This window comes from Mercenaria mercenaria, chromosome 7, assembly GCF_021730395.1.
Source record: "Mercenaria mercenaria strain notata chromosome 7, MADL_Memer_1, whole genome shotgun sequence".
Classification (NCBI taxonomy): domain Eukaryota; kingdom Metazoa; phylum Mollusca; class Bivalvia; order Venerida; family Veneridae; genus Mercenaria; species Mercenaria mercenaria.
Genome location: NC_069367.1, coordinates 38,770,066 through 38,838,257, shown reverse-complemented (window position 1 = coordinate 38,838,257; position 68,192 = coordinate 38,770,066). Strand labels below are relative to the sequence as shown.

Below are 68,192 nucleotides of genomic sequence, written 5' to 3'. Positions count from 1 at the left end.
TCATTAAGTTGGCAAATTTATATTTGGGGGTTTCTAATGGTTATCTACAGTTTTACTTGCTAACCCTTATCTTGCCTTGTTTTGTTTTTTTATGTTATCATGCTGGACACGACTGATTCTGCCTTTGCCACCAGTACAGATCATGATCCGTGCAGTCTGATCATGATCTGCACTGCTCGCCATTCAGTCAGTATCTTTTGGTAAGCACCCTTTTTAACAGTAACTGTTACTGGTACTATTCAAATTAAAAGATGGACAAGTTCATTATAGAAATTTAGCAATGTAAGGGTTAAACTATAAATAGGTTATAGATCACTTACTAGTATTGAACTCCTGCATTCCGTTACTGCAAAACTTTATTTCATTAAAAGTTAAATAAATGATCTACATTTGTATAACATAAGCAGGTATTAATCAAAGTCTTTACTTGACTTCTTATATAAATCGCCGGTCAATAGTCTGTACTATTGACCAGTTTATAGTTCAACAATATTTTTTCCTGGTCAAAAGTCAGAACTCGAGGAGAAGAACACGAACATCTATTTGTGTGGTAATGTGATAAAATACTCATTGAATGGAAAAGCATATATTTTCCATTGGGAATTTTATATAACTCTGACTGACCTTGTTCCTTTGATGTTTTATTGCCTCAGGAATAGTTTGAATGTCTATAACTCGTTCAATATTGCGTTTTGACGGTTTAAAAGTTGAATAGTATTCAGAGAGAACATTATTTTTAAGGTTCGCGTTTATACAATAGCCCTAAAGTGAACAGGTAATTAAATATACTGCGATACACGTTTGTTTGAAATCACATGTATTTAAACAAAATCACAGTTTTAACTCGGTATAACTTGTTAAACATAGAGTAGAGCTACTCTCTCTTAGTTTTAAACAGGAAACACATGGCATGTTCTTCGTTTATGCTACCTTTTTTATAGAAAGAAAGCTCTAAATCATATATTTGGCATGAACTGATTGTTGGATTGAAAATACCTAGTACTCGTAGATCCCGTGAAAATACAGGAGAACTGCCTGTAACGAACTGTTTTGCTCGCAACTGGTTTATGGGTGTGAAAATTGACATTAATTTGTATAAGATATCTTAAAATTTAAAAACAAAAGCCACGCGCAATTCACGAAAAACCTCGACATTACGGATTAGGTGGATGAAATAGTAAAAAATGTCTGCTAGATCTAGAACCTATCATTACGAATTTGAAGTAACATCGATCTATCGGAAAATCGATTCATTTGCCTATATAAACAAAGAAGGATAAAATTACTTAAACTTAAATAGAAAATGGCCTATTTGGAAGTCAAAATTCTGTACCCCAAAAATTAAAGTTTGTTTTTTTCTGGATATTATGAATATTTCTTTTTTTAAAAATTATTTTAATATTTGGTTGGTCCTTTTTGACTTAAGATAGATCCTCCTCGATCAGTTCATATGGACTCTGTAGAAAGCGGGATAAAAAATGACTTTTTTTCAAATATAACAGATAAAATGAGATATTTTCCGCAAATAATCAAAAAATCGGTAGATCTACCCCTAAAAATTTAGATAAATTATTCAATTTTTGTTATGTGTTATTTGTTTTAAAGTTGATAATGGTTTGCTTGGTCCTCCTTACCAAAATGAAAAGTTTGCGGCAAATTTGCCGCAAAGTTGCGGTAAATTTGCCGCAAACATTTTAGTTCACCAGAACAGAGTAATAAATGTTTGCAGGAGTTCGCCGGTAGCGGCGACCTTTCGGCAAACGTTTCGGTGACTTTGCTGCAAACTCACCACAGACTTTACTGAATTAAGAGCTTGCCATAACATCGCCAGAAACTTTATCACGTGATTTTGTTCACCAAAACGTCACCAGAATCTTTTATCTATATTTTCTTCTCCAAAACATTCGCCATATGATCTTTTAATTATCTGACCAGATGTGAAAGTTCGCCAGAGGATTGCCAGAACAGTATCACATGACTTCTTCTTTGTTTTTATTGGCTGCATAGAGTTTGGCTCCATTTTCAAACTGCCAAACAGTAGTTGAACATCGATGTATTAACATGCATTATTTATGTTTCTTTACTTAACAAAAACTTCCACAAAAAGATGGATAAATCACCGAAGTATACTGTGTTTAATTCCGTGGATAAATGTTGCGATGTAAGGTTAGTTTTCACATTATTACGCATGCAAAAGCAGAATGATTTTTATACGGTTAGCTTTTGTTTATTTCAGACATGTGTCACCTAAAGACCATTAGATACAATAGATTGCAATAAATAATTTAGTGAATCTGCAAATTTATTAAGACATTTGCACACAAAGGATTTTTTTGCAAATCAGTTATCAGCTTTCACAACGGTTCCTTTAAAATATTTAAAGAGTTTCAAACCCATGTAAGCATAAAATATATTTAGTAACGACATACTTTATCATAATGATCTCGTGCATTTGTATTTTTTCTTTATAATTATTTAGAAAAGATAAATCATTATTAGCAGATGATATTTTGCTAATTTACTTGAAAATATATCCTTTGTTCTTCAAAAACAAAAGGTCTGTTACTTTAGCGCCAAAAGTTTGCAGCAAATTTGCGGCAAACAAATTTGCATAATTGTTTGCTGCAAAGTCGCCGCAAACTAATTTGCATAAATAGTTTGCCAAAAGCTCGCCAGAACATTGCCAGAAGTTCGCCAGAAAGGTTTTGGCGAATTTGCGGCAAACTTTTACCATGCAAATTAGGTTTGCCGCAAATTTGCTGCAAACTTCATTTGCATATTCATTTGCATAAATTGTTTGCGGCAAATTTGCCGCAAACTTAATTTGCATGGTAAAAGTTTGCCAAAAGAAAGTTTGCGGCAAATTCACCAAAACGTTTGCGGCAAATTTGCCGCAACGTTTCGCCGGAAGCCTGTTATTTTGGTAAGGGCCTTTTTGCATTTTAGTGAGTAGGTCTACATTTCTTCATTATGACAGGCTAATCGGGCTGAACATTTTGAAAAAAAAAAAAACATGATCGCAGAAACTTTCTACAAAAAGTTGCATAAATACTTGAAAACTTTGCCAAACATGAGATTTGCCGCTGGCCAAATGCGAACACCATATATGTTATCCTTTTTCAGTAATGACGTCATACGATAACTTCCGCACCGTCATATTTTCAATTCCCAGGGATTTCCCGGACGCGTGTTCATTTTTTTTTTTTTTTTTTGTTTTTTGTTGTTTTTTTTTTTTCACGTCCCTGGCTCATATTTAGGCCAAAGACTCGCATTTGTGAACTGGCGTTCATACGCGGGACCCGCTTTTTCACTAATTACATTTTCAGTAATTTGGTCCTTTTTAGTATTTAAGCCTCTTTTTAGTAGTTACTGTCACTACTGGCACTTGCACATTTCAAGCATCTAGCTGACACATGATTATGGCTGATACTGCTACTTTAGGACGGATTACACCAAACCGGAACTGACTTCTCAGTGTTACATGTGAAGTAGTCCAAAATGTAGTTCCATGCTATGGATGAAATCTGGTATAATGAGTGACATGAGGAGGTGACAGTTAAATTTTTGGCTTATGTTTATTGCTTAAAGTATTGAGAATAGATCTAGACCATTTTCATTGTAAATTTCTTGGAATAAGTTTTATTCTTTGCGAAAAATGTCTACCTAAGCGTAACTGCTAAACGGCTGTTTTCATGGGGGCATTTTTAGAGGGTGATGTTTCTCAGAACAGATTATTTTTCTTATATTCAACATAACATGTCAATATTTTTCTATTTTTGATAAGAAGACATGTTATACTAAATGACCATATATGGTTTTCATATCATTGAAATGTTCTAAAGTGCTGAAAATGAGGTCTGAATGTTTTGTTATTAATATGAAATAAATAAGGAATTGAATTGGTAGAATGTAACCTTTATTTATTTTTGGGAATTAGATCTAATTCTCCACAGACATAAATAATACTGTGGAGAACATTCCAAATAATTTTAGCCTACAGTAGGCAAGTCTGATGTAGAAACTAATACCGAGGGAAACTCGAAAGAAAGAAAGTTTTTACACGAGTGGACAGATAATTTTGTATGGCTTTGCAACTGAAATATAAACTGATAAACGGTTTGTATGGATGGCTTCAGTTTGTGTTTTTCTTTCAGGTCTATGGGACAATCTGGAAGTACTTATTTATTACTTGTTTAAACGATTCCTGTAATATGAATTAAGACACTGCCTAGCATGGGGATTTATCTTTTATATGTATCTGCTTACGAAGAAATGTTCAACACTCAAAAGAAATAAAACTTCGCGCTAATCAGTTTATATTTAGTGTCATCATACCTCTTATAGCGAATATCATACTTTGCAAAATTTACGGAAAGCCGCGACGGTGACGTCATGCACCGCATTCTGGCACTGGCTTCAGGATTTTATTGTTTGTTTGCACTCCACGCAGAAACTTGTCAGCCTTTACACTTCCTAACTGTTTTAAAAGTGTTTTTCAATTACATGTACAGTTTTCATTACATAAAAGAAGTAAAAAGAATCATGTTGGCACGGTTTACGAATTTCTGTGACTGATTCGGGATGCTCGGATGTTCTTGCAGACAACCAGTCTGCGTTTTGTACATAAACCGGAACCGGAAAACATCGAAAAAATTGCCTCAGTATGGCTGTGACTAAATACAGAGGGGGTGCACCTGTGATATATTACAGACTCCGGTATATACCGGATTAACTAAATTTGAAAGAAAATATCTTAAATGTATATATTTTGTAACCATGGTGATACTAACCCTAACCTCTAGTCAGTATATTATGCATTTGATACACTAAATGCGTGCGGACATGCAAAAAAATGAGTAATTTTGCCGTGCGCTCCAATGGATAATAATTCCGCGCAGGCGCAGAACGGCTGCACCAACTCTGCAATGAGAAACATTCCCTCAGTATATGCAGACAACATAAACGAATAACTATATACGGTCGTTACCGTCTCGGGGATTTTCATCCCCGTCTAACCCAGGGCAGGGGCATAGTTCAAATAACCTTGGCGTTGCTATCAATTATCTAGGCAATGAGGCATATCAAATATCAAAGGCCATGCATTATAGGCCTAGATATTTAAATTTATTCCTATATATCTAAGTCTATGTAAAACTTAGGACACCTTGGATGGGGCCTCTTTTCAGCCAAGGGGCATAATTTGAATAATCTTGGTATAGAGGACCACTAGGCAATGCAACATACCAAATTTATATCAATAGCCTAGGCCTTCCAGTTTCATACACGAAGATTTTTAAAGTCTTTCCTATATAAAATAAATATAATGTAAAACTATAGACCCCCAGGGAAGGGCCTCTTCACCCAGGGTAATAATTTGAACAATCTTGGTAGAAGACCTTAAGGCAATGCTACAAACAAAACATCAAAGGCCTATATAGGTCTTGTGGTTTCAGACAAGAAGATTTTTAAGTTTTTTTTAAAGGACCGATAGATGATGCTACATACCAAATATCAAAGCCCTAGGCCCTGCGGGTTTGGACAAGAAAATTTTCAAAGTTTTTCCCTATATAAATCTATATAAACCAGTCATTTGACCTGGAGGTGGGCCATTAACCCTAGGGAGATAATTTGAACTGTCTCAGTAGAGGACCACTAGATGATGTTACATAAAAAATGTCAAAGCCCTAAGCCCTGTGGTTTTGGACAAGAAGATTTTCAAAGTTTTTCCTATATAATTAAGTCTATGTAAACCATATGACCCCCAGGGCGGGGCAATATTTGACTCTAGCAGGATAATTTGAACTAACTTCGTAGAGGACCAATAGGTGATGCTACATACCAAATATCAAAGCCCTAGCTATTGTGGTTTTGGACAAGAAGATTTTTATGCCCCCAAAGGGAGGCATATTAGTTTTCAACTGTCCGTTCCCGTTCGTTCGTTCGTTAGTCACAACGTTAACTTTTTGCATGAAGGCACTTTACTCTCGAACCACTGCACCCAGGACCTTCAAACTGCACATACTTCACATGCTGATAGTACTTATTGAGTACACGACCCTTACTAACTTTGGGGTCACCAGGTCAAAGGTCAAGGTCAAAGGTCAAGGCGCTGCAGGGGCATCTGTCACCATTAGTGACAGCTCTTGTTTAAGTTTTTCCTTTCAGTTGCCATGGCAACCAGAATTCTGCATGGATTTCAATTCTTTGGACATTTTGATAGCGGGGCACCCAAGGATCATTTAGTGTAAATCTCCCCAGTGGTTTTGAAGAAGAAGATTTTTGAAATTTACAATATAGCCATATAGGGGAAATAAGCCCTGTCCCCTTGGGGCCATGTTTTTTGCAGAAACAGAATGGCTTAGAGGGTCACCTAGAGATCATTTCAACAAAATATTTTTGAAATCCGGCATACAGTTTTATAATTTTTTTGACCTATGAGTATTTACTCATCATAATGTTTTGTGAATGAGTAAAATGGTAAAATCTGAAATTGACTATGAGTAATTTGACTCCCGAGAATTTGTATACACTTCTTTCTCATGGTAACGGTCAGAGTTTTCCCGGGGAAAAAACAGGAAAGAATCAACCAGTTAATTGCTCCCCACCACCACCACCCCCGCCCCCCCCCCCCCCCCCCCCCCCCCCACCTAGCATGTATGTGTCTACATGTTTGAATAATAGGCGGTGAAGGAGGCCGGAAGAAACTGACTGGTTGGTTCTTTCCCCCCACTAGTATGTACGTGTCTGTATCAGAATTTCTGAATAACATACAGTGAAGGGGGGGGAAGAAACTGACTCGTTTGTTATGGACCGGACATGAAACAGACACCTCTAAGTGTGACCTTGGCCTTGGAGCTAGGTGTCTAGGTCTTGCTCAGATCACATTGTCTCATTATGGTGAACATTTATGCCAAGTTTATAATTTCAAAATCCCTTTATGGATGATAGAGTTACAGCCCGGAAATGAATTAACACATCAATGTACAGATGCACGGACAGACAGTGCAATTTTATTTAATATGCCCAGAACCAGGGCTTCCATGATACCGGTGTCAACAGGTTTCTCGAGAGACATTTATGTTAGCCTCACCTACCGGATGTTGACATTATTAGTGGAGTTAACACTTACTTATTTCACTTAATTTTTTATGCCTGCCTTATTATTTCATGTTATCTATCCGTCGTTTTGGGTCTGTATAATCTTAATGGCGGAGCGCGGAAATATATTAGAAATATGAGTGTCAAAGTTAGATTAAAAAAAATATTCTATACTTTGAATTTTATGATTCATAACCATATTGTATGTTATTAAATACCAATTGTGTTGACCTGATGAAAAAATGCAGGTATATACGAAACATTTCTATAATTACATTCTATAATATTTCCGCGCACCGCCATTAAGATTATACTAACCCAAAACGGCCGATCGAATGCACGAAATAGTAGTGAAATTAATTTTAAGTGAAATGAGTAAGTTTACAATGTCATTTATGCATGTCCTAAAATAAATAAATGATGCCTCTTAAATACTTCCGTAATCCTAGCCTATTCTCATAGCATATCTATCTCATAGGGTTGTTCCGTAATCCTAGAACCGGAGGCTAGGATTACGGTACCGTAATCGTAGCCACTGCCTAACCGGAAGCCGCTGTTCCGTATCGCACAATTTTTTTGCGAAAATTTCAGGATTACTGGTAAATTATTTACCTTTTTAGCTCATCTGTCACGAAGTTAAATGATCCTTGGGTGGCCCCCTTTCAAAATTGTTCAAAGAATTGAATTCCATACAGAACTTACTTTAAAAATCTTCTTGTCCAAAACCACAGGGCCAAGGGCTTTGATATCTGGTGTGTAGTATCATCTAGTGGTCCTCTACCAAGATTTTTCAAATTATCCGCCTAGGGTCAAATATGGCCCCCGCCCCGGGAGTCACATGGTTTATATAGACTTATATAGGGAAAACTTTGAAAATTTTCTTGTACAAAACCACATGGCCTAGGGCTTTGATATCTATTTGGTATGTAGCATCATCTTAGTAGTGGTCCTCTACCAAGATTGTTCAAATTTTTCCCCTAGGGTCAAATATGGCCCCGCCCCAGGGGTCCCATATTTTACATAGACTTACATAGGAAAAAAAGTTTAAAAGTCTTCTTCTCTGAAACCACAACACTTAGACCTTTGATATTTGGTTTGTAGCATTGTCTTATGGTCCTCAACCAAAATTGTTCAAATTGTACCCCTGGGGTGAAAAGAGGCCCTGACCTGGGGGTCCCAAGTTTTATATAGACTTATTATAGGAAAAAAACTTCAAAAATCTTCTTGTCTGAAACCATATGACCTAGCTAGGCTTTTGATATTTGGTATGATGCATTGTCTAGTAGTCATCTACCAAAATTGTTCAAATTATGCCCCTGGGGTTAAAAGAGGCCCCACCCTGGGTTTACTTAGTTATTATGCGAGTTATATAGGAAAAAATACTTAAAAAATCATCTGATCCTATTTCCAAGACTGTTTAATTATAATTACCTGATGACCCCAAGTAATATGATGTCACTTGACTGTGACCTTGACCTACTGACCTACTTTCTTGTTTTTTAAGATACAGCCTTGAAATTTTGATGACATACACAGTTTTGCACATCAATCGTAAAACTGAATTTCATTAGCCATGAATATGACCTACTGACTTTCTTAATATTTTATCATCAGTTTGACATTTGAAACATGCAGCTCATATTACTCAGGTGAGCGATCCAGGGTCATCATGACCCTCTTGTTTACTTTTGACTCCCACCCCATGGGTCAAAAAACACTCTATATTTCCTATAAACAGTGTTTATCATCTGGACTTTTTAGGAAAATTTCTTCCGACAGATTGTTGAAGACATCACCAAATCGGAAGCCAATTGTTGTTTCTATATTTCAGATATTACTTAGAAACGAAAATATGGCAAGCCGTTAAGGCAAAAATAATGGAATTACATCAGTATGCAAAATATAATGATAAACAATAAAGCACCAGTAGAACCTTTGCATTTGATATATGGGTCTCACATTTTTAAAAAGATATTAATGTAAATACTACATTCTCGCAAGATAACTTTGCTACTCTGTAATATGGTAGCTAGTGAAATTCTTGCCAAAATTTTCGACTTGAATAGATCTAGATATCACTTGTAAAAAGTATATCTTTGGTAATAGGCTGTCTAAATGTAAGATTGTTATAATGTTCAGTGTTGTTTTTGTGTTGAAAAAAAAAAACATTTGAAATTTGTCTGAAATCATAGACTGTTAACTTACCTGAAATATTGGGAAATATTAATATAATTGTGTATCAGGCTTTCCATAGTTGACACTTTTTTATGATTACTCTGGTATCATGGGAAACAACTTGTCAGATTTCAACATGGCATCATACTCAGCAGGAATTAATAAAAAATAACCAGATAAATTTAAGTTTTCAATTCATTATAATAATGTGGAAGGATGTAGGGGCAGCAAAGAAATAAAGAATTGAGGTGACTTGTTTTCTTTAGTTTGTTCGTTTTGCGCACGTAAAGTACACCGGTATCATGAGAAACCAGCCTAAATGTGAAAAACAAGAAATCAGTTTTAAACATATTTATTGGGTGTAACCCCCATGAATTTGCTTGCAGTTCATTACGGTTTCAATATTTAGCATTCAAGTTGTTTTGCTTCTTTTTTCTCCTTTGGCTTGCTTTGGCTTCACCCTCTCTACCGAATCCGACAGAATATTCAATATACATTTAACTAAGTTTTGGGGATCATTTTAGTTGGTTTAAAGAATGTGTAGAGTGTTTGTTCACTTTTTACATTTATAGTAATAGACATCGCACTGGAAGTTGACATTTTAAATCGACACCGCTTTAAAATACACTACTGTACCATCAACATCAAGTTCCACCTATTTGATTTACGAACGCATTGAGTGTATAATATAGTTTAACCTGGGTGTATAGAGTACCATTCAATGCGTGTGTACGTTCAATGTGGTAGAATTATAATGCCGATTGTGCTCTGTTATGAAAAGCATCTAGATGTACGCTAGTTAAAAGTCATTGCGTGGCTTTCTGTAATTTCATATACGTTTTTATACGCTTAAAAATGATCAGACATGCGTATACACAGTATTTCAAAGCGTAATGTATGCTTATACGCATGTTATCTGGAGCCCTGACTGCGGCCACTAAATAGAAGCTGGTTTAGAATTGAAAAAGTTCTTCAATCTGTCATTTTCGCCTGTACAGTTCCTTTTCCCTGCTTTAGTATAGATGTCCGGAATAATGTCTGTCTTTTCTGACAATAAAAACTTGTGGTTACATTTATTTATGACTTTTTCTTTCATTATCTTAACTGCTTCCCTTGCATCTAATATACCTGTTTCGTCTTCTGTTTCAGACATACTCATTTCTATCGCAGCTAATTTGGCCTTTCTGTTGGCAAGTTCATTCCCAGTAATATTCCTATGTCCGGGTGTCCAGTGTACTATAATTTTGTTTGTCTGTCTTGTATTTTTGACGAATAATATTATTTGATGTTTGTAATGGGCTCTGTTTTGGTTGATGGAACTTCTTTACAGAATGCAGATTGGCAATTGAATAGTGAAGAAATGGACCATTCTGTTTTCAATCATACTGGCTTCAGTAAGGAATTCCAGGGCTATTTCAGTTCCAACAATTTCTCCAGAGTAATTGTTGCTGTTTTTACTGACTCCCATCTTTAGAAGAACTTATTATAATTATGAGGGTTGAAAAGTATCCCTCTAAATATACTGCAACGCAACTCTTGCACCAGTGGGACCAGGATTGCCCAGAGATGATCCATCTGTAAAAGCCAAGACTGTGTGTTCTTCACACTCCATCACATTTTCAACCTGCATGTCTTTTCTGGGTCGCTTTGTACAAGATTTTACCATTTGTGTAGGAAATTCTACAAAAACGTCAGTCCCTCGTCAAACTGTAAAGAAGTGTTTACATTAATGACAAAGAATTGCATTGAACAAGTGTCTGTGGTTGGAAGAGTACACATGTGGGCTCCTGTCTCACTGGTTGTTTTCATTCAGACATGAAAAAATATGGGAAAACTCATTAAAAAACTTACCTAATGTAGTCAGCTGGCTTAGTTATAATATTTATCCACCGCCACGGCGTTGGAACCACCACTTCTGCGAAAGCTATGGCCAGTGTGACTTTTTATGGATTTTTTAGAGAAATAATTTTTGCATAAAATGTATGGGTTAGTCCCTTTAAACAAGAAAGGTGGGATTTCGGAAAATGCTCTCAGAAATTGTCTAAAATGGGAAAAATTGAAAATTACCATATTAACCTATAAAGGTGCTTTTTGTGTGTAATATTTCCAAATGTGAGGTTGCACTTTAATACTTGTTCAGTAGTTTATAATATAAGTATTGTTTTCAGAACCAGAATAAACAGATCAAGTGGCAAAATTATTGTCAAACAGCAAGAACATTGAAAGTTAAAATTCATTTGGGAATTTTAAGTTCAAAATTGGGGAAAACCCATACTTTCTTGCTTTGGGACCGAATCCTTTTACCAGAGGTAGATTTGTAGGGGAAAAAAGCCGTGCATATGTATGTATTGGAAACTAAATTCACCCAAACCGTGGGCGAGTAGCTTTAAGTTTCCTGTTAGTTGTCATGGCAGCCAGAATTTGCTTTGTACATCTTTTGTAGAGAACCACCCAAGGTACATCAAAATGCCTTAAGAGGAAAATTGGACAGCTGGTGAGGGATAATAAAAGATTTTAAAGGGACCCAAAGAAAAAATATTTCTTAATGAAACCAAAAATTGAGACAAAGTACATGACATAGTTTCCCTTTTCTAATTTGTTAATTGTTGATGCTCAAGTGTCCTTTTTAAGGTAGTTCTGCACGTTTGATAAACCGGAAGTGATGGCGTAACGTAATTTATCCGGAAAACGTAGAATAAAGCCTGGATTCGGCGTACGGATATGAAAATAATTTTATGAATTAATGACAACATGTGAGTAAATTTATTGAAATAGCACTGTTACTATATTTCTAAAGTCAAAATATGATATTAAAACATACGACACATTGAATAATTCAAAATAATGTCTCGAAATTAGCGTGAAATATTCAGTTCACTTTAATCATGGTCAAATATCTCAAAAATAAGCACACGGACCTATACATTATATTTTACCACAATATAGGCCTTATGTTTATTTACAACTGTGAGAAGTTTCATCAAAATCTACATTGTAGAAAAATTTCTATTCATGAAAATGTTATGAAAGTTATGATTTTCCCATAGACTTCCATTATGAAAAATTGTGTGAGGTCCAAATTTTCCAAATCAGTGTAGCAAAAAATCAATCACACGACCCTATCTTTTTGATTTGCTGAATTTTCTAGGTATATTTTGAAGTTTTGAAAAATCGGAGTTTAATCACATTCTACATTGTAGAAAAAAAATTGATCCAAACGTGCAGAACTACCTTAATCCAGCGGCAGCTGCATATATAATCATTGAACTGTGTTCAATATTTTTTTAATTTTTTTTAAAGATCCTATGTGAGACAGTCCTCCATTTCGAATCTTGCAGCATCGTTAATGACAAGATGTTGGAGGTTTTCACAGGTAGATATTTCAAGCTGCTAAAACCAACTGCACTTGTCCATCAGAAGAAGAAATATATACTGTAACAGCATATTCGTCCTAAGGAACAGTGAACACCAAGAAGAAGATGTTCTAAGGAACCAGACTCTCTGGACCATAAGGTTAGTTATGACAAAGCAAAACTAGAATACATAAAAACTTTTTTAATATGTCAGTTTTAAGTGCCACATAATTTAAAGTATTCATATACCAAATTTCATTTTTGAGTTCACAGTAGATTTTTAGCTTGACTATTCAAAGAATAAGGAGGGCTATTGCACTTGCTCCTATATGAACTTTTGTTAAAGTTTTTTAGCCCGATAATTTGAAATTGTTTAAATAGTAGAGCTGGTGTATACGTTACAAAAGGTTAAAGTTTTGCATATAAACAGGTTTCTCAGAAACTGTCAAGTGCTTTCAAACTTTTCATATGGCAGGTTATACAACTCTAGCTTTTATTTTGTCAAAATTATGCTCCTTTTTATGCCCCCCTTCAAAGAAGGAGGGGTATATTGTTTTGCAGATGTCGGTCGGTCAGTATGTGGATGATAACGGATGATAACTCAAGAATGATTGGGCCTAGGGTCATGAAAGTTGATAAGGTGGTTGGTCATGATCAGCAGATGACCCCTATTAAATTTGAGGTCAGAAGGTCAAAGATCAAGGTCACAGTGACCCGGAACAGAAAAACGGTTTCCAGATGGTAACTCACGAATGCTTGTACATAGGATTGTGAAAGTTGATAAGAAGGTTGTTCATTACAGCAGATGACCCCTGTTGGTTTTGAGGTCAAAGGTCAAGGGTACAGTGACCCAGAACAGTTAAACCGTTTCCAAAAGATTACTTAAGAGCGCTTGGGCCTAGGATCACGAAACAGAATAGGGAGATTGTTCAGGACCAGTAGATGACCCCTTTAGATTTTGAGGTCAGTAGACCAAAGGGCAAGGTCACATTGACCTGGAACAGTTAAATCCTATCAAAACAGTAACTTGAGAACGCTTGGGCCCAGGATCACGAAACTTTATGAGGAGGTTGATCATGACCAGCAGATGACCCCTGTTGATTTTGAGGTCAATAGGTCAAAGGTCAAGGTCATATTGAACCAGAACAATAGAACTTTTGTTTACAGTGAGCAAATAATTTTTGTTTCATGTGCAATTACTGAATGCATCAAGGGGGGCGGGGTCGGGCATTTCGTGTTCTACGAGCTCTTGTTAACTTAAACTTTCAGGTTCAAGTTTTGCAGGTAAGCAGATTTCTCAGAACCTACTAAGACAAATTCTTTCAAACTTCACACTTGTCTTTAGCATTATGAGATGACCTCATATGGCGAGTTTCATAACTAAAGCTCTTAGTTTGTTAAAATGGTGCCTCTTTTAAACAGAAATTTTGACAGTTTTGCATGTAAACATGTTTCTCAGGAATTACTTAACCAAATGTTTTTAGGTTCACCACACATCTTTAGCATCATGGGATGACATCACATGGCAAGTTTCATAACACTGGATTACACTTAAGCAAAATTGTGCCTAATTACTTCTGAGAAAATTTTGCTAAAACTTTTGTTTGTAAAGTCTAGCATGCTGTCATCAGACAGCTCTTGTTATCAAGTCCAATATCTTCTTCATTACTAAAGATATTCAACTGAAACTTGCTTATAGTACCATGTTCGTCTGTGTGACAGGTTGTGTAACTCTTTCTGCAATATTTTCAGAATTATGCCTGATTTAAATATGAAAAGTTTGGTATAAGTTTACTGGCCAGTGTCTTCTTCATTACTAAACATATTCAGTTGAAACTTACTGTATTTGTTAATAGTGACAGTGTTCATACAGGGCACTCATTTGGCTGTTTTTGGGGCCGAATATGGGTACCATTCCCCTCATAAAATAATATGTTTTTTTCCCCTTTCTTGGAAGAAAATTCCCCTGATAACAGGTTGTTTGACACAACTAGATATGAACCCTCTTTCAAGTTATATTTTAGTGCCTCTAAAGAATAGAACTGCTGCAATATAGTCACATTAGTTAAAAACGATTGAAAACTGTATCAATAAGTGTGAAAAGTAGTAACATATATATGGCTAAAAACTTCCCCATTTTGTCTTAAAACGACGAAAAATTCCCCTCTCTAAGGGTATGGGTACCTGTCCCCAAAAGTTGTCTAGTGCCCTGTCATATGAGTGTCAATAAACGCAACTCTGCTGCAGTATTTTGAGAGTTACTCCCCATATTGAGGTAGTGGACCCCTAATAGCAAAACTATTAAAAACAGCTGGCATCGTGATAATCTGTAATATGCTAGCAGAATTCATATGCAAAATATTTTGGATTTTTACCATGGAATAAAAAAAGTTAGTGAAATTTCTTCCTACACCCTCCAGCATGAAAATTCAGAGAATAAAGTAGACAATCTATTATTGTAAAGTTATCATGGGTATCTGTATATCATTTTGTATCATGCATCTTGAAAAGGGAATGCATTGTACAATACAACCAGTCCAGAGCGGCCCTCTCTTAAGCAAAATCCTCCCTGTAACAACATCATCAAAATTTCCCTCAGCTGAAATTTACTATCAAATTTACCTCTTCAGAACAACAACCTCTTCATAACAGTCAATATTTGTATCTCTCAAAGGATGTTGCTCTACAGAGGTTGCACTGTATACTAAAGTACTCACAGTCATGTCAAATGAAGAATTAACAGAAATTAAGTCAATTTTCCAGTATTTTTTTTTTTATTTGGTATTTAGCTCATACATTTTATCATAATATGATGCCACAGAAATAATAATATTTACTAACAAAAATTAAACGAAATATGTTTCACCTATATAAATTATAGGGCATAAGAACAACATACTTTAAAACCATTTATATGATATTCTCAAGATAATAATCTAAAAACTAAGTTAATTTACCATTCAGTTATTATAAAATATCAATTTTATCATCATGGTTAAAGTTTTGGTTAAAAAAGCATAAAAATCCAAAGTGAGAGTTACATTATATGTGTTACATATCTCACTCAGAATCATACAAATCTCACAAATCTGATGAGCAAATAAACAGATGACAGTAGATAAAAACATCCACCAGAACTAGGGATGGGAACGAATACTGAAATCAATATTCGAATATTCGGTTTGCCTTATTCGAATATATTCGAATATTCGGTTTATTTTAATGGAAGCTTTAAATTCTTATTAAGTGATTGGCATATACACAACGTATTCATTTGTTTAAAGCGTGGATCATCGTACGTAATAAGACCAACAAATGTTTGTTTCGGGTAACCCGATCCTACCTAGCAAAACCCGCCGATCCTAGCGTTTTATTTCACGATTCTGTCAGTATAATCATGAACATATTTAACTAATTCGGTGTTTTAGCTTCAAAATGATACAAAAATATCAAAACGGTTATAATTTAGACCGTCGCAATTTTATTTAAAAATAGCAGGTCGTCCCATTTAAACACGTGACGCACTGTTGTATTACCGCCGCCATTTTGAAATTTTTCAATCGGCGTGTAAAAATCGTCGTGTAAAAAGCAAGTAAGGCAGACTTAAACCTCCTTCAATATGAACTTATGCATCAATCATATGCTATGTCTTGATTTTATTATAAAGTACTTCAAAATTTAATTCGAATACGGCCGATTGCGGATGAAAACCGATTCTGCGGATGGTCTGAAACGTCGTACAAAATATTGTGAAAAGATCGGCAATATCTACAAGTTTGGTATTGTTTTCGAAAAAAAAAATTCTACAACTTGTTACATAAAACAGGCGCCAATAAAAATGAACAAAAGATAAAAAAGATATCACATTCACGCCTAATACAAACTGTTAATCTGTAGCGATGAACCCAGGTAATTGTCTTGTTAACTGGACATCTTTTGACATGCATCTGACACATTGACGCCTGTTGTAAACTGTTAATCCGTAACGATGGCCCTGCCAACTATTTTCTTCTTAATTGGACATCTTTTGATACTCGATAAACAAACATGACATGGTTTTATTCTGTAGAATTAGCATGCTCATATTGCCCAAAATCAATGATACTTTTTTTGGAAAAAAAAATACAATAATTTACGAATATTCGAATCTGATTTTCATATTCGAATATTCGACCGATTTTCGAATATTCGAATATTCGTTCCCATCCCTAACCAGAACATTATATTACATTGTTGTGACTGAGGGCACTTTAGACAACTTTCGGGGACAGGTACCCATACCCTCAGAAGGGGAATTTTCATCATTTTAAAGACAAAAAAGGGAAGTTTTTAGCCATATATATATGTTACTACTTTTCACACTTATTAGTCCCCTACTGGTTGAAAACCAGTTTCGGGGACTATAGGAATGCGCTTTTCCGTCCGTCCGTCTTTCCGTCCGACCACAATTTCGTGTCCGTCCATAACTCTGTCATCCATGAAGGGATTTTAATATTACTTGGCACAAATGTTCCCCATGATGAGACGACGTGTCATGCGCAAAATCCGGACCCCTAGCTTAAAGGTCAAGGTCACAATTGAAGGTCAAAGGTCAACAGGGCCTTTTTCCTGTCCGGTCCATAACTCTGCCATCCATGAAAGGAATTTTAATATTATTTGGCACAAATGTACCTCATAATAAGACGATGTGTCATGTACAACTTTCAGTCCCTTAGCTCAAAGGTCAAGGTCACACTTGGCAGTCAAATGTTAATATGGCATGAACAGGATCAGTTTTGTGTCCGGTCCATAACTCTGCCATCCATGAAGGGATTTTAATATTAATTGGCACAAATGTTCCCCATGATGAGATGAGGTGTTATGCGAAAAAACCCGTACCCCTAGCTTAAAGGTCAAGGTCACAATTGGAGGTCAAAGGTCAATAGGGTTTTTTTGCTGTCCGGTCCAGAACTCTTTCATCCATCAAGGGATTTTAATATTACTTGGCATAAATATTCCCTATGATGAGACGACGTGTTGTGCGCAATACCAAGAATCCTGGCTTAAAGGTCAAGGTCACACTTGGAGATCAAAGGTCAATGGGACATTTATCCTGTCTGGTGTATAACTTTGTCATGCAAAACAGGATTTGAATATTACTTGGCACAAATGTTCACCACTATGAGGTGGAGTGTCATGCGCAAGAACCTGGTCCCTAGGTTGAAGGTCAAGGTCACACTTAGAGGTCAAATGCCAAATTCAAGAATGACTTTGTCCAGAGCATTTCTTCTTTATGCATGGAGGGATTTTGATGTAACTTGGCACAAATGATGACTACCATGAGGCACTCTTATTTTTAGAGTTATGTCTCTTTGTTGTTACTATAAATAGCTTATATTGTAACTTATTTATTACAGGCCGTAGGGAAAAATTGAGACCAGTTTTCTGTGGTACAACATGCATGTTACATCCAATTTTTAGGTGTATTTTGACGTATCTCTACCTGGTGAAGGGTTTTGTGTGGACTTTTATAGAATTTTTTTTTTTTTTTTACTATAAATAACTTATATGATACCTTTTTGATAATCGGCCAAAAAAAAATAACTACGCATAAATGTGTGGCACAGTAAGACGACATGTCGCGCGCAAGACCCAGGTCTGTAGCTCAAAGGTCAAGGTCACACTTAGACGTTAAAGGTCATATTTCATGATAGTGCATTGATGGGAGTGTCCGGTCCATATCTTTGTCATTCATGCATGGATTTTAAAATTATTGGGCATGAATGTGTACCACAGTAAGACGACGTGTCGCGCGCAAGACCCAGGTCCGTAGTTCAAAAGTCAAGGTCACACTTAGACGTTAAAGGTCATATTTCATGATAGTGCAATGATGGGCATGTCCGGTCCATATCTTTGTCATTCATGCATGGATTTTAAAATAACTATGCATGAATGTGTGGCACAGTTAAAGACGACGTGTCGCGCGCAAGACCCAGGTCCGTAGGTCAAAGGTCCTAAACTCTAACATCGGCCATAACTATTCATTCAAAGTGCCATCGGGGGCATGTGTCATATCCTATGGAGACAGCTCTTGTATATACAAATTTTAATCCAAGTGTTTTGTTATAACATATTGTATATATAGTACAATATTGCTTATACATTATTGACAGATATCAGTTCATTATGTAGAGAAAATTAGGTGCCTTCCAGTAGGGGACTTTGTATTGCATGGCAATACTTCATTCACTTGTTAATCCTGTTTTCAATCATTTCTAACTAATGTAACTATATTGCAGCAGTAACCTTCCTTAGAGGCACTATAATATAACTTGAGAGAGTTCATATCTAGCTGTATCAAACAACCTGTTATCAGGGGAATTTTCTTGTGAGAAAGGGGAAAAAACATATTATTTTATGAGGGGAATGGGGCCCATATTCGTCCCCAAAAACGGCCCAATGATAGCCCTGCGTGATTATGAAATTTGTGAAATAATACATACATTCATCTGTCCCATATCCAACCCACTTTATGTATTCATTGCTTGAAAAGCTGCCATTTTTGGAGTGACATCTTCTAATATCCTCTTAACACTTTGTTACCCTTGGTAGTCTTTCAGTTTTTCATAGTCAGTCCAGCTTCATCAGCTTGTTTAAAAATTGTTCTGAGACGGAGCAAGTTCAATCCAGAACTGGCTATGTTTTCAGCTGTGGGCATTTTGCATAATGCCCCCCATTTAGAAGTATTTCCAGAGATGTTAGATTTTTTTTATTTCACTAAAATTAAACAAGATGAACTTGTGAACTGTACATAAGTTCCTTATCTAATAATTTTGTACTAACTAACAGTTTTCCAAGTGTCTCCACATCAACTATGGCATTGTGGGTGTTGAATCTGATACCAAGCAGTGCCGTAGCTAGTATACCTATTGTTGAAGTGCATGCAGCCTTCAGTTTGTTAACATTTAAGTACTAGACTAGAAGTAAAGTTTCATTTACTAAGAATTTTATCTACTTGGTAGAAATCTGCCCTTGCAGCGATGATCGAGTTTTCTCTGCATGATTCTTTACATAAATTGCCAGTCCACAGTTCATTGCAATTCTTTGTCATTAATGTAAACATTTCTGTACAGTTTGACAAGGGACTGCCGTTTTTAGCTCACCTGTCACAAAGTGACAAGGTGAGCTTTTGTGATCGCCTGGCGTCCGTCCGTGCGTCCGTGCGTAAACTTTTGCTTGTGACCACTCTAGAGGTCACATTTTTCATGGGATCTTTATGAAAGTTGGTCAGAATGTTCATCTTGATGATATCTAGGTCAAGTTCGAAACTGGGTCACATGCGGTCAAAAACTAGGTCAGTAGGTCTAAAAATAGAAAAACCTTGTGACCTCTCTAGAGGCCATATTTTTCATGAGATCTTCATTAAAATTGGTCAGAATGTTCACCTTGATGATATCTAGGTCAAGTTCGAAACTGGGTCACGTGGGGTCAAAAACTAGGTCAGTAGGTCTAAAAATAGAAAAACCTTGTGACCTCTAGGTCAAGTTCGAAACTGGGTCACGTGGGGTCAAAAACTAGGTCAGTAGGTCAAAAAAAAGAAAAGAGGCAATATTTCTCAATGGATCTTCATGAAAATTGGTCAGAATGTTCATCTTGATGATATCTAGGTCAAGTTCGAAACTGGGTCACATGCGGTCAAAAACTAGGTCAGTAGGTCTAAAAATAGAAAAACCTTGTGACCTCTCTAGAGGCCATATTTTTCATGAGATCTTCATGAAAATTAGTCAGAATGTTTACCTTGATGATATCTAGGTCAAGTTCGAAACTGGGTCACGTGGGATTAAAAACTAGGTCAGTAGGTCAAAAAATAGAAAAACCTTGTGACCTCTCTAGAGGCCATCTTTTTCAATGGATCTTCATGAAAATTGGTCAGAATGTTCACCTTGATGATATCTAGGTCAAGTTTGAAACTGGGTCATGTGCTGTCAAAAACTAGGTCAGTAGGTCTAAAAATAGAAAAACCTTGTGACCTCTCTAGAGGCCATATTTTTCATGAGATCTTCATGAAAATTAGTCAGAATGTTTACCTTGATGATATCTAGGTCCAGTTCGAAACTGGGTCACGTGGGGTCAAAAACTAGGTCAGTAGGTCAAAAAATAGAAAAACCTTGTGACCTCTCTAGAGGCCATCTTTTTCAATGGATCTTCATGAAAATTGGTCAGAATGTTCACCTTGATGATATCTAGGTCAAGTTTGAAACTGGGTCATGTGCGATCAAAAACTAGGTCAGTAGGTCTGAAAATAGAAAAACTTTGTGACCTCTCTAGAGGCCATATTTTTCATGGGATCTTTATGAAAATTAGTCAGAATGTTCAACTTGATGATATCTAGGTCAAGTTCGAAACTGGGTCATGTGCGATCAGTAACTAGGTCAGTAGATCTTAAAATAGAAAAACCTTGTGACCTTTCTAGAGGCCATATTTCTCAATGGATCTTCATGAAAATTGGTGAGAGTGTTCAGCTTGATGATATCTAGGTCAGGTTCGAAACTGGGTCATGTGCGGTCAAAAACTAGGTCAGTAGGTCTAAAAATAGAAAAACCTTGTGACCTCTCTAGAGGCCATATTTTTCATGAGATCTTCATGAAAATTGGTGAGAATGTTCACCTTGATGATATCTAGGTCAAGTTCAAAAGTGGGTCACGTGCCTTCAAAAACTAGGTCATTAGGTCAAATAATAGAAAAACCTTGTGACCTCTAGAGGTCATATTTTTCAATGGATCTTCATGAAAATTGGTCGGAATTTTTTATCTTGATGATATCTAGGTCACATGTGCTCAAAAACTAGGTCACTATGTCAAATAATAGAAATAACGACGTCATACTTAGTTCAACATTGGGTCATGTGGGGATAGGTGAGCGATTCAGGACCATCATGGTCCTCTTGTTGTAGAATTTCCATCAGAAATGGTAAAATATTGTACAAAGCGACCTCTGAGCACGTTTGCATCAAATTGTATGTATCACACTGTCAAGCAAAAACTATTTCTTAGTAATCGGTGAATTTTTATTGCAGGCATATATGATAATCAACCAAAAAGTGATTCAAATGCAGTGGCGGTGGGTACAATTTGAAGAGAAAATAGGAGAGAACAATTCATGCTTGGCAGACAAAGAAAACTTTAAATGATAGGGAACAAGTTGGAAGCTTCCAAGCAGTATTAACTCCCCAGAAGCAAAATTCAGAAGAGCTCTATATATATCCATAAAAAATGTGCTAAGTTTTACAAAGTTACACCAGAAAAAAGTAAGCCTTTGAAAAGTTGCAAAACCATACTATCTGCAGGTATAAATGAAAACAGTAGTGAAGCACTTTCTGACTGTGAACTTGAAAGTGACCTTGATTGTGAAAATGAACCTGATAAGGATAGTGAACTTGATAGTGAAAATGAACCCAGTAGTGCTAGGGAACTTGATAGTGAAAGTGAACCCATTAATGCTTGTGAACTTGATAGTGAAAGTGAACCAAATAGTGCTGGTGAACTTGATAGTATTTATAAGTGAACGCAACAGTGCTAGTGAACTTGTTATTGAAAGTAGTACTGAAAGTCATTATGAATCGGGTGCAAGTGTTCATTCAGACTCTCCGCAGAACAAATGTTGCTTAGACAAACGTTTGTTCACAGGTTGCAAGCTTACAGAAATGTTCATATACAATGATAATGCTTTTTGGTATGAAGCACTCTCTTTCCACTGAGGCGTTCAGTGACTTGCTTCTTTTGATATCTTGTCATTTGCCAGAGTCAGCAATGGCAACATTTGCCAAATCAGTATACAGAGTAAAAGACACTCTGAAATAATCTATGAATTACCAAAAGCCAGTCAAACACTTGTACTGTGAAGTATGCCAGCAATACAGCACTACTGACAATGTATGTAACAAAGACAACTGTAGGAGCAGAAATGCCATAATGTTAGATTTCTATGATTTGCAGCTTGAGCAACAATTTAAAGGTTTGTGAAACATTTTATACATAATATAATGATACTATAAAAAGTATAATGTTATGTATATCTATTTGAATAAGTGACTTTAGTGCCCTTATATAGTTTTTTTAATGTATCATTTATTAGGTGAGCACTGAAATTTGCTCTATTTAAACTACCATGTTTTTCAAAAGGGGCCCCATGAATGGGCCATTTTACTTTTGATCGTGGGTATCTGGCCTCTTATTTGGTCAGATATTGTGACTACTGTTTTGGTTAAACGTGCATATAATATTTTTATAACTGCCTTAATTTGTATTACAGATAATATTTGTGAACTCTGTCAAAAGAGTTTGAAAATGAGGGGAGTTTTTACACGACATCTTGAAAATGAATGGGCAGGTTTAAAAGGGACAAAAAGGGAACGGTTTCCAGGAGCGTTTATTTGTTTTCAAAGGGGAAGGATACATAGATTTATACAATTATTTTCACACTGTAAAATAAGAAAATTGTTACATTTCTTGAATTTTGTAATTTTCAACTTCAAGAAAAATTTAAATCAACATGAAGTCCCACAAAATGTCAAGGGAATGTCAATGGATGGGTCTGGGGGGTCAGAAAAAAAAATCCTCTTTTAAGAAAAAACCCGTTTGACAAAATGAATTAAAATTTTTTTCGGATACTTTTGGGGCATTTAAAGTCGGGAATTTAATGCTGTGTCAGAAATTGAGAAATTTTGTTTTTTTTCCAAACCCTTAAATAATTTTTATAGAACGGGAAGAACTTTTTTGGGGTTTCCATATTTGAAAACATTCATTTAATAGAGTTTTTTTTTTTTTCTCATCAAAAAAAGGAGCCTGTGGCCGGACCTTCTTGAATGACTGCCTGTCACTGAGGTAACTAAAACTTGTAAAATGCGTTTGGGAAAATCACCATGTTTTTGGTCCCCATATGAGTCGGGGGGCCAATAGTTTTGGGCCTCACCGCCGTCTGTTGCCATCCAAAAAAAATTTGTGACATTGTGGGTAAAAAAAGTTTTTTAAAAAAAATTTGTGGGGTTTTTGACTTTTATTCATCGTATGATAACCCTTGTAACAAGTACTAAATTAATACTATTTGAATTACTTCCCTTGTTTTTATCCAGAATTCTCTTTATTTATTAGACTATAAAATGTTCACACTTTTTAATTTTATTCTTTTAAATTTTGTTAACCCCGCCACAGTGGGGGGGGTTTAAAGGAAGGGTCTCCGTTCGTCCCTTTTTCCCGTCTGTCCAACATTTTTCTGAGTCCATATCCCTAAACCCCTTGAAGGATTTTCATGAAACTTGGTCAAATGATACCATAAAGACGATGTGCAAACTCTGATCAGCCTTGTGGGCTCAGGGTAAAGGCCAACTCGAGGTCAAGGTTTAACCCTTTCCTTTTTTTGCCGCTCTATATCCCCAAAAACCCCCTTGAAGGATTTTAAAAAATTGGGGTAAAATGATCCCCTATAGACGATGTGCAGAACCCTTGATCAGTCATGGCCGGCAAAAGGGGCGGTCACAACTTGGGGCAAAAGTTTAGCCTTTCTTTTTTGTTCTGTCTGTACCCCCTAATCCCCTTAAAGGATTTATTAAACTTCATGTTGCCCATATTCCAAAACCCCCTTGAAGGATTTTAAAAGGAAACTTGGTCAAATGATCACCTCACAAGGCGATGTGCAGAATTTATGGTCACCCACCCAGTAAAGGGAAAAAGGGTTGACCTTCTTTTTCATGTCCACTCTATATCCCTAAACCCCTTGGGGAAATTTTTAAACTTTGGGCAAATGTCCCTCATCAAAACGATTGCAGAACTATGAGTCGCCGACAAACCCTTTTGCCCTATATACGGTATCAATTCACTGCCCCAAATGCTATATTATCGGGAGCTTTAAAATTAAGTCCTAACGCTTTTAAGGGCGTTTCCACAGTTCGGCGATTATTCGGCCAGTGCAGCAAGTAAACTTTCATTTACTCTATTTTGGGGTAAATTTATAGTAAAATTTAAAAGGTTTTACTTTTTTCCACTATTTGCTTTTCAAAGGGGAAAAAATGAGGGCCAAATCCCAATCTGTCCCACTGGGAAGGTTACACAGGGGTTTCCCAACTTTTTGATAGAGGGGTTTTTTATTTATAATCGGGTGAAATATTTTTGGGGAATCGCTTATCTAATAAAAAATTGTTATTTTTTTTAGGGTTTTGTTTTCATATTGTGTGTTAATAAAGGGCACTTTTGTTATTGTTTTAAAAGGGAAATTTTTGTGTTTTAAGATAACCTTTTAAAATCTTAAAATTTTAAAAGGGCCTATAATTGGTAAGGGTTTATCGCAAATTTTATGGATAACACTTTAATTTCAACATGAATTTTGCATAAAACACTAATAGCTGATTTCTCTTTAATTGAATAAAATCATAAGTGTTTATCACTTGAACCCGCCCGTTAGCTCATAGGTAAAGAGGTTGGCTACGGGGCCCCCTGGGTGCGAGTTCGATCCTCGCGGGCCTTTTTTCCCGTGACATTTGAAAACGACATGGCGAAACTTTTTTCCCCCACCCGATAATTTAGGGGGGAATTTGGCAGTTACTTGCGGAGAACAGGTTTTTTAGGTACAAATCCAGGAACATGGGTTTGGTTAACGCCCGCCCTTACATGACTGAAAAACTGTTGAAAAAGGGGTTAAAACCCAAAAAAAAAAAACAAAGTTTTTTCACTTTGGGGTTTTTTTCTTTTTTTGGGGGGAATTTTTGGTCAAGGGGTATCCCAGAGTTGAAAAGGGGGGCAGGGAACCGCCCCTAATATCATTTCAAAATTTTTTTGCAAGGGGCAGACAAAGTTCGGAAACCCAGTAGGAAAAGATCCCCCAACGAAACAGGTTTTTAAAGCGAGAATAAATCACCTGCCTCCCGAGACGGAGTTAAGGGACAACAAAAACACTCGATACAAAAAATTAAGTTATTGAGACTTTATCTGTATTGACTTTCCCTTTTTTTTTGTCGACTCCACCCTTTCCCCGATTATGGCCCCTGAATATCAAAAATGAACTTTTTTAAATTTTTGATGCGCCTAACTCAAATTATTTGTACAAAATTAATAAATCTTGCATTCTTTATCTTGAAGATTTGCCTCTTTTTTCGTATTTTTTCCGCGCCCTATTCCAGAATTAAGGCCCCTGAAAGTAAAAAATGCACATTTTCGCTTTGTTACTGGCCTAACTCAAAAAAGTTTTTTAATGATAAAAGGGGGATCTTTATCATGATAAAAAATACTATTTTTCGTCTTGCTACCCCCTTTTTATAGTTATGGACCTTGAAATAGTGAAAAATCCCCTTTTCACCTAATGACAGCCTACTCAAAAATATTTTTTTGGGAAATTTACAAAACCTTTCATGAGTCTTTACATGATTTGACCTTTCACATTTTGGGATTTTTCCTTTAGATTTAAAGTAATTACAATTACGGCCCCTTTAAATAGCCCAAAAAAGGGGTTTTTATCACTAAGCACAAATCTCAAGTGAGCTATTGTGACCGGGCTTGTCTGGCGTCCAGTGGCCTCGTCGTCAGTCGTCCGGCAACATTTGCCCGTGAACCTCAAGCACAATTGGGCCCAAACTTTTTAAAATTAGCAGAATGTTAGTCTTGATACTTAGTCAAGTTTAAAGGGTCATGTTGGGGCAAAACTAGGTCATAGGCAGACAAAGGGAAAAACTTGGAACACTCTGGAGGCCCAATTTTGACTCAATTTTTTTTGAAAGTGGGCAGAATTTAGCTTTATGATCTTTAAAGGCCCCTGTTTGAATCTGGGCCTGTGGGTTTAAAAACTAGGGCAAAAAGGCTAAACAAAGGAAAAAATTGTGAACCCTGGAGGGAACAGTTTGACTCAATTTATGAAACTTGGTCGAAGTTTTGTCTTGTTTTGATCTGGGGATTTTGGGTTTTTAAAAAAGGTCACATGGTCAAAACAAAGGAAAAGTTTGTGAACACTTAAAAAGGGAAAAGTTTTTGACTCAATCTATAGAAACTTGGGCGAGTTTTTCTTGATGCTTTTAGTTTAATTCAAAACTGGGGCATTTGGGGGCAAAAACTAGTCAGAACCCGAAAACTTGGGGCGATAAAGGGCCATTAGGGCCCCTTTTTTTTTGTGATGCTTTACTGAAAACAATATAGACCCTTTAATAAGATTCCTTTTTAAAAAAGTTTGTTAAGGGTATATAGACTGCAAAAATTTGAAGTTTCCCCCGTTTTGACAGATGTACCAGGGGGGAACTCTGTGTCCTACAGGGACATTCTGTTTTCATCAATGTCACTCACATAGGGCCCCAAAAAAATTTATTATAAAACACACTATCGGATTAGAAGAATCAAATTTTTAGCCTCATTGAATTCGTTCAAAATGCTTTTTTAGATTTTCCAAAAATACCTGATTTTTGCTCTTTTATTGTCAAATAAAAAAACCAAAAATTGGGGCATATTTGACCCTATTGAATTCTACTGAGACATTACATTCTACAGTATATGGATTTATTTCCCTCATTAAGAAAAAAAAAAAATTTCATTTCTTATGTAATGATCATGACAACCCCACTTCAAAGAAGATTAAACAAAGTATATTGTTAGCTCACCTGAGCAGAGGTTAGCTATTTTGATCACCCGGCATCCTTGTCAACATTTACCTTGTGAACACAATACAGGTCACATTTTGTATTCTCTTGTCTTCATGAAAATTTTTCAGAATTTATCTCAATGATTTCTGGGACAAGTTCGTATCTGGGTTTTTTCAGGTAAAATACTAGGGCACTAGGTCAAATCAAAAAAAAACATTGGAAAACTCTAGAGGACGTATTTTCAACCGGTACAACTTTAAACTTGGTATGAATTCGTTTGTAGATCAAATTTAATCCTTGGTCATTTTGGGTCATTAAGTAGGTCACTAGGTCATAGAAAAGCATGGTGAACACTCTAGAGGAGCAACTGGAACAACTTCCGTCTTGAGAATATTTGACTGGATGATCTTTAGGTCAAGTTTGAATATGTAGTCAAAAACTTGGTCACTAAGCCAAATAAAAGATAAATATTGTGAACACTGTTGGGACCATAGTTTCAGCTGGAACAAATTCAAACTTAATGAGAATGTTTGTCTGGATGATCTCTAAGTCAAGTTTGAATCTGTGTCATCTGGGGTCAAATAGAAGGTTGCTAGGTCAAATAAAAAAATAATATTGTGAATACCCTAAAGACCATATGAGAATGTTTGTCTGGTTGCTCTCTAGGCCAAGTTTGAGTCTTGAATGTCTTCTTAGCTTGACTCTGACCTTTTGACCTTTTTTATTGTCCTAGGGTGCCATGTATCCAGGTGAGTGATATAGGCCCACTTGTTATGAACTTGCTTTTTCTTTTGCTCTTACTTAGCTATTGAGAAATGCAAAATGCCAAAATACATATTTTCAAAATTTAAGGTTTTATTGTTGATTCACTATAGTATATGGAAAGCTGTGTGTCAAAGGGCATTTGATTGCGGCATCCCTTGATCTTCCTGCAAGAGCAATGTAGGCAAATAAGAAACAGTTTAATGGCAAGAATGCCTGTACAGTATGTTTAGGTACATGAGAAGTAATTACTTTTTTGCAGGTTTATTTAATTATAGCATTATAAAACACATTTTGTTGATGTAAAAGGATATACACTATAACAGCTATAAATGTGGTAAAGATATTTATGACAATACAGACTATAGAAATTGAATAGCCTAGCTTGAAAATTTTAGCCAAAGATATTCCCCAATTTAATAGTTCCCTCATGTTCAGATCCAGGGGAGTATCCAGAAGGGATGCCATTGATGCAATATTATCCTTACAAAGACAACTCTTAATGTCAGAACTCATCAGTCTATGCTTAGGGATGCAGAAGAAGCCTTATGAACCAGAGCACCAGTAAGTGGCACTAGGCCAGCGATGGCTGTGTCAGTCTAAGTTTTTCTTCGAACATCTCCTCAACCACTTTGCTTATCAAACTTAATAGCAATAATCCATAAGTGGTTTTCTACCAAGCTGTGTTATCTAAAATGGCTGCTTGATATAAAATGATTTGATGCATTAACCTAAGACCTTAGTTAGATCTGGCTCCTAACAATTCAGGACCTGCACCACCCTCTTGCTCAATAATTAACTTAAGACCTTATCATGCTGGACACCACTGATTCTGCCTTTGCAACCAGTGTAGATCATGATCAGCCTGCACATCCATGCAGTCTAATCATGATCTGCACTGTTCGCCATTCAGTCAGTGTCTTTTTGGTAAGCACCCCTTTTAGCAGTTAATGGTACTGTCCAAATTGAAAGATGGAGAAGTTCATTATAGAAATTTAGCAGGATAAGTGTTAAGACCTTAGTTAGCTCTGGCTAACAGTTCAGGACCTACACCACCCTTGTGGTCAATAATTACAACATGCTTAACAATGTTTCGAACTTACTAGGAAATGCCAAGATATTTATTATTGCTGTTACATTGTACTACGTGACTTTATATTTGTGCAAAAATCAATCTGTCATTCTGCACTCAAAACTAAAAATCATAACTAGTCTCTGAATAGACATACAAATGTATTTGTTTTAGGTGAATGGAATTAAAGGTGCATCACCGTTGATGGTTTTGAGCTATGTGGATCTACCTAACAAATTTTGTGATTGATTGGATGCATAATGTTCTGCTGGGCATTACAAAGGGGTTGCTGAACTTCTGGTTAAACTATATACTCGTATTAAGAACTCCGCTTTCTATGTTGGAGACAAGGTATAAAATACTGAATATTCTGCAGATAAGGATTAACAGACATCTAGGTCCATGTATGATCTATGATATTATATACCAAAATTGATCATACCTTTCAAAACCAATAAAAACAAAAATGGAAGACATGTTATATAACAATTTTTTACAAATCAAAACAGTTGGTTTTAGTTTAAATAAATATTGTTTAAACTAAAACCAATTGTTTTGATTTGTAAAAAAATTGTTATATAACATGTCTTCCATTTTTGTTTTTATATAATGGTGTTTAATTTGCTGTTGTTTAGATGTGTTGAACTTAAGGTTCATTCTATCGGAAAAATAGTGGGTCTAAATAATTAAGATTGGCGAGTTTGTTACTGGACAAAAGTCATAAAAAGTATACACCAATAGATTCGTCTTTGAACGAAGTATACGACTAGATAATCAAACTACGACTACGACTCTTTCATAAGTCGTACGACGACGAATTTGATAACAAAATTGGTCATGTTTTTTCAAAATCAAGGGTTGCTTCAAAATACATGCGGAGTCCATTTAAAATGTATTAATAGACAGACAAGACATGTATCTAGTTCCTGCCACCCTTTAAATTACCCAAACTTTTTCTAAAAGGCTGACAATTTACGATTGAAAATATACTTTAAAATGCTTCAGACGATTGTTTTCATCGTGTTTTGTTGACATGACGGACTACTTTTTTGTTACTATAAATACTAATATTGCACGGTGAAAACGTGCTCGATTCCCGCCAAATATGATAAAGGATAGTTCTTCAAGCCGTTTACCTGAAGGGAGAGTTCTTTATCCCGATTATCATTCTCGGTAGATTTTATAGATTCAATAACACTATTCTAATAGTACAGTCAAAAAGTATTCGAAGAATAATCAATATTTTTTTTAATATTCTACAACCTGAAATGAAATCTAGAATATCTGATTCATTGAACTACGGTCTACTTAATATGATAAAAGCGTTATCGTTCCAAACTTTGTAAAAAAAATTCTTACATCCATAACGTTTTTTAAAAAATTTGACTTCCCTCAGGGGCGGATACAGTATTTGGTGTAAGAGGGGGCGTAAAATATTTGAAGACTAGAGCAAATAGGGGGTCCGGGGGCATGATTCCCCGGAAAACTATGAAAATAATGGATCCATTTGGTGCATTCTGGGCGTTCTGGGGTACTTTATTTGTTATTGACAAAGGACAGGTTTTGTGACAAAATCAACACAAATAACATGCTAATTATAGTCACGTCTTATGAATTGTCAGACTTATTCTTGCGCGAGTATCTCGGGATTTCTTAGCCGGTCGTTTTTTGAGGATTTTCATGGAGAGGGTTTACCTAGGAGTAAAATAAAAAGTTTTTTTGGAGCTCATGCAAACTGTCAGATTTTAAATGTGCCAGCACAGCGAGCGAGAAAAAAAATGCATTTTTTCCATCAATAAAAAAACAAAACAAAAAAAAAAAAAAACAAATTAACAAAAAAAAAAAAAAAAAAAAAAAACAAGTAAGACAAATTACTTGTGAGACAGAGATAAAAATGCACTTTTTATGTTTAACCCAGAACAGAAAACAAATTAAGTTTTCGAGCGTAGCAAGCGAGAAAAAATATGCATATTTTTCAGCCGGAACAAAAGATTAATCATTAGTGCGAGCGTAGCGAGCGAGAAAAAATGCATATTTGATATTCTTCAGTCAGAATAAAAGACAAATTATGTATCAAAGCGTAGCGAGCGAGAAAAAATGTATATTTTGCAATTATTTTACCCAGAACATAAGACAAATTACCTATGCCCCGGCGATTTTGGGGGGGGGGCGCCCCGGGGCCCCCCCCCCCCCCCCCCACCCCCCTCACGACCTCAGCTATGAATCCACTAATGGTAATACTTCAGTCTGTACGCATAAATGATTACTGTACAAAATTCATAACTTGATGGAGTTTTATTGTACAAAAACGGCTTTCGTTTTGGAGTTTAAGTATGCCTGCATCTTAAGCCTGACAACAGAACAACTTCATAATCTCTGCCGACGTCGTTGATAAGCTTAAATGTTGTAAAACTTTGCTAGATCCCTCTTCCGACATCGACCTTAAAGGCCTTTATCATACTTAAGGGCAGGTCCGGATCTAGCCTGGGAATCCAGTCTGACAATTTCAAACCATTTTTCTACCTGCAAATTGACAATATCAGAAACTCGGATGAACGCCAATTAACATTAATTGGCACAATTTAAGTTGGATCTTTAATGTAGGTAAGATTTCTTCTGACAATTATTGTCAACGGCTTCCTAGGCTAGTCCGGATCCAGAAATGCCTTTATTTGATGCAGCGAGGCAACAGTTTAGAAAGAATGTGTCACCAGCGAGACGCATAGCTCCCAGCGTGAGTAGGAGTCAGGATGTTCTCCCCCAATAAAAGTTTGAAATATAGTTATGTAATGGTGGCATCTGATAGAATTTTTGGTCTGAATTTTGAGAAAATATGTTTAGTATACAGCATCTTCTGTGTATGACTGTGCTATTTGCGATAAAAAGGATGAAAGTGACGACAAGTAATCAATGATGACTGTTTTATTTTGCAGTATAACAAATTCATGCATGTTCACACAAATAAAAGTGTTATGTATATGAGCAAGGCAAATAATGCATAGACAGTTGTGCTACAAAAGGAAGCGAACTTTTCCCCTTATCGGTATAGTTTGACAATATTCCTTCACGGAGGTTGCAAAGCGAACTAGAATGATGTCGACAATAATGTTTCATTCAATAACTTATAATAACGACGGGTCAGTAATGTTATTAAAGAAAAATATAGAGTTAAACACTGAACAAGAACAAAATGCGCATGTCTACATAATGTTTATGATGCTTAACAAGTTTTATTTGAAATGAAGAGAAGGAAACTACAATGTAGTTGTCATCCGTCGTTAAAGAAGGGCCACAACTCCAGACAAAATAATCGATCTTAAAAGTCAGGGCAACATGTACATATTCATTTCATGCTTCTGATGTATACCTAGTTTCAATTCAGTTGGATGGATTTGTTCGAGTTAAGTTCACGAGTTCACGATGTGATGAATTAGTTCAAGATCAAATAGGGCAACAACTCCAGAAAAAACAACAAGAATTTGTAATAGAGTTAGCAACGTCCCCTGCCTAAGGACATTTTCATCATACATACTGTATGCCAATACAGCGTCTTGGCATGAACAAAATAAAACAAGAGTGCCAGGATATATGCTCGTCAGAAAGATGATATAATAGAACATTTTCTGTACAAAACTATAAGTTTGGTAGACAGAAAGCCAAAACAGTGACATATCCAATTCTAACAACCAGCGTAAAAAGTTTCAAGAATAATCGTTTTATATAGTAGCAACAAAGGGAAGTAAGTTTTTATTTTTTAAGTCTACAAAAAACTCCTTACCAGAAGACGTACCTTAAAATACACCTAAAATTTGAAAGTAACACAGAACAAGAGCTGTCCATAAGACAGCGCGCTCCACTGTTCGGGGATTTGACAGTAAAATGAATATATGTCTGAATAAGACACCTCTACTTTAAAAGGAAGATACACCAAGGGGCATATTCCATTAAATACACAAATATGAGTTATTAGGATTGTTACAACACATGCAGATGCTGATGATAAAGATATATTTTGAGTTTCAAGTCATTATCTTATATAGCACCAAATTTATGTCCAGAAAACAAAGTTTGTAAAAAATTTAAGTATAAAAGGGGCATAATTTGGTCAAAAATACAAATCAGAGTTATGGGGATTGTTACCACACATGCAGATGATGATGATAAAGATACATTTAAAGTTTCAAGTCTTTATCTTATATTGCATTAAAGTAGTATTCAGAGAGCGAAGATTGCAAAAAAGTTTAAGTACAAAAGGGACATAATTCTATCAAAACACAATTAGAGTTATGAGGTATGTAGCTGCACATGCAGATGATCATAAACAAATACTTTTAATTTCAAGTCATTATCTTTTAAAATACCAAAGATATGTCTATAAACAAAGCTTTCGGAAAAAAAAACATGAAAATAATTCTATGTATAACTCCTTGGTGACCTTGACCTTGTGTATAATGGGCCCAGCCCTTACACATACTTTGTTTGTATGCTGGACAAAGTTGAACTTACAGTATGATATAAGCAAAAGTAACAAAGATATGACAGAAAAACAAAGGCTGCCGAAAAACTTTAACCATAAAAATAACCAAAGTGTAAGACCTTGGTGACCTTGACCTTTGGTACAATGGGCCCTGCACATACTTTGTTTGTATACTGGACAATGTTTATGTAAAGTTACAGTAAGATATAAGCAACAGTAACAAAGATATGACAGAAAAACAAAGGTTGCCGAAAAACTTTAACCTTAAAAAAAACCTAAGTATAACACCTTGGTGACCTTGACCTTGGGTATAATGGGCCCAGCCTTTACACATACTTTGTTTGTAAGCTGGACAAAGTTGAACTTACAGTATGATATAAGCAAAAGTAACAAAGATATGACAGAAAAACAAAGGCTGCCGAAAAACTTTAACCATAAAAATAACCTAAGTGTAAGACCTTGGTGACCTTGACCTTTGGTACAATGGGCCCTGCACATACTTTGTTTGTATACTGGACAATGTTTATGTAAAGTTACAGTAAGATATAAGCAACAGTAACAAAGATATGACAGAAAAACAAAGGTTGCCGAAAAACTTTAACCTTAAAAAAAACCTAAGTATAACACCTTGGTGACCTTGACCTTGGGTATAATGGGCCCAGCCCTTACACATACTTTGTTTGTAAGCTGGACAAAGTTGAACTTACAGTATGATATAAGCAAAAGTAACAAAGATATGACAGAAAAACAAAGGCTGCCGAAAAACTTTAACCATAAAAATAACCTAAGTGTAAGACCTTGGTGACCTTGACCTTTGGTACAATGGGCCCTGCACATACTTTGTTTGTATACTGGACAATGTTTATGTAAAGTTACAGTAAGATATAAGCAACAGTAACAAAGATATGACAGAAAAACAAAGGTTGCCGAAAAACTTTAACCTTAAAAATAACCTAAGTATAACACCTTGGTGACCTTGACCTTGGGTATAATGGGCCCAGCCCTTACACATACTTTGTTTGTAAGCTGGACAAAGTTGAACTTACAGTATGATATAAGCAAAAGTAACAAAGATATGACAGAATAACAAAGGCTGCCGAAAAACTTTAACCATAAAAATAACCTAAGTGTAAGACCTTGGTGACCTTGACCTTTGGTACAATGGGCCCTGCACATACTTTGTTTGTATACTGGACAATGTTTATGTAAAGTTACAGTAAGATATAAGCAACAGTAACAAAGATATGACAGAAAAACAAAGGTTGCCGAAAAACTTTAACCTTAAAAATAAACTAAGTATAACACCTTGGTGACCTTGACCTTGGGTATAATAGGCTCAGCCCCTACACAAACTTTGTTTTTATACTGGACAATGTTAATGTGAAGTTACAGTAAGATATAAGCAATATTAACAAAGATATGACAGAAAAACAAAGGTTGCCGAAAGACTTTAACCTTAAAAATAACCTATAAGTATAACACCTTGGTGACCTTGACCTTGGGTATAATGGGCTCAGACCCTACACATATATTGTTTGTATACTGGACAATGTTTATGTGAAGTTACAGTAAGATATAAGCAATAGTAACAAAGATATGACAGAAAACAAAGGTTGCCGAAAAACTTTAACCTTAAAAATAACCCAAGTATAACACCTTGGTGACATTGACCTTGGGTATAATGGGCTCAGCCCCTACACATATATTGTTTGTATACTGGACAATGTTTATGAGAAGTTACAGTAAGATACAAGCAATAGTAACAAAGATATGACAGAAAAACAAAGGTCGCCGAAAAACTTTAACCAAGAAGGGTAACGCCGACGCCGGGGCGAGTAGTATAACCCCCCCCCCCCCCCCCCTATTCTCCCAATAGTGGAGCTAAAAATGGTCTTGATTTCTCCCTACGGTCAATTATAAAAAAGTTGTCTATATATTGTTTATAGTGACAACAAAGAGAAGTTAATCTGAAAAAAATCTAAGTCCACACAAAAGTACTTATCAGGCAGCCTTACGTCAAAATACATCAAAAATTGGATGTAACATGCGTGTTGTTCTACAGAAAAGTAGTCCCAATTTTCTCCTAGGGCTAATATTAACCCTTACCCTGCTGAATTTCTATAATGAACTTGTCCATTTTTCAATTTGGACAGTACCATTAACTGTTAAACGGGATGCTTACCAAAAATGTACTGGTTGAATGGCGAACAGTGCTGATCATCATCAGACTGCATGGATGTGCAGGCTGATCATGATCTACACTGGTCGCAAAGACAGAACAAATCATGTTCAGCATGATAAGGGTATATAGAATAGAAGTTTACAGTAATAGCTATTTATAGTAACAGCAAAGGATTAGGGGCCTGGTTCTTACTCATCACACACCATCTCATGTTGATGAATATTTTTGCCATTGTACATCAAAATCCCTCCATGCATGAACAAGAAATGCTATGGACAAAGTCATTTTTGTATCTGACCTTTGGCCTCCAAGTGTGACCTTCGAGCTAGGGGTCTTGGTTTTGAGCATGACACCTGGTATCATTCTGGTGAACATTTATGCCAAGTTATCTAAATGTCCCTTCATGGATCGCAGAGCTATTGACCAGACACCAAAAAGACCCTATTAACCTTTGACCTCTAAGTGTGACCTTGACCTTGGAGCAAGGGTTTGTGTCTTGTGCATAACAAGTTGTCTCTTTATGGTGAACATTTATGCCGAGTAATTCCAAAATCCCTTTATGTATGGCAGTTATTGACCAGACAGAAACAGACATGTTTAACCTTTGACATCTAAGTGTAACCTTGACTTAGGAGCTAGTGGTCTGGGTCTAGCAAACTTACATTGAAACATCCAGAAACATTTTCTATAAAACAAGTATGAAAGTCTTACACTTTTTCTACAAGACTATTTTATAAAGTTACAACTTTTATGTAGAACTATGCTCAGAGAAGTTGAAGATTAATCAAAGTCCACACTTTTAACTTCCATATTCATAATATCATTAACAGTTGTGAGGATAAAAAGTATTTTGTAAATTAATAAAAAGCAAGTTCTTCATTCATGACAATTATTTCTTTTTCCCTAATTCTTGATATTTCTTCTCTGATTCCCCCAATGTGTTTGGAAATAAGATTAAACCTTTTGTATTATCCCTGTAGCCATGTTGCACTTTTTATTCAGAATTATGCTCACAAAATTGGAAAAGAAATGTTGCACTGGACACATATTTTCCAGAAGAGTACACCTTTCTTAACTTTCTTATGCAATCAGCAATTGTTAGATTTCAATGTATTTTGCAAATTATTCTTAGGCAGTTCTTCATTCATGATGCATACTTTTCTTCCTCTCTAATACTTGATATTTCTATTTCTCTGATTCTGGAAATATGGTAGTACATTCTGCAGATGTATGATCCATCAAATAGTTCAGTTTTTGTTGACCAGTGCTTTAAACAATTGTGGCCCTTCAGATGACCATCTGAAATGGAACAATTGAGCCATTTTTACACTAGTATAAACTTAACATGTTTTATATGTTCATAAAACACAAAATTTTAGAATGTAAAATCTTACAATTATAATATTATCAGTCTGACAGACATTATCAAGAAAATGTCATTAAAAAGTGGAAAAACAGTACCTTACACAAGTAATAAAGACTAAGAAATATAGCTATGACTTCTTACAGATGATATATATTTGTCTGTATGTCTTCATATATTCCATTTTCAACTAACACTATATATAGGCACATGATCACTTCATGTCCATAATGTATACTAAATTTCTTATGAATTGTTTGAAACTGCGAGTAGGCATACACAATGTACAAGTGTATTTGTGATATTTTAAAGGACTTCTCTCAATAAAAAGTAACCTGAAATGAAGTCTTGCAATATGTGCATGCCTACTTCATGTTGATAATTTCATATCAACTTACTTTTGCACTGTGACACAGTATGGAAACTGTAGGAGGAGATGAAATATAATTCTTATAATATAAAAAAGGGGCATAACACTCCAAATTTAGATTTTAGGCTAAAATAGATAAAGGCCATGAAGTATACCATGATCCATTTGAATATGATGGAATCTGCAAATAGAGAGTTTTAATTCAAAAGGTATGAAGGAAGCTATGATATGACAATTTGAAAAAGAAAATGACATAATAACTGAAGAAACAAAAAATCAAATTTGATAGTCCTGACAATATGTGCCTGTCCACTTCATGCTGATGTACCAAGTTTCATTTGAACTGATAAATAGTAATTACATAAAAAAATTACATAAATGCAGCTCTAAACTATCCTGTACCTTTTGATGTCTACTGTTCATAGTCTAGCCAAAGCTCCAGAACTGGCTGCATTGAGGTTTTGTTCACCATATCATACAGTAACCTTTAAAAAAAGCCCAACATGTACATTTATATATACATAAATTTTTCTTTCACAATTAACTGTGATTTCTCTATAAGTTTTTTGACACTTCACATTAAAAACATTCTAAAAGTACAATGTAGATAATTCTAAAATCAGTTATTATAGTTTGTAAAATAAATGCTGAATGCCATATCTATTTTCAAAACACTTTTAAACACCTACCTGTATAAAATGGTGTGTAAATTGGAGTCTTCTTCTTGGCAATTTTAGCATTCATTGTCCCATTATTTCTTTGAATAAATTTATATCTTCATCTGAAATAAGTATAGCATAGTATAAAAAACTATGAGGAAACATATTGGTGGTTTTCAAAATAATGAAGCAAAAGTGTGACATAGGGGTTGGAAATTCAAACCTATTTCTTTTGGTGGTCACCTATTTTTTATGACAGCAAATAATTAAAATTTCAAGGAAATATACAACTTTAGGGAAGTGTTGAGAAATACCAATCAGATAATATTTTGAACAGCCTTCAGTTCATAAGTTCAGAGAATTTCCAGTAAGATAGGTGATAAATATTGCAGTGTTTTATGACAAGGAATATGTATAACAGTAAATGTTTTTCAACATATATGAATATGTGTTTGTGTATAGTTTGAAACTTATTTAATAACTGTTTGTGGACTTTGGTTTTTAAAATCACCCTTTCTGCACAAATCTGACATAAAATAAAATTTTACCTAGAAAAGTTGTTGCTGAATGAAAAATAATTAACATATTGTTATAAAACTTTTTTTTCTCTCACATTTTGCAGGTTTATAAACCACATTCCAAATTTCAAAAGATGTCTGGTGATTTTTAAGAGATGCACAGGGGACACATACTAAAAATCAGTGTAATATTGTAAGTATTAGTTTTTCTGTTCAAAACAAGATTAATGGTGATCATCTTAAGACAAAAGTCTATTGAACAATTACTTTATTCCACAAAATAACTACAAAACTGAAAATTCAGCAACATGTAATGCTTTAAATGAAAAATAAGTGACTTTAAACACAGGAGTCTGAAATTCTATCAATAAGACCATAGAAGTCTATCTTTACAAAAAATACCCTCTATGTATATAAAATAAACATATATATATAGAGGGTATTTTTTGTAAAGATAGACTTCTATGGTCTTATTGATAGAATTTCAGACTCCTGTGCTTTAAACAAAATTAACACATTGAAATCATTTAGTTTACATGCACTGCTTATTCAGAGTAGAAAAATGACAAAATATCATGCATGGTAAAATGGAATGGTAAAATTCATACATCTTTATAATGCTACTAATTTTAAGAAGATGCACAGGGGAAAAATGGCAGCAAAATATATATTCATAGAATATGTTCATAGTAAGTAAAATTCTTTCAACTACACAATACTAGCTACTGAATATTTTCATATGTAGGTAAACTTTAATTAAAATTAATGTTTCCCCTTTTAAACCTGAAAACTTGAGAAAAATGCAAAAAATAACATTTAAATTGTCCTGGGATTCTTATATAATGCTTAATTATCAAGTAATGCCTGCATTTAACTTACACACTGCTAAGAATATAGAATTGCCACAACATATTACATTTTATAAATGCTATGATAACTGATGAATGTCAAAAAAAGGTGCACAGGGGACATCACTTTGGCTTAATATGTGAAGCTGAAAGCTGCTTTTGTAACCATTGTAACTTCCATTTAGAGTGAAATAAAGTAAAAACCCATTTTATTTAAAGAATACTTACAAGGGACATTTTTGGGTGTGTAGACATATATGAAGATTCTGAGAAAGTTGATTTATAAAACAATAAAATCATAAGGTGTCTTCAAAGCTGTAAGGATAAAGATCTTAGAAAAACATTATGACTTAAGAAAAGTAATGGGGTTATGAAATTGTAGTGTTCAATTTTTAAATGTATCACTATTTTTTTATGAAAGGGCTTCCATCACAAGACATGAACTATTGGTAGGAATAAAATGTAGTTAATGAAAAGAAGTATTTTGTTTTAAATGTGCAGAGTTCAGATTTCATTTAAGAAAAGCCAAAGCTGTAACAATTAAGTTTGGTTTGAAAAAGTAAAACACAGTTGAAAACTATCCTTTATGCAAAATGTCACACTTTTGGTGCAGAGGGGACAAAATTAGCTATATAATTTAACATAACTTTAAAAATGCTTGCATTGAGCCATTCATCTGAAATTGCACACATTTCTTGAATACATTGATTTGGATATGATTTGCCCCAAAACACATTCTAAAACTGAACTGAATTAAAGTAAGGTGAAAAAGAAGAAAAAGCTACCACCCATATAAGGAAATCAGGATTATATATGGAATCTTGACAAGTTTGGATTAATGTATCTTAAAACTATTCATGTAGCTTCATTTCTTTATGCTGATTCTGTAGGTCTACAGCACAGCTGATTTATGAAGTTGAACAATTCATGCATGCCATGTAAAATAAATAATTATGATACTATTTATTAATCACATCTTGCTGTAATATAGGCCTACGGTATGTTATTTCATTCCATTGTATAAATGTATAATTTTGTTGATATTTGGTGCATGATCATGCTTCATTCAGACCCTTGACCTTGTCAGCTATGCAGAGGTGTCCTTTCTTTGGCTTACTTATAGACATTGTTCTTTATTTTTACGAAATTATTGTAGAATATATATAGAACATTGACATTTACCTAGCTAAATTTATATAAATCTATATAACTTTGCACTTACCATTGAACAACTCGACCTGTCAAAATATGTAAACACGAGGGAGGCATTTTGACAGGACAGTCCTGTAAACTTCCGAAGGAAATAGTCCAAATTTATTCCAGTTACTTCCATATGCGATATTATCGTGAATTATAATTATATGCATAATGTATCGCATATAGATTTAAGCATAAATTTAATGTTCGTGAATCCTGTGCTTTAGCTGTTTTCACGTTAAGCGCCGAAAATCATGAAATCCATAAGGCCATGTGCTCAGCCTGATCACATTTCTACGCACTAACACATTTTTGTGTGAAAAAATATGCTGAAATTTACATTTTATTCTGTCAATAACTTTGTGACTGCAACCGTTTCTAAAAATAAAATTGACACATCTGACTTTTATGTGTACCCTTACAGAAGCAAGCCTCTGTGGCGTACATGCTGCGTATTTGCTGTGTATATGCCGCGAACACAGTAGTACGCCAGAGGAGTACATTTTACATACACCGCATGCCGCGTACATGCCGTGTACTATTTCGACGAGTACACAGCATGTACGCAGGAGGTCACTAGTACACTTCAAGTACGCAGCACAGACTCTGAAAATTTAATGAGTACACTGCATGTACGCAGGAGGGACTTGTACAAGAAAATAGTACACTGCATGTACACCGCAGATACTTTGAAATTTGTGCAGTACACTTCATATACGCGGGAAAGACTTGTATAATTTCTTTTGGCATTTATACTTAGTTTTTTTTTTATAAGTTAAAGTCTGAAGTAAACTTCATATACGCAGGAGGGACTTCATGCAGGAAGGATTTGTACATTTTTTTTTTTTTTGGAAGCAAGAACTTGATTTCCGAGTAACTTTTATCTTAATAGCATAGAATAGTTCAGATTACCAGTATTCTGAACAATAAAAATTTGCCAAACTATTTGCAATGTTCATTTGTGAAGCTTACATCTTAGTGATTTCTGAGCTGCATCTTGCATGCAGTGTAAAAATATACCGTAATAATTCTATTTATAGCCCGGGCGTTTATTAGAAACACGGTCGGCTCAAAAGTTAGGGATGGGCGAATATTAGAGACAAATCACCAGCAAACATTCAAAATCTTGATGTAATATTTATTTTCGAACATACCGGTGACTATAAGAAAGTAATGATGTGATAGTCGTACAAAAATCGATAACGGCCGTACTAGATCGGTACTATAACCGGCCAAGCTAAACTCAGAAAATACATGATTTAAATTTAATTTATTCTGTCATGAATATAGTATCAAGTATTTTTGTTCGTGATTCTGTCATTTTCAAGCAAATTTAAACAACACCCTATTGTTTTAAATCAAAGCGCCTTGAATCTAATAATGATTAAATTTCCCTTGCGGGACCCCTGTCTCGAAATGTCAGACTAGTGACGTGACGTAATTACGAAAAGCGCGCGCCTTTGCATTAGCACATGTTTACCTGGGTCAATACACATTACAATGTTTATATGATATGTCGGCATGTGTGTTAGTTTCAGTTAAAGCAGCCATGAAAGGTTATGTTCATAAAAATAATCATCCTTTCGGAACTATACTGACATGCATATTTGAACTCGAAAACGAATACAGTGATAGTGCTATTGTTCGTGCAAGGAGTGGGCATTGAAATACCGTGTTCATATAAAATATATGGAATTAAAGACAAGAAAAGTGATATACGATCTTACATCAGAAGGGAAATAAGAAAACTCGCTGTTTAACCAATAAAAGGTAGGATTATTTTCTAAGATTCATGGGATGGGCGCTTATTAGATAACATCCTATTTTTGATTTTTTTCGAAAAAAAGGCCGTTTTTTGTACAAAAAGTCGGGACTGGGCGTTTATTAGAGCATGGGCTATAAATAGAATTATTACGGTATTCTTTTTCATTTTGAATTAATCCTGGAGCTTTCTAACTTGGATAATTGAAAAGCCTTATTTGAACTTCGTTGCATTACATTTTGTAATACATGAAATAATTACCAAGATAATGCCTCAACAGCGCCCGAATGAGAAGAATTAATAGCTCTCACTGTTATTTGAATACTCTTAAGCAAAACATCACTCTATCATGTTTTATAAAGGCTTTAATGCTCATTATGTTAACTCATTAAGGCCTCACCAAATTAAAAAGTTGTTTATCGGATTTGCCGCTCTTATATTTTCAGAACGTTTTTGGCTAATTGCGCTTGCCCCATTGGAAAAAATCAATCCAAAATTTTTTGGTGCGCTACTTTTTACGGACGTAAAAGTGTATAAATGCTTATATAATTCCAGTCCTAGATTGTTCTCAGATGGATTTTAATCAAAATAAATACATACTATGCACACATCGTCTATAATAAATCATAACACTTATATTTAGTTGCATTAAAGTTGTTTCCCCTTGATGCAGTTACGCCATTTTCTTCAAATGTTTACCAAATTACATGCTACAAAAATTGATTTATTTCATTGAAAAGTGGATGGAGAAAAGCATACTAATTTATTTGATAACATCAATCTACATTATTTTGGTAAGGGTAAATACTTATTGATGCATGTCACTTATCTTTTTTCTGTTTTTTTCTGTCCAAATGATCAGCATTTGCATACGAAAGTTGGTGGGGTAAGGAATTTACATTATCACAGCAGTTTCGCCACAAGAGTACACAGCATGTATGCAGCAGGAGTACACAGCATGTACGCTGCAGGACTCGGGCCATGAGTACACAGCATGTACGCCGCAGGAGTACACAGCATGTACGCCGCAAGAGTACACAGCATGTACGCCGCAAGGGTAGTACACCGCAGGCTCATTTGCATGTGAAAAGTGTATGTGCCGCGTACATGCTGCGTACTATTTCTCGCATACTAAATTCTTCCAGCATACATCCTGTGTACTATGTAGTCCACAGCATGTACGCAGCAAGTAGTACGCGGCAGAGCTCATTTGCATGTCAAAAGTGTACTACAAACGTACTATCGGTGTATGTGCGGTGTATATCCTGCGTACTATTGATTTCAGTACACATCATGTACGCATCATATACGCTGTATGTACACAGCAAGAGTACGCAGCAGGCCTTTTTCTTCTGTAAGGGTATTGCCATTGTAATGATATTATGGATTTTTGTCATAGATACGCATGTTTATCTCAAATTAGTTGTGAAATGATGATGTCTGCATGAAAAAAAGAGAAAATAAAAATTGTCTGAAATTATCGACTATAAAAGGCACTTTCATCAAATTTATTTAAAAATTGATTGCTCGCAGGAAGTAGATATATTATCTAGGTACGTTTTGGTCACAATTTTAGGCAGAATAATGCTTGATTGTAGCAGCTGTCGATTTTGAAAAAATATGACCGCCTAAAAATATTTTTTTCTGTCTTCTGTCCGGATTTTCGGGTACAAGTTGGCATTTGTTTTTCAAGATATATACTTCGAAGGAGAGCTAAATCATTTTCAATAGGCATTTCATTCATCAAATTATGTAATTCTTCAGCAAAAATTCGCAAAATGGTTGTAAAGACAAGCACTAAAATGTCGATATTTTGGCTATAGAATGTACCTTAAAGGTAAGTGATCTTTACGCATTATTTGCCTATAGTTATTTATTTTTACTACCAGTATCGATAGATATAAAATGAATTTGTTTTTCAGATCACTTTATTGAATCAGAGATTGTTACGCCTACAAATTCCAGACTTTGTATCTAGAAGATGATCATTCTCACCGAAAAGGTAGCTAATTTTGTATCAATGCTTAATAACTTATATGAAAATCATTATTACAGAAGTCAGTGATTAAGATGAACGAGAGACCAAAAACTTTTTAGTTCACCTGCACACAAATTCTCATGATGAGCTAGTGTGGTCAGTTTTCAGTGTTTGTCTGTTTTCTTCTTGTTTGTCATAATTGAGGTGAGGAAATACAACTTAATCTCGGATGAGCTATATAAAACCATCATGTTCCTCTTGTGTCTACAGTTAAAAATTTCAAGAACAAATCCGCTTTTGTAATACTACAAACCTTATTACCTAAAGCAACAAAAGTAAAGTTTGATTCTTATATTTAATTTCAGCATCAGAATGCGGAGAATGGTTGATCCATTTCTGTGCCAGTTCTTTTCAGCATTCTAAGCCCTATTGTATTTATTCATTACATGTTGCTAACAACAGCAATGAGCCTGCTTACCAAGGACGACATGACCCAAGATGACATCAACCTTGCAGAAGACCTGTTGAAAGGGTATGTAAAGTATATGCAAGGATTTATGTAAATGTTAACAGGTTATTTTTAAAAAACTGAAAAAAAAACCCATATTTTGGTCACATAGTTATTATGTCTTCCCCCCTCTGGGGGAGACATTGTTTTTGCCCTGTCCGTCCGTCCGTCACACTTCATTTCCGAGCAATAACTGGAGAACCGTTTGACCTAGAACCTTCAAACTTCATAGATTGGTAAGGCTTATGGAGGAGACGACCCCTATTGTTTTTGGGGTCACTACGTCGAAGGTCAAGGTCACAGGGGCCTGAACATGGAAAACCATTTCCGATCAATAACTCAAGAACAACCTCACCCAGAATGTTGAAACTTCATAGGATCATTGGTCCTGCAGAGTAGATGACCCCTATTGATTTTGGGGTCACTCCATCGAAGTTCAAGGTCACAGGGGCCTGAACACGGAAAACCATTTCCGATCAATAACTTGAGAACGACTTGACCCAGAATGTTGAAACTTCATAGGATGATTGGTCATGCAGAGTAGATGACCCCTATTGATTTTGGGGTCACTTTGTTGAAGGTCAAGGTCACAGGGGCCTGAACATTGAAAACCTTTCCGGTCAGTAACTTGAGAACCACTTGACCCAGAATGTCAAAACTTAAGAAGATGATTGTTCATGCAGAGTAGATGACCCCTATCGATTTTGGGGTCACTCTGTTAAAGGTCAAGGTAACAGGGGCCTGAACATTGAAAACCGTTTCCAAACAATAACTTGAGAACCTCTCGACCCAGAATGTTGAAACTTCATAGGATGATTGTTTCTGCAGAGTAAATGACCCCTATTTGTTTTTGGGGTCACTGCTTTAAAGATCAAGGTCACAAGGGCCTGAACATTGATAACCATTTCCGATCAATAACTTGAGAACCTCTTGACCCAGAATGTTGAAACTTAATAGGATGATTGGACATGCAGAGTAGATGACCCCTATTTATTTTGGGGTCACTTGATCAAAGGTCAAGGTCACAGGAGCCTGAACAGTGACTTGAGAACCACTAGGCCAAGAGTGTTGAAACTTAGCTGGATGACTGGACATGCCAAGTAGATGATCCCTATTGTAGCCATTCATCAGTGTCTCTTTGACTTTCGCTCCTGACCCCTATTGACTTCTTGCCTATAGGACTTTGCATTGGGGGAGACATGCGCTTTTTTACAAAAGCAGTTTCTAGTTTTAGCTTTGAGTTGAGGAAAACAATTTAAAAAGGGCATGTTTTTGAAGAACAATGAACCCAATACTCAAAATAAGTTGGTATCAAATTCATCAAGACACTTAATCCTTAACAAAGCACATATTGGAATCAATTTAAGGTACCAGACTCACTTTTGCACAGCTCTAAATGGGAAAGCCACTTATGTCTCCCACCACACAGTGGTGATTTACTGTGATTGATTTACTCCTGTCTTTGTCTATGTGTCTGTCTATCACAAATCTTGTCCGCACTCTTAAGTCGAACATTTCTCATCTGATCTTCACCAAACTTGAACAAAATGTGTTTGCCAATAAGTCATTAATTCAGTTCGATAACTAGCTAAATTGGCCAAAGCACTTCTGAATTATGACCCTTGAAACTTGTTTTTGATAGTCAAAGCACTGAAAGTCTGATAAGGCAGTTGTGTGAGACATGTATTTTTCTCAAAAGCAGCTCTAGTTTTAATGAATGAAACAGTTTTTTGAAATATTTTTGTCAAAACACATGGTGTGTGTACCTGTTTCATAGGATTGGTTCTGAAATAAAGGAGATGTGTAACTTGAGAGCAACTGTTATATTCTGTTAAATATTGCAGGAAAACACAGACTATGAATGTCCATCTGCTGCGCCACATAGCACAGTTTACCGGTTTGTATGGACCTCATTTCAATTTCTCCTGCTTTGGATTTGAGTCCATGAATGCATACCTGAAGAAAATGGTACATGGAACTAGTTATGTAAACAGTCAGGTAATTTATTTCTTTAATAAAAGCCTGAAAGCAGGATTGTGATTATATTCATAACATTACACGTTGAAAATAACTGTTGTCTATGTAAAGCAGATATATCACTTTTGCATAGGATTCATGTGCACAGTGAATGTATCCTTTGTGTACCAATTACTAGTGTATTAATGATTGATATTCCACTATACACGACATTCAGTATAAATGCTTACTAAACATAAACTAATTTTCAAGAAAAATTATCTTCTCTTCATTAAAAGATAATTTTATTCACCTGGGAACACAGTTATCAGAAATATTAGGTCATATATTGACCGACCATGGTTGCCATCTTGGATGTTTACAGTTACCAATTACCGGTGGAATTGTGGGAAACAATGCTACAGTATTAAACTTCCATCCAGATACACAAAAATAACAAGTAAACAAAGCTGAAAGTTCTGGCTAATGAATTATTTTATTTGCTGTAGGGAAGAAATGTATATTATAACATACAAAATGCATTAAATAGATAAACAATATCACAAACAGCAATTTGTCACATTTTTGTGAAAAATCACAGATAAACCAGATTTATCACATTCAGTTCCAGGTGGCACAAGAACTCATCATGCCTCCTTAAAAACTTCACACCACCCCAGTATTTCAGATGTGTCCATTATCACACTGTCCCTTGTAACTGTATTGAAATAAACAAAAAAAAGTACCACTTGCATACAATATTGAATGCAATTTGATTTCTGTTCTAAGCAATGAAAAGTCGGAAGATTAGTCCAGTAGTATTGTTTATCAAAAAGGGTCCCAAAATCGCATGTGCGAGGCAGTGCTCGATGAAGTCATTTAAAGAAACGGCAAACCTTCTGTCAATTTTTTCTGGGGAATTATTCTTTATTTATCGAGTGATATTGAAGTTTATCAATAAAATAAATTACAAAAACATCTTTTCCATCAATTCATATAGAATAAATAAGTAACTTACCCTTAGGAAGGATAAATTTTTCGGAAGATTCACTTTGACGAATGTCGTGTAACCTTGTAAACAAAGAATTCCAGAAGTGCTTTTCAGGAACTAAATATAAATCGGGATTTTCGGATTGAACCGGTAATTGGTAACTACCGGTAACCACCAGTAATAAGTAAGGTGGGATTATGTTGTGAAATTATACAACTTTCTGGGCAAACTCTCAAATATAATGTATTCAAAAATGTTGCAGCAGTATAAAATAGTTTAGCAGTTAAAATTAGGAATGGTGAGGTTTTGCTTAGATGAATAAGCAACTGATGTTAAAAAAGAAAACCCCATGAAAAATTATTTAACTGAAAAACCTGTTAAGTATGGGCAACTACAGTTGTAGGTTTGGTACTGATCTATGAAGTTTCATTCAAATCCCACTATAGTATAAGAGAATTAGTCCTGACAAAAACTTTTAAAAAAGAAGACCTTTAAGTGACCATAGCTTTGAAAAAATAATCTAACAATGTGCAAATTAATGAGTACATAGCATTTGTAGAACGCAATGGCCCTCGTGCAAAAATGGAAATTTAAAGATCTTATCAAAAAATAGTTCTAGAGGAACTCGGATGACATACAAAACTATACTTCATACCAATCATTCCCGTGAAGTTTTATCAAAATCTGACGACCAGTTTAGGAGATGCAGAAAAAAAAGACCCTCAGACTCCATCACTATACACTTTATATATAATATTAAGGTTCATTACTCAGCAAAAAAATTATTCAGCCATAAAACCCATTTTAAATATATGCAACATGGGTTGGTACTGATCATTCATATGAATTTTTTACAGTCAGTACTGGTCATTGCTATGACATTGTATTCAAATCTAACTAGAGGTTTTATTAGATGGTGAGGGGAGGGGGCCAAGGTCTTGTAACTATCCAAACAGACAGATGAACACATATGGAAAAAACTCTCTCTACTAGTAAGGGAAGACATAATTAACTGCTAAACTATCGTATGAGTGTTACTGTTGATTTCAGGTGTGCTTTGCTGTCACATTATCCAAACAAATAGCAACCATGGAGAGACAGCTTACAGACACTGCAGCTGACAGATCAATGAAAAAACTGGCCAAACAATTGGGTTCTAAGATTATAGTGTAAGTTCACCCTTTTTCAGAGCCTCCATTTGTTTGACTTCCTTCATTTATGAATTTCTACTTTAACATTCTTTATTTTTGCAACTGTATTATACAGTTACATCCATAATTTCCTTGACTCCCTTCTGCTGGATCTTTTTGGTAAGCACTCCTTTCAACAGTTAATGGTACTGTCCAGACTGGAAGATGGACAAGTCCTGAATTTTTGTGTATTGTAACAAAAACCCAAATTAACCTGTTTAAAATAATACATTTAGTACTTAACCAGAATTAATTTGATCCAATAGTTATTGATCAGAAACTATTTTTGCCTTGGTGGTATTAATGTGTCCATTTACTATTCTTCAGATAGCATGGGAAAAAATATTGAAGAACTAAAAATTATTTATTATAGTGTCCAATTTTTATTAGCTCACCAGAGCCAAAGGCTCAGGGTGAGCTATTAGGATCAGTCACTGTCCGGCGTCCGGCGTCCATCGTCCGGCTTCGGTTGTCCGTCATCCGTAAACTTTTACTTTAAACGACATCTCCTCATAAACCGCTAGGCCAATTTCATCCAAACTTCACAGGAATGTTCCTTGGGCGAAGCTTTACAAAAATTGTTCAAAGAATTGAATTCCATGCAGAACTCTGGTTGCCATGGCAACAGAAAGGAAAAACTTTAAAAATCTTCTTCTCAAAAACCAGAAGCCTTAGAGCTTAGATATTTGGTGTGAAGCATTGCCTAGTGGACCTCTACCAAGTTTATTCAAATCATGACCCCGGGGTCAAAATTGACCCCGCCCCAGGGGTCACTTGATTTTACATAAGAAAATCTTAAAAAAATCTTCTTCTCAAAAACCAGAAGGCCTAGAGCTTAGATATTTGACATGTAGCATTGCCTAGTGGACCTCTACTAAAGTTATTCAAATCATGACCCCGCCCCAGGGGTCACTTGATTTTACATAGGAAAATCTTCAAAAATTTTCTAAAAATAAACCAGAAGGCCTAGAGCTTAGATATTTCACATGTAGCATTGCCTAATGGACCTCTACAGAATTTATTCAAATCATGACCCCAGGGGTCAAAATTGACCCAGCCCCAAGGGTCACTTGATTTTACATAGGAAAATCTTCAAAATTTTTCTAAAAATAAACCAGAAGGCCTAGAGCTTAGATATTTCACATGTTGCATTGCCTAATGGACCTCTACAAAATTTGTTCAAATCAAGACCCCCGGGGTCAATTTGACCCCGCCCCATTGGGTTACTTGATTGTACATAGGAAAATCTTCAAAAAAATTCTAAAAATAAACCAGAAGGCCTAGAGCTTAGATATTTCACTTGTTGCATTGCCTAGTGGACCTCTACAAAATTTGTTCAAATCATGACCCCCGGGGTCAAAATTGACCCCGCCCCATTGGGTTACTTGATTGTACATAGAAAAATCTTTAAAATTTTCTAAAAATAAACCAGAAGGCCTAGAGCTTAGATATTTGACATGTAGCATTGCCTAGTGGACCTCTACAAAATTTGTTCAAATCATGACCCCCAGGGTCAAAATTGACCCCACCCCAGGGGTCACTTGATTTTACATAGGAAAATCTTAAAAAATTTTCTAACTATAAACCAGAAGGCCTAGATCTTAGATATTTGAAATGTAACATTGCCTAGTAGACTTCTACAAAAAAATTTCAAATCATGACCCCCGGGGTCAAACTGACCCCGCCCCATGGGGTTATTTGATTGTACACAGATAAATCTTCAAAAATTTTCTAAAAATAAACCAGAAGGCCTACAGCTTAGATATTTCACATGTAGCATTACCTAGTGGACCTCTACAAAATTTATTCAAATCATGACACCCGGGGTCAAAATTGACCCCACCCCAGGGGTCACTTGATTTTACATAGGAAAATCTTCAAAAAATTTCTAAAAATAAACCAGAAGGCCTAGATCTTAGATATTTGACATGTAGCATTGCCTAGTAGACTTCTACAGGCTTTGTTCAAATCATGACCCCCGGGATAAAAATGGCCCCGCCCCATGGGGTTACTTGATTGTACATCAGAAAATCTTCCAAAAAATTTCTAAAAATCATCAGTTTGACATTTGAAACATGTAGTGATCTGGTGGGCGATCCAGGGTCATCATGACCCTCTTGTTTATTATTAAATAGTTATTTAAGACAATATTGCAACTGTCGCATGTATTGAAGGTCTAACGGTTGATGCTATGGGTCATTTGATTCCAAAATATTCAAATTTTGAATTTTCTGTTCTAATTTCAGTGAAGAGTAAATGGCCAACAGGGAGTGTATATTGTGAAAATTGAAACCTTTCAAAGTAACGGATGAAAACTACAATCTTCTGTCAGAGGACTTAAAGCAGGCAACCTCAAGTCCTTCACAAGATTATAAAAGGGCTATGAAATCTCTTTTGGCAAGCACAGTTCTGTTGCCAAAACCAAGAATTCATTCACTATTAGCTTTGAATATATAATGAAGAACAGTTTGGACAAATTATGCCCTTTTTCTTAGTACATGTTACAAAATTTGCTATAGTGAAAGTTTTTGAAACTGAGAGAATCGGTCTTGGTGAGGAAGAAAAGAGATCCATAACAGACGATACTTTAGAGCGCTATCTAGATAAACCTGTGTGTCCACATATTGTGCAAGTAATAGACGATACTTTAGAGGGCTATCTAGATAAACCTCTGTGTCCACATATTGTGCAAGTAACAGACAATACTTGAGCGCTATCTAGATAAACCTCTGTGTCCACATATTGTGCAAGTAACAGACGATACTTGAGCGCTATCTAGATAAACCTCTGTGGCCACATATTGTGCAAGTAACAGACGATACTTGAGCACTATCTAGATAAACCTCTGTGTCCAGATATTGTGCAAGTAACAGACGATACTTTAGAGTACTATCTAGATAAACCTCTGTGTCCACATATTGTGCAAGTAACAGACGATACTTTAGAGCGCTATCTAGATAAACCTCTGTGTCCACATATTGTGCAAGTAATCTCGCATTAACAAATGTGTAGTGTCAGTGAGAAAGCTTATTTCCAAATGTGTGTGTTTTTTTGGTTTGTTTTTAGCTCACATGTCACAAAGTGACAATGTCAGCTTTTGTGATCACGCAGCGTCTGTCATCCGTGCATGAGTCCGTGCGTACATGCATGCGTAAACTTTTGCTTGTGACCACTCTAGAGGTCACATTTTTCATTGGATCTTTATGAAAGTTGGTCAGAATGTTCATCTTGATGATATCTAGGTCAAGTTCGAAACTGGGTCAACTGCGATCAAAAACTAGGTCAGTAGGTCTAAAAATAGAAAAACCTTGTGACCTCTCTAGAGGCCATACTTTTCAATGGATCTTCATGAAAGTTATTCAGAATGTTCACCTTGATATCTAGGTCAAGTTCGAAACTGGGTCACGTGCCATCAAAAACTAGGTCAGTAGGTCAAATAATAAAAAAACCTTGTGACCTCTCTAGAGGCCATATTTTTCATGGGATCTGTATGAAAGTTGATCAGAATGTTCATCTTGATGATATCTAGGTCAGTTTCGAAACTGGGTCAACTGCGGTCAAAAACTAGGTCAGTAGGTCTAAAAATAGAAAAACCTTGTGACCTCTCTAGAGGCCATACTTGTGAATGGATCTTCATGGAAATTGGTCAGAATGTTCACTTTGATGATATCTAGGTCAAGTTTGAAACTGGGTCACATGCCGTCAATAACTAGGTCAGTAGGTCAAATAACAAAAAAACCCTTGTGACCTCTCTAGAGGCCATATTTTTCATGGGATCTGTATGAAAATTGGTCAGAACTTTTATCTTGATGATATCTAGGTCAAGTTCGAAACTGGTTCAACTGCGATCAAAAACTAGGTCAGTAGGTCTAAAAATAGAAAAACCTTGTGACCTCTCTAGAGGCCATACTTTTCAATGGATCTTCATGAAAGTAAGTCAGAATGTTCACCTTGATGATATCTAGATCTTGTTTGAAACTTGGTCACGTGTTTTTAATAACTAGGTCAGTAGGTCAAATAACAAGAAAGCCTTGTGACCTCTCTAGAGGCCATATTTTTCATGGGATCTATATGAAAATTGGTCTGAATGTTCATCTTGATGATGTCTAGGTCAGGTTTGAAACTGGGTCAACTGCAATCAAAAACTAGGTCAGTAGGTCTAAAAATAGAAAAACCTTGTGACCTCTTTAGAGGCCATACTTTTGAATGGATCTTCATGAAAATTGGTCAGAATGTTCACCTTGATGATATCTAGGTCAGTTTCAAAACTGGGTCACGTGCCATCAATAACTAGGTCAGTAGGTCAAATAATAAAAAATCTTTTGACCTCTCTAGAGGCCATATTTTTCAGTGGATCTTCATGAAAATTGGTTAGAATTTTTATCTTGATGATATCTAGGTCAGATTCAACACTGGGTCACATGAGCTCAAAAACTAGGTCACAGTGTCAAATAATAGAAAAAAACGACATCATACTCGGTTTAAAACTGGGTCATGTAGGGACAGGTGAGCGATTCAGGACCATCATGGTCCTCTTGTTGTTTTTTTATATCAGCCAAACAATGACATTTATAAGCAGTCCTCCAAATTTGATTGAACATGGTTGAACACGGGACATTAGTCAGAAATATTTAATCATAACTGCCGCAAACAAAGTTGAAGCGGTTTATACTGGTTTGAAATGTGACATCTAATCATCTAGTAAATTAGTAATATAGTATTACCATGTTATAGCATTGAAGGTTACCATATTGCGGGTTTTTATTTCTGCTGAATCTGCGGGTCGAGGCTGTCACACAGAAATACTGCACATTTAAACCATTAGCAGAATTTTTTGACGCAGAAATAAACTTGATATTTTGCTTAATATATGACCCGTTATCTTTATCTTCATCTGTTGTCAAGTTATTCACACCATATCGATTATGGTTGATTGCTTTTGTTATTGTATCAATCTATTGTCCACGAATGAATGGTTACCGTGTAATCATTACAAGCACTCTAGGTTTATGAAAAGTTAAACAAACTTATTAATGTGTGTTGTAATTGAATGGACTATGAACTATGTACTAGATTTTGCATTTGTATATATTTGTAAATAAATTGTAAATTTTTCTAACAGCAATGTTACATTTTCAAAATGAATTACAGGTACTAGACCTACAGTATTTATTTTTAACTCAGATTTTTTATCATGCACGGTAATAAAAAGAAATCAGATTTAAACATAAATCAGCTGCTCCAACTTCACTGTCCTAGATTCCGAAATAGATAATGCCACCAAGACGTAACTGATGAGAACGATATGCAAGTCGTTAATTATGACGTAGTAAATGCGATAGCTATTTCCCATGCACAGAATTTACTTCATTTAGTTCATGCTAACCGCAAAAATTAATTTCTGCTTTTCTCGAAGGTCGTAGAAATACAAAACCCAGAAATAAACTAGGCCCATTTTAGGACAAAACCGCAGAATTTTTTGCCCGCAGAATTAACCTGCTGTAAGGTATTATTCATTTGTTAGCTTATCTGAGCCAAAGGCACAGGATGAGCTGTTAGTATGGGTTGGTTGTCCGTGTCACATCCTCAAGATTTCATATAAATGGCTTTTTTTCTGAAACTTCATTATCGGATGTTTGCCAGATTTGGTCTGTACCATCCCTGCATTGACCCCTTTCAAAATACAGGAGATGATTACTTTGTGACTTTGACCTAAAAATATAAATATTCATACTTGGAATGAATTTGGTACATTGTAAAAACTTCACACACTAAATATTCACTATGATAAACTGACTCACATTGCACAGGTTCAATAACTCTATTTTGCTTATTTACAAAATTATGCCCCCTTTTCTTAATAAGGCTGTTGAATAGTTGAGCGTTGCCGTCTTCCAACAGCTCATGATATATATCATATATATTTGAAGTATTATTTACATTTCACTTCAGATTTCATCAGTGAATGCCCGCTCATGATTAAATAATGCACTGAGGGGCATCTGGGGTCTAATCCTCCACCATCAAAGCTGGAAAGTCGCCATATGACCTATAATTGTACTGGCTAGCGACCACCAAACCGGACAGTCCTGTAAACGCTTTTTTTTTGTCTTTAACCTTGCTAATCTGTTTACGATCAAATGGAAGCTTGATTTTCAACAACAGGGCAAAGTTACAACATTTAAATTTAAGTATTTTACAAGAAATGCTACATTTCATTTAGTCTGCACTCGCGAAGCATGTTTACATGTCGGGAGAAATCGGAAGTGGCACGATGCGCATGCGCAGTTTTTCCTTGTGAGGTCCTGCCATTAAATCTAAAGGTCCCATGCAAATTTGAGGTAGGCAGACGAGACATTTAGTAAACACTTATATTGGGGCAATACAGCTTTGATAATTCAGTGCATTACTTTTACACACCCTAAAACTTCGAAAGTGAAATTTTAAAAGATTTGGTTGGGAGAGATACGATCAGATTTATAGATTCAAGAGAGGTAATTCGTACAATTCTAGGACTCGGACACTGTACGACTACTTTCCATTGGTTGAAATAAAAGTTTAATTCAATGTTAAATGTAAATTGAAAATCAATAAAGTGACAACACGCTGTCCAGAAACATAGTATTGTTAGACCTTAAAACAACGTGATTCGGTGGCCCTTTGTGCGGGCCTCGCGAAAGTACTTGACCTAAATTTAGAAGTAAACAAATTAGCTCTTTAGTTAAGAGGAGGACCTAGCTTTGTTCACATGAAATTTCAACCACTAGATATATCTATTTCCCCGAGTTGTCCTGAAAAATATTCCAAATGTGTCTGGTTGTAGGACGCAAGCCAGTATCGGTGCGGTATTAAGCCCAACAAATTAAATAATTTCATCAGTGAAATCTAGGCTATAATGTTGTAAAAGTCTTTATTACTGAAAAATGCAGTTCAAATATACTTCCCATATATTTTTCACAAATCTATTTTGTAGTATGTTTTGGAGACATGCGGACATAAAAAAAATGTTAGATCTTCTTACTTGACACGACAGCTAGGCTCACTTGAAATAAACACAATTTTTTAGTCCCGGCCTGTATCCTGCATTCAATATAAACAAGAGCCATGTCAGACATGGCTAATCCCCCCACCGGGCATATCATAATTGAAGGATGTGGTCCGCATCAGGGGTTTTAAGATGTGGAAGAAAGAATAAGTCAGTAGTGAGGTGGTTTACTGCTAAATTTTATTAATTTTCATGAAGAGTATAGCTATGATGTTTTTCTATATGGCTACTGTAAAAAGAAGGAATGGAAAGCTAACAGGGAACAAGAGTGCCAGAATGTCACAATATATGCCCGTCAAAGCAAATTTCTTTACTCTAGCAGCTGTATTTGCAAATGGAATGTTAATTTTGTGGTTGTTTAGTAATCATTGTAAGTCTTTTGTTTTTTAAAGTCCACAAAAAAACTCCTTACTAGGTAGAGATACCTTATATATAATAAAATTAATAAAATACACCTAAAACTGGAGAGTAACATCTATGCTGTACCACAGAAAAGTGGTCTTGTTTTTTCCCTAGGGTCAATTATAAAAATGTTACAATATAAGTTATTTATAGTAACAACTAAGGGAAGTTAATCTTTAAAAAAAAAAAAAAAAAAAAAAAAAAAAAATTGCAAGTCCACACAAAAATCTTTATCAGGAAGAGACTGGTCAAAATACACCTCAAAATTGGATTTAGCATGTTTGTTGTACTACAGAAAAGTGGTCTCGATTTTTCCCTACGACTAGTAATGAAAAAGTTACAATAAAAGCTATTTAAAGTAACAACAAAGGGGAGTAATTCTAAAGAAGGGAACTGCGCATGACACTTAGTCTCATGATGGTGTATAATTGTGCCAAGTTACATCAAAATCCCTCTATGCATGAAGAAGAAATGCTTCGGACAAAGTCATTCTTGTATCTGACCTTTGGCCTCTAAGTGTGACCTTGACCTTAGGCCTAGTGACCTGGATCTTGCGCATGACACTCCGTCTCGTGGTGGTGAACATTTGTGCCAAGTTATATCAAAATCCCTCAATGCATGAAGAAGAAATGCTGCGGACAAGGTTTTTATTCTTGTATCCTTTGACCTCTAAGTGTGACCTTGACCTTAGACCTAGGGACCTGGTTCTTGCGTACGACACTCCGCCTCGTGGTGGTAAACATTTGTGCCAAGATATATCAAAATCCCTCCATGCATGAAGAAGATATGCTCCGGACAAATTTTTTTAAGAAAATATGATAAAGGGGAATAACTCAAAAAATAGGCAAGGTAGAGTTATTGTTCTTGCACACTGCACTTCCTCCCAATGTGTTCTATCAGTGTATGAAGTTTGAAGAAAATCCCTCCCATACTTTTGGGGTTATGCTCCGGACAAAATGTTTTAAGAAAATATGATAAAGGGGAATAACTCAAAAAATAGGCAAGGTAGAGTTATTGTTCTTGCACACTGCACTTCCTCCCAATGTGTTCTATCAGTGTATGAAGTTTGAAGAAAATCCCTCCCATACTTTTGGGGTTATGCTCCGGACAAAATGTTTTAAGAAAATATGATAAAGGGGAATAACTCAAAAAATAGGCAAGGTAGAGTTATTGTTCTTGCACACTGCACTTCCTCCCAATGTGTTCTATCAGTGTATGAAGTTTGAAGAAAATCCCTCCAGTACTTTTGGAGTTATGCTCCGGACAAAATTTTTTAAGAAAATAAGATAAAGGGGAATAACTCAAAAAATAGGCAAGTTAGAGTTATTGTTCTTGCACACTGCACTTCCTCCCAATGTGTTCTGTCAGTGTATGAAGTTTGAAGAAAATCCCTCAAGTACTTTTGGAGTTATGGTCCGGACAAAGATCGTTGCGGAGGGCAGGGGGGGACGGACAGACGGAGACGGACGGAGGGGCTTTTTCAAATTTATCCCCTTCACCTTTGGTGGGGGGTTAAATAAATAAATAGCTGAATATTCAATGCCCCAAAAAAATTTTTTTAATAGTTGCCCCTCATCACCCGATTTGGGCACCTTTGATTGAATTTTTGCCCCAATTTAAATTTTGTTTCGGCTTGTGTTCGCATTTAAAGTTTCAGAAAGGAAAATTTTTTAAAAAGCATATTTTTTAAAAATTTTGTAGACATTTTTAAAATGAGTTGTGATAAAAAACTGAAATGTTGATTGTCATGTGTTGTAAAAATTTTCTACATGTTCTTTTTTTATTTTTTATCCCCCAAAAAGGGTTGGGCAAATTAAAATAAAAAACCGTTTTCCGGCATGCTTCGGGGGTTAAAAATTTTTGCCCGGGGCTCTAAATCTTCCATCCGTCAAGAGATTTTAAAAAAAATTTTGGGCAAAATGTTCCCACAAATGAGAAAAACGTGTCAGGGCAGAAGCCCCAAACCCCAGTAGCTCCAAGGTAAAGGCCCAAATTATAGGTCAAATGTTAACTGTTCTTTTTCCCTGTCGGGCCCAAATAACTCTGCCTCCATGAAGGGATTTAAAATTTAACTTTCATAAATGTTAACCAAAATTAAACAACATCCTGCGCAAGCCCCAAGACCCCTACCCCAAGGTAAAATTTTCCACTTGGGAGCAAAACTTTAACAAGTATGTTTCATGCCCAGTCCATAACTCTCCCATTATAAAGGGGATTTTGAAATTATTTTGGTTTAAAATGTTCCCCCTAATGAGACAAAGTGTCATGGGGGAAGACACAGACCCCTATCTCCAAGGTAAAGGGGTCACATTTAAAGGTAAAAGGGTTAAACAGGGTTCTTTTTCGGCTGGTCCATAACTTTGCCAGACATAAAGGGGAAATTTTGAAATTACTTGGCTTAATTGCCCCCTTTTAAAAATAGAGGGAGGTGTAAAAACGAAAGGGACCAAGACCCCTAGCTTCAAGATCAAGGTCACACTTAAAAGTAAAAAGAAAATTTCTTGCCCGGCCCCATAAACTGTGCCTTTTATAAAGGGTTTTTGAAAAAATTTAAACAAAAAATTTTAAACCCAAATTGAAAAGGGGTGTCACACTTGTGCCCCAAAGGCCTCTTAGATCAAGGCCCAAGGTCAAAAAATTTGATATGTAAATTTTTTTTTTGGCATCAACTGTGGTATTTTTTTTCGGCGTACTTGGGGGGGGCATTTTGGCCACCAATAGTAAAGCTCTTTTTTTATATCCGGGGGGGAAATTTATTATGTTATCCCCCCGGTTTCCCCTTTCTGCCCGGGCCATCTCTCTACCCCGTCTGTTAGCAATTTCGGGGTCGCCCCGGGGTAACTCTTGCCCCCTTAAAGGATTTCAAAGAAACTTTACACAAAGTTTCCCCCAAACCGAGCGACGTGCGGAGCACGTTTTGGAGGTTCGCTTCAAGGTCAAGGTCACACTTGGGGGTCAAAGGTCATATCGGTTTGTTTCGTGTCCGCTCTGTAATTTTAAAAAGGATTTCAAAGAAATTGGCAAAAAATGTTCACCACAAAAGAGACTTTTTCCCTGAGCTCATGTTTCAAAAGGGCCCCACTTCAAGGTCAAGGTCACTTTTTTGGGGTCAAATGTCATATATGACTTTGCTTTGTTTATTTTGCTTTTCTTTGAAATTGCCCTTGTTTTTATTGGCCATAAAAAAAAAACTGAGACCACTATTTTTTCTGGGGAAACATCGGGGATTGTACCTCCATTTTTTAGGTGTATTTTGAAAAAACCTGTCCCTGGTAAGGATTTTTGGGTTTTTAGACTGTTTTTATTGGAATTTCTTCCCTTTGTTGTTCCTGTCCTTTGGGCTTCAACAGTCAAGTTCTTTAACTCTTTGGGCATATATTGCCCCGCTTGGGGGAGCTCTTTTTTTTCCCTTTTAAAATGATAAATTTTTTTTCATATATGTTTTGATTGAATTGTTGTTTCAAATTTAACTTTGACCCAATAAATAAAAATTGGTAAAATTTAAAACGGGTTTTTTTTTTGTTACCAAAGGGAAAATTTTAGTTTTTTGTAAAAATAAACATTTTAGTAGTGTGTAACCTAAAAAGTTTTGTAGCGGGAAACACAAAAAACATTTGGAAAGTGGGGCCCTAAAAAATTTTGGTAGTCTGAAACCCCTAAAAAATTTTGGTAGCTTGAAACCTAAGAAATTTGGTAGTTTTAAAACCAAAAAATTTTAAAGAAAGGGGTTAACCAAAAAAACTTTTGGGTTTAGGGGTGTAACCTAAGGAATTTTGTAGTCTGTAACCTAAGAAATTTGGTAGTGTGTAACCTAAGAAATTTGATAGCGTGTAACCTAAAAAATTTGGTAGTGTGTAACCTAAAAAAATTTGGTAGTGTGTAGCCTAAGTACTTTTTTGTGTGTAGCCTAAGAAATTTGGTAGGGGTGAAAATTTAAAGATATTTGGTAGCCCCTTAACCTAAAAAATTTTGGTACTGGTAACCTAAAAAAATTGGCAGGTGTAACCAAAGAAATTTAGTAGTGGGGAACCCAAACATTTGGTAGTGTGAAACCTAAGATTTTTAAAGTAGTGTGAAACCCTTTAAAGAAATTTGGTAGGGTAACCTTAAAAAAATTTGGGTTATTTTTAAAACCTAAGATTTTTGGGTAGTCTAAAACCTAAAAAAATTTTAGTAGTGTGTAAGCTAAAAAATTTTGGTAGTATTAACCTAAAAAAAAATTTGGTAGTCTAAAACCAAGGGATATTTATTATTTTTAAAAATTTAAAACATTTGCAGGGGTATCCTAAAAAATTTTGGTAGGGGTGTAACCTAAAAAATTTTAGTAGTGTGTAACCTAAAACATTTGGTAGTCTGTAACCAAAGATATTTTAGTAAAAATTCCCCCAAAACCCAAATTTTAGAAAGTTTGTAACCTAAAAATTTTGAAGTGTTTTCCAAAGATATTTGGTAGTGTTTTCCCTAAAAATTTGGAGTGTGTAACCAAAAAAAAAGGTAGTTTTTAAACCCTAAAGAAATTTGGAATTTGTGTAACCTAAAACTTTTTGGAAAGTGTGAAAACCTAAGTTATTTGGTAGTCGGGAACCCTAAGAAATTAGTAGTGTTTTCCCTAAAAAATTTGGTAGAAATGAAAACCTAAGAAATTTGGTAGTCAAAAACCCTAAGTTTTTTAGTAGGTGTAACCACAAAAAATTTAGAAAGTGTTTTATCCTAAAAATTTAGAAGTGGAAACCCTAAAACTTTTGGGTTGTCTGAAACCCTAAGATATTTATTTATTTTTAAACCCCCAAAACAAAAATTTAGTAGTTTGAAACCCTAAAACATTTTGAAAAACCTTTAAAAATTTGGAAAGGGTGAAACCAAAGGGAAATTTTTTTATGTGAACCTAAAAAAATTTGGTAGTATGTAACCAAAAAAATTTTGGGGAGTCTAAAACCTAAGAAAAATTAAAATTAGTGTTTTAACCCAAAAGAAATTTAGTAGTGTTTTACCAAAAAATTTTGCTAGTGTGAAATTCTAAAAATTTTTGGGAATTGTAAAAACCAAAAACTTTTGGTAGTCTGAAACCCCTAAAAAAATTTGGTAGTATTTTAACCTAAGAAATTTTGTAGTCAAAAACCCAAAAAAATTTAGTAGTGTTTTTTCCCACAAAAAATTTTTAGTGTTAACCAAAAAAATTTTTGCTAGGGGTTTTACCCCAAAAAAATTTGATGTGAAACCTAAAAATTTTGAAAAGTGAAACCCCTAAGATATTTGGTATCTGAAACCAATTAAATTTTAGTGGGGAACCCCAAAGATATTTAGTAGTCTGAAACCAAAGTTTTTTAAATTTTGTCTGAAACCCTAAAAAATTTTTGGGTTTAGTTTTAAAACTTAAGAAATTTCGTAGTGTGTAACAAAAGGAATTTAGTAGTGTGAAACCCAAAGAATATTTAGTATCTGTAACCTAAAAAATTTTTGTAGTCTGAAACCCTAAGAAATTTGGTTTTTTTGTAACTTAAAGGGAAATTTTTAGTAGTTGTAACCTTTAATTTTAGTAGTTTTGAAACCAAAGAAATTTGGTAGTTTGTAACCTAAAACATTTGGTAGTCTGTAACCTAATAAATTTAGTAGTGTGTAACCTAAGATATTTAGTAGTCTGTAACCTAAGATATTTAGTAGTCTGAAACCTAAGAAAATTTGGAAATGTGTAAAAAAAAAAAATTTTGGTATGTGAAACCCAAAAAAACTTTTTTGGTAGGTGAAACCCCTAAGTTTATTTTTGTATGGGGCCCTAAGAAATTTGGTTTGGTAACTTAAAAATTTGGGGGCCTGTAACCTAAAAAAATTTGGTGTGTGTAACCTAAGAAATTTGGTAGTGTGTAACCAAAAAGAAATTTAGTATTTAAACCCCAAAAAACTTTTGTAGTGTGAAACCCCTAAGATATTTGGTGGGGTTTGAAACCCAAAAGAAATTTATTAGTGTGAAACCCTTTAAGAAATTTGATAGTATGGAAACCCTTTTAAGAAATTTGGTACCCTATAACCTAAGATTTTTTAAGTAGTTTTGAAAACCACAAAAATTTAGTAGTTTTGTAACCAAAAAATTTTGCTAGTGTTTTCCCCCTAAAAAATTTGGTATTTGTTTTAACCTAAGATTTTTTGTAGCCCTAAAACCCTAAGATATTTAGTAATGTGAAACCCCACAAAATTTTAAAGTAGGGGTGTAACAAAACTTTTTGCAAGTGTTTTAACCTAAAAAATTTGGTAGTGTTTTTACCAAAAAAAATTTTTTGGGTAGTCTTTTAACCCCCAGAAATTTATTTAGTTTGTAACCAAAAAACTTTTTGTGTCTGAAACCAAAAATTTTTGGGTGTCTTTTTAAACCTAAAAAATTTTTTGTAGTCTGTAACCTAAAAAATTTTTAGTAGTGGAAACCAAAGGGAAATTTATTAGTGTGAAACCCTAAAACTTTTTGTTAGGGGTTTTAAACCCAAAGTTTTTGGTAGTGTTTTACCTAAGAAACTTTGTAGTCTAAAAACCACAGAAATTTAGTAGTTTGAAAACCTTTAAAACTTTTTTGTAGTCTGTAACCAAATTAGGGGGTAGTCAAAAACCTAAAAAATTTTGTAGCCCTGAAAACCAAAAAAATTTTGTAGTGTTAAAGGGGGGAAATTTATTAGTGTGAACCTAAAACATTTGCTAGTTTTAACCCTAAAAAATTTTTGGTAGTGTGTTACCAAAAAAAATTTTGGGTATTCTTAACCACAAAATTTAGAGTTTTTTAACCCTTTAAAACTTTTGTAGTCTGTAACCAAAGATTTTTGGTATCTGAAAACCAAGAAATTTTGTAGTCTGAAAAACCAAAGGGAAATTTTTTTCTGTGAAACCTAAAAAATTTTAGTAGTGTTTTAAACCAAAGATATTTAGATGTTAGCCAAAGGGAAAATTTTGTAGTGTGTAACCAAAAAATTTGGTATGTGTAACCAAAGATTTTTGGTAGTCTGTAACCAAAAAAAATTTTAGTGTGTGAAAACCTAAGAAATTTAGTAGTGTGTAGCCTAAGATTTTTTGAAAGTGTGTAGCCTAAAAATGTGGTAGTCTTTAACCTAAGATTTTAGAAAATTGGGGAAAACCAAAGTTTTTTTGGAAATTTTGGTAGTCGTAACCTAAAAATTTTTTGGTAGTGTGAACTTAAAACTTTTGGTTGTTTTTGAAACCAAAGGATATTTGGTAGTCGAAACCCTAAGAAATTTATTTATGTGTAACCAAGAAATTTAGTAGTTTAACCAAAAACATTTTGTGGTTTTTCCTAAGATTTTTTGGTGTGGGGTAAAAAAAAATTTTGTAGTGTGAAAACCTAAAAAAATTTTGGTATGTGTACCTAAAAAAATTTGGTATTTGTTTTTAACCAAACCCCTAAGAAAATTTGGTAGTGTGTAACCAAAGGGATTTTTTGGCGGGTCTGAACCTAAGATATTTGGTAGTCAAAAAACCTAAAAAAATTTAAGTTGTGTAGCCTAAAAAATTTTGGGTAGTGTTAAAATTTTTGGGTTTTTTTTTTCATTTCAGTTTGTTTTGAGGATTTTCCTTTTTGCATGCTTGTTATTTTTTTTTGTTCGCAAAAAAATAAGTTTTAGACACGGGCTTGAAAATTTTGGTTTTTGGTTTTCAGTTGTCAATTAACCATTAACAGTGTAAAAATGTTTTCGTTCGACCTTTCCCCTCATTAAAAAATAAAATTAAAAAAACAAAAAAAAAACAAGGGGGCCCAAAAGGGCCCTTAAACCCGTCACCTGTTTTTTTTGGCACTTAAGGCCAAGAAGGTCAAAAAAATCAAAAATTTTAAGATAAATTCAAAAAAATTCTTTGAGAAAATAAAGTTGAAATTTTTTTAAAAGGGACAATATGCCCCAAATACACCAAAAAAATTGGGGAAAACCATCCCCCCAAAAAAAATTAATAAAAAATTTAACTAAATAAGCTATTTTTAGTAACATAAAAGGGAAGAAAAATTTCAAAACAATTATTGTAAGTGAACAAAAAAAGGATTGCCAAAAAAAAAACAAAGCTTGCAATCCCAACGCAAATGCAGAGCAATATACACACAAAAAAAGTCATATGGCCTTTGACCCCAAAAGCTGACCTTGCCCTTTTGAAGTAAAGCCATCCGAAACTTTGGGGCTCTGGCACATCTTTTGATGAGGTAAAACTTTTGGGCCCGGGTTTTTTGGGGAAATCCTTAAAGGGGTTCAAGAGTTACAGAGGGGAAGGGAAATTGCAAACCCAAAACAGACAGCCGGACACTGAGGCGATAACAAAATTTCACCCCTTGGGGGCATATAAAAAGAAATAAAGTCTTAGGGTGATACAAGTTGTGTGCAAGTTTGGGTTTAAAATCAAATCATAAATGAAGCTGCTTTTTTTGTGCAGAAAAAGGTAAATTTTTGCAAATTTTGGCCCTTTCAGGGGCCATAACTCTGAACCCAAATTAGGGGATCTGGCCAGTTCAAAAAAGGGAACCAGATCTTTTTGGGGGACGCAAGTTTGATTAAATTCAAATCATAAATGAAGTTCCCTATTGTGCAGAAAAGGTAAAATAGCAAATTTTGGGCCCTATGGGGGGCAAAAAACTCGCACCCCTTTTTGAATCGGCCATTTTCCAAAAAGGGAAACCAAGATTTTGGGGGTGATAAAAGTTAAGTGCAGGTTTGGAAAATAAAATAAAAAGAAGCTGTATTGTGCAGACAAGGTCAAAATAGCTAATTTTGGCCCTTTCAGGGACCAAAACTCTGAAACCCTTAGGATCTGGGGGTTTCAAGAAAGGAATAAAGATCTTATGGTGACACAATTTTTTTGTGCAAGTTTGTTTAAAATTTCCCAAAATCATAAATAAAGGGGTGTTTTTTTGGTCAGAAAGGGGTCAAAATAGCAAAATTCGGGCCCTATCGGGGACCATAACTCGGGAAAACCCATAAGGGAAAATCTGGCCATTTTCAAGTAAGGAACCAAGATTTTGGGTGGCGTTTTAATAAGTTTGTGCAATTTTGGTTAAAATAAAATTTCAAAAATAAAGCGGCAATTGTGAAAGAAAAGGGTTTCAAAATAGTTTTTTTTTGGGCCCCCCTTTCGGGGACCATAATTTGGGAAAACCAACAGATTTTGGCCGGTTCAAAAAAGGGAAACCCAAAAATCTCTTTTTGGTAAACACAAGTTTTGTCCCAATTTTGATTAAAATCAAACCCTAAATGAAGCTGCTTTTGGGTGCAGACAAGGTCAAAATGGGGTAATTCTGGCCCTTTCGGGGGGCCCATCATTTTTGGAACCCAGAATAAATCTGGCCAGTTCAAAAAGGAAACCAAAGATCTTGTGGGGGTTTTACAATTGTTTTTAATTTTTAAAAAAAAAAACCCCAAATCAAAAAATAAAGCTGCTTTTTGGAAAACAAATCAAAATGCTTTTTTTGGGGCCCTTACGGGGGGCCATAACCCTGGGACCCAAAAGGGGGAACGGGGCCGGTTTAAAAAAGGGAAAACCAAGACCCTTATGGTGATACAAGTTTTTTGGGCAAGTTTAGTAAAAAATCAAATCATAAAAAAAGCTGATATTGTCCCAGACAAGGTCAAAAAACCAAATTTTTTGGCCCTTTTTTTTTTCCCAGGGGCCATAACTCGGGAAAACCCTTTAAGGGGATCTGGGCGGTTCAAAAAGGGAAACCCAAAGTCTTAGGGTGTTACAAGTTGGTGAAAGTTTAGTAAATATAAAATCATAAATGAAGCTGCTTTTGTGAACAAGGTAAAAAATAGCTATTTTTGGCCCCTTTTAAGGGGGGCCATAACTCGGGAAACCCCAAAATGGGTTTGGGCCCGTTTCAAAAAAGGGAACCAAGATCTTATGGTGTTTACATGTTTGTGTGAATTTTGGTTAAAAAAAAATTTTATAAATGAAACCCCCTATCGTGCGGGAAAAGGAAATTGTGGAGGCGACGGAAAAGGGCAATCACAAAAGCTCCCCCCCTGTCACAAAAAAACAAAGCTAGTATGGTTTTATACATGTAGAGGTTTTAATTTTAAAATTAAAAAAAAAAAATTATCCAAACAAATAATTCTTCCATAGAACCGAGTGTCGGCTTGCTACTACGCAAGGGGAGACCCCAAAAATAAACAAAACCATGGAATACTGTCTTTTTTTTTTTTTTAATTTCAAGAGTTTAAAATTTACCCTTCATCGAAATTCTTTATTTTGTGTCACAAGTACAAAATTTTCTTTGGTCTTACGAAATTTTGAATTCGAGGGCTGCAATTTTTTTTGGGGGGGCCCTTTAAATTTTTGGAAAACATTTTAGCACAAATTTTGCTCGGTTTTCCCCAAAATTGGCTTAACGAAATTTTTTTTTTTTGCAAAAAAAAATTAAAAGGGGTTTGACAGGGTGGTGACCTTAATATGGCATAACAAATAGCCCCAAACCACGGGGAAAAAAAAAAATTTTGGGCCCTTTACAAATAATTTTGAGGCATATCACATGCAATACCCAAAAATTTTACTTAAAAAATTATAGTGCCCCCAGGGTTTTTTTCCCCCCAGTGGCTTGAGCCCATTTTTTTGTCAGTTAAGGTCCCCAACTTTTGGGGCCCCCTTTACATACAGGGAAGATTTTTTTACTATTAATTTTTTCAAAAAACTACTACAAAAGAAAGGGGGGTTACAGAAAGGACTTTTCCCGTCTCTGTATAAAATTGCATTTTTTCCATTGTTTTTTTTTAGCGCCGACAGCATGTGAACAAGAGGGCCCCCCAGTTTGGCCCCCAAATATACTAAACCTGAGGTTAATTTGTTTTGCTTAAAAAAAAATTTTCCATTATTTTAAATTTTCAAAAAAAAAGAAAGTATTTCAGTGGGTATATTCTGGTCATTGAAAGTGGGTTTCTAAGTTTATTGTGCAAAACGTACATGAAAACCAAATTTAAAAGGTTTGTTTTTTTAAAACCAAAAAAGTAGGCCCGTAGGTCATTGGTCAGTTGGGTTACCCTTTTCACTTGGGGTCATCAGGGGGATTAAATTAAACAGTCTAGGAAATATGACTGATAATTTTTGAATTTTTTTTTCCCTATATATAAAGTGACCCCCCTTTTGGGGGGGGGGGGGGCCCTTTTCCCCCCAAAGGGGCAAATTTTGAACAAACTTGTTAGGGGATCATAGGGATGATACTTACAAAATATAAAAGGCTGGGCCCAAATGCATTTTTCGGGACAAGAAGTTTTTTAAAATTTTTTTTTTTCTATAAAGGGTCTATGTAAAATTTTGGGCCCCCCAAAAGCGGGGGCCTTTTTTCTTTCCCGGGGGCAAAAATTTGGGAACAAATTTGGTAGTGTCCACTGGGCAATGAAAAACATCCCAAATATCAAAAGAAAGGGCCCTTCCCGTTTTGGAAAAAAAGTTTTTTTAAATTTTTTTCCTATATATGTCTAGTAAAACTGGGGAAAACCCCGTGGCAGGACCTCTTTTCCCCCCGGGGGAATTAACCCTGAAAAAACTTGGTAGAGGACCCCCAAGGAAAATGCTACACCCCAAATATCAAAAGTTAGGTCATGTGGTTTTTCAGACAAAAAAATTTTTAAAAGTTTTTTTTTTGTTTCAAAAAGGTCTATAAAAAACCTTGTGCCCCCAAACCCCCAAACGGGGGTGGGGGGGGGGCATATTTCATCCTGGGGGGA

General features: G+C 35.3%; 3 long non-coding RNA genes across 4 annotated transcripts; 2 read left to right on the top strand and 1 right to left on the bottom strand.

The window, feature by feature from the left end:
• Nucleotides 1-7,605: 7,605 nt before the first annotated feature.
• On the top strand, nucleotides 7,606-22,613 carry LOC123555463 (uncharacterized). The gene is made up of 3 exons (XR_008371698.1): nucleotides 7,606-7,697; nucleotides 12,574-12,786; nucleotides 21,682-22,613. It is a non-coding gene; the product is annotated as an uncharacterized LOC123555463 (long non-coding RNA).
• Nucleotides 22,614-27,522: 4,909 nt separating this feature from the next.
• LOC123555464 (uncharacterized) lies at nucleotides 27,523-56,880 on the top strand. Of its 2 annotated transcripts, XR_008371694.1 has the most exons (8): nucleotides 27,523-28,214; nucleotides 28,420-28,545; nucleotides 29,228-29,404; nucleotides 44,352-44,431; nucleotides 44,773-44,939; nucleotides 46,760-46,913; nucleotides 48,913-49,031; nucleotides 51,299-56,880. It is a non-coding gene; the product is annotated as an uncharacterized LOC123555464 (long non-coding RNA). The 2 variants fall into 2 exon arrangements; XR_008371695.1 differs by lacking the exon at nucleotides 28,420-28,545 and having other exon boundaries at nucleotides 27,525-28,214.
• Nucleotides 32,249-41,075, bottom strand: LOC123555697 (uncharacterized). Its single transcript, XR_008371697.1, has 4 exons — nucleotides 40,693-41,075; nucleotides 38,135-38,226; nucleotides 37,848-37,930; nucleotides 32,249-37,011 (listed from the first exon to the last, which is right to left on the bottom strand). It is a non-coding gene; the product is annotated as an uncharacterized LOC123555697 (long non-coding RNA).
• Nucleotides 56,881-68,192: the final 11,312 nt, after the last annotated feature.